The sequence below is a fragment of the Mixophyes fleayi genome, chromosome 1, assembly GCF_038048845.1.
Source record: "Mixophyes fleayi isolate aMixFle1 chromosome 1, aMixFle1.hap1, whole genome shotgun sequence".
NCBI lineage: Eukaryota > Metazoa > Chordata > Amphibia > Anura > Limnodynastidae > Mixophyes > Mixophyes fleayi.
The window spans coordinates 356,104,480-356,176,568 of NC_134402.1; the positions used below are offsets into that span (position 1 = coordinate 356,104,480).

Below are 72,089 nucleotides of genomic sequence, written 5' to 3' on the forward strand. Positions count from 1 at the left end.
TGCGTAGGGTAACAGGTTCATTAAGATTTGCTATTGGCCAGCACCTTTCAAATTACAACCTCCAATAGGATTGAGAACCGAGGCGTCTGTTCATCCTTACATGGGGCCCCATGTGTGGAAACTAGGAACTTGGGAATGGAAATTTGTTCAACAATGGTTGAAGGGAGGACTAACTGGGGTTTATGGTTCTCGCTGGCCTGAACTGTAGTTCTGGCTGGGCGTTATTGCTCCCATTGGAGTTCAGTGCCAATACTGAGAGAGCACTGACTCTTGGATGTACAAGAGGTACACATCTGCCGGTGTTTGTGTTGATGTGTACCAAAAAGCAAGAAAACACCTGTGCTGGACCATTGCCACATGGGCAGTAGAATGTGAAAGATCCAGACCTCCTATAAGAAGAAGTGCCTCTATAATGCCCAATTAACTGTAAAGTCTTCTCTGGTTGTAGGTTGTATTACCCCATGTGTATCAATACTGTAACATTTTACACAGTGTTTTCAGTTTCAGGTTATTCTGTAGTTCTCTTTTAGGGGGAATTCAGTTCATCGCAAAGTCCCATCGGAGTCTCATTTGATGTGCACACACTTACTGGTATTACGGTAAGTAGAATATATCACTGATTTTTGTTCACAGCTCTATGACCCAAACTAGTTTTCACGAGTGATTGAATGTCCCCCTTTTTGTCTTGTGTGGTTGCTTATACAGTAATTTGTGTCTGTTTAATAAAATTGAGTTTAAATTTACAATTTGGCTATCCAATGAAGTTTGTCAGAACCCACGGTAACAGTCTCTGGGGTGTTGCGGGTGTCTTAGGGTGCACAGCAGTAGTCTGTAGGTACGGCTAGTGCTCTGCCCCGGGGTATCATGACACAGAAAGCTTTAGTTGAGAAGATCAATCTATGTCTGGCCTCCTGTCAAGTAATATATTTACATTTGCTTATTAAGGATACAAGAAATTGCTCCCACTTTAAACTCCATTTTGTATTACCTTCTCTGCATTTGTTAGCTCTCAATATATACAGTATGGTTGCATCACTAGCTGATGTAACCATACTGTAAATATCTTAGTGATTAATTAACAAGGGAGATAGTGTTCAGATCTGGTATTGGATGCATGTTTGCAATGAATTGTTTGAGTCACAAATAGAGCTGTGATACCACTACCGCTTCCCATCCCCCATTATAACTGAATTTTTAAAATATCCTAAAACCATAAAACTGTTACTGGGATTCTTGTGCAGATATTATTTTTTTTTTTACATTTCTTTAAAATGTTCTGGCCATCAATCAGGGGCATTACAGTACATCACCAAGCCCGATATATAAATTCTAGCTAAACATTCTCACTCTATGTAATGCAATGCGTCATTGATTGATGTTCAGTGCTGACCTTTGCAAAAATAAAATCTTAAAAAAAAAATAATTCCCACTGTACATACTCTGTTCAAGATAGGCCTCTACTCTTCTCTTTTGAGGGCACAGTGGAGGTGTGGGGCCTCAGAATAGTGTTTCTTAGTTCAGTCCCTCAGTGACTGCTAACTGTATGGTTTTAGTAACCTTTTTGTTGACCATAGCTTTGTTATTTGATTATTGATATACTAAACGTGCATTGTGTGACCTCAGCTAGGATTCTAGAATAGTTCTTTGCTGTCACACTACAACCACAGTTCAGTTGACAGTGATGTGACAACCACTTATAATTCATATTGCTAACAGAAAGTTGCTTTCTTTTAAAAGTGTGAGTAGAGAGGCCTGGAGTGGGCATGCTGTTTTTTTCACCTCAGCAGGAAAATATAATCAGAAGGAGCCAGGACAGGGGTTGCATACTAATATTAAGATCAGACTTGAAATTATATCATCTCCCTTGACAAGCCATCAGCTCAATTCCTTTGTAGCACCCTCTGACACTCTCTCTTCATTTGATCCCACAAATGAACAGGAAGTTTCTACTCTCTTCTCATCTTCCTACTATACCTCCTGTCCTCTTGATCCCATTCCCTCACAAATTGGTATGTCCCTGTCTCCTGTGCTCATTAACCCTCTAACTAAAATCTGTAATCTATCTCTTTCTACTGTTTTTTTTTCCATCACTATTCAAGCACGCAGTGATTACTCCCATTTTAAAAAAACAGAATTCTGACCCTAACTCTCTCGTAAATTACCGCCCCATCTCCCAGCTCCCATGCACCTCCAAGCTTCTCGAGAGAATTGCCTACACTCGCCTCACACACTTTCTTACAGCAAATAACCTATTGGATCCTCTTTAGTCAGGCTGTCGCTCAACACTCCACAGAGACTGCGCTGACCAAGGTTGTCAATGATTTGATCACAGCAAAAAATAATAACCAATAACCATTACTCTCTTCTAATTCTCCTGGATCTCTCTGCTGCATTTGACACTGTTGACCACTCTCTCCTCATACAAACGCTACAATCCCTAGGTCTTGAAGGCACTGTCCTATCCTGGTTCTCATCCTACCCATCTAATCGCTCTTTCAGTGTTAATTTCTCTGGATCCACCTCTGCTCCGCTTCCTTTATCAGTTGGAATACCACAAGGCTCAGTCCTAGGTCCTCTGCTATTCTCTATCTACACCACTTCTTTTGGAAAACTAATAAACTCCTTTGGATTTCAGTATCATCTCTATGCGGATGATACACAAATCTATCTATCCTCTCTTGATCTTTCATCATCTGTGTTGTCTCGCGTTACTGACTGTCTTTCTGCCATTTCATCTTGGATGTCTTCTCGCCAACTCAAACTCAATCTTTCAAAAACTGAATTAATAATATTCCCACCCAAAAACAGAACCTTTCCTGCCTTACATTTCTATTTCTGTTGATAACATGACCATAAATCCCACCCCGCAAGCTCGTTGCCGAGGTGTAATCCTTGATTCACAACTGTTGTTTATTCCCCACATCAACTCTATATCTAAATCATGTTACATACACCTAAAGAATACGCGCATATCTGACACAAGACACCGCAAAAACATTAATTCATGCACTCATCATCTCCCGCATCGACTATTGCAATTCCCTCCTTACTGGTCTTCCCAAAGTCAGACTTGAACCCCTACAATCTATTTTGCATGCAGCGGCTAGATTGATTTTCCTTGCAAACCGTTATTCCTCTGCTGAGCCACTCTGTCAGTCTCTACATTGGCTGCCTGTATTTCAACGAATCCAATATAAAATTCTTCTACTAACATATAAGGCCATCAACAAAATTGCACCGACATACATTTCCTCACTTGTCTCAAAATATCTCATAACTCGACACCTCCGTTCTGCACAAGATCTACGTCTCTCTTCCACTCTCATCACATCCTCCCATTCTCGGTTACAGGATTTTTTCCAGGCTGCACCCACTTTGTGGAATTCCCTCCCACGCACAGTAAGACTTTCCTCTAGTCTTCAAACCTTCAAGCGTTCACTGAAAACCCACCTCTTCAGACAAGTTTATGATATTCCTCAACCACCATCTTAATTTCCCTAGATTACCCTATTATCATCCTCTACGCTGCTAACGCAAGACAACAACCCTCTGACCAACATTGCAACACACACAGCACACTCAATACTTTTACCTTTGCATTCTAGCTGGTCCATTGTGTAATATGATGTAGCACATGCCCTAGTGTTTCTAACTCCCATTGTCCTATAGATTGTAAGCTTGCGAGCAGGGTTCTCTTACCTCTCTGTCTGTATGTATTACCCAGTATTGTCTTATTAATGTTTGTTCCTAATTGTAAAGTGCTACGGAATTTGCTGGCGCTATATAAATAAATGTTAATGATGATGATGATTGCACTGTTACGGATCTATATAATGTGCTTGACAATTACATCTGCTGTTCACAATATTTCACAATGACTTTACCATGCATGCTTTGCAGTCATTATGGTTTTAATTTATCGATTCACATTCTCCAGTGAATTGATTGCACTGTTGCGTGGCTGGAGGTTTTCCAGCCATATTATGCCAACCCATATAACTTGGGGAAAGTAAGCCAGTTATTTGTAATTATCTACATTCTACAAACACATCACATAACTAGGGTTAACTTTTATATGTGAACTATATGGTTTATGGATATATATAGTATTCTAACTGTATCGAAATTCTCAAAAAGGCAAATTCATGGCATGAACTGAATAAGTTTTACCGAAACATCTGCCCTAAAGTGCGTAAAACTACAGCATATTGTTGAGGAAATGACTTTTCAAGGTGTCTGACAAGTATTTTTTTTATTTCAGCCCCTCCCTCAAAGATCACTGCTAAAATCCTCTCAATGCTGTCTGGTGTAACTTACTGTACGCAAGATACAAATAGCAATCCCGACAATTTTCTCCGCATACCTAAACCGAAAAGAACCTTTCTGTATGGGCTTACGCCAATAACAAAGATGGCCGATGAGTGCCTGACGTAGTGCACGTTGACGGACTGTACTATATTACCAAACTCTATGGTACGTCTCTATGACGGCCGGTTGGAAGATGGCGGAGGTGGAGTTCGGTGATAGCGAGCTATTTGAGCAGTTAGATGGAGAGACCGCTCCGCTGCAGACCCACATACGGTTTGATCAGGCCGAGGAAAGCGAGGCGGAGCCGGGGGGCCTCCAGGAACATCTCACCCGATGCGAGGAGACAATAGCTCAGCTGCGTTTGGAAAATATCCTTTAGTCCGATGCATGAAAGCCAATGAAGGAAATGGCCCTCAGTAACACCCACACAACAGGACGACCCCACTGTATCTTACCATACACTACTGGTGGTGCCAACACCAACATATATTTCCCCTGTAGTCATTTAAAACGGTAGCTGGTATGTGCGGGAATGAAAATGTTTTAAATACAAAACACGTCATGGTGTCTCCCTGTACATTTAGACGCATATTAGTGCTATGATAGTCTCTGATTTACATTGACTGATCTTTTGACTTTCTACGTTTTGTAATACACATTCCTCCTTCCAATTGATTTCTAATTATTATACTTTGATTTCATTAAACAAACTTTATTATTTTCCCTTAACGAATGTGAACATCAAGAGCTCAGGAGAAAATTATCTGTTCTCTCTCGACCAAGGTAGGATATCAATATTGATCTTATTCATTACCTATGTAGCTTTGTTCGCAATCATGGTGCAACACAAACATCCCACAACTCCACATATTCTTTCACTCTGTATGTTGAGTCCCTACCTGAAAAATTTGCTTCCATTTTAGTAATGTCTCCAGGATTAGACCCTTTCTCACCCAATATCCACTTCCTTGTCATCTCTGTGGACTATTGCAACTTCCTCCTCTCCCCCTTGCGATCCATCCTTAAAGCTGCTCCTCACCTTCGTTTACTCTTGTGCCATTCTGCACATCCTCCCCTCTCTGCTGGTCACTTCACTGCTTCCCTATCCCTTGCAGATTTCCGTTCAGACTCCTTACTCTCACCTGCACTCTACCTATGTCTCCAACCTATTTTTTGACCATACACCCTCTGTCCACATCTTAAAAAGTGCCCCAAAAAAAATCACAATTTCATAAAAGCCTTTCAGCCCTCTTCCATGCTTGCTTCCTTCCCCACCTTCTCACCCTCCCAGATGTGTCCTCTGTTATACAGCACTCCCCTTAGATTATCTGTTACGAGCAGAGCCCACTACCATTGTGTCCTCCTCCTATCACAGCTACTTTAACACAGGCTAGGAACGTTTACAAGGTGCTTACGACTATGCTGCTGTGAGGTGTAGGTAATATACATGGGATGATGCACTCCATATTTTAAATTATATGGACCTTAAAAGATATTCTGTCACCATAAAAATAATAAAGCACATGGCTGCTGTTTTTGTACAGGTCATGGAAAGCCGCTGCGACTTCCAATATTTGTAACTATTCACATTAAGGGGTCATTATTCCTTAAAATACACACATTTTCCTAGTAAACACTGGATCAGTTACTTAAAAACTCTGATAATGGAGCTATTCACAGGAGTTTATAGATATTGGCATCATTTGTATTCTAAAGATTTCTGTTTAAACCTTAGCAAGGTCCGTTATCATGCTCCACTTTTGGAGAACAGAATTGCTTATGTAAGTCCCTGTTAACTATTGAAGCACTACTGTAACCCACCAGCACTGATTCTTCCACTTGAACTGTCTGACTGGCAAGTGAATAAATGATCATGTCAGCCAAGCAGAGACATCTCACTGTGGTTAGGCGGTTTATATAATAGTAACAATAAAGTCAGATTGTGGTTTTGTGGGAATGATGGGTCGATACAGTATAATAAGTATTTTGATTATACTGTTTCTTCACAGTGGATTGTCTGTGGATGAGAAGTTTGACGGACCACTGTTGCAAATCTTGTTTATGAACCACGTGGTTTCAAAGTAAGTTTTTTGTTTTTGTTTTTTTCATTAATTTACTAAATTAGAAGTTTTCATAATTCAGTGTATTGAAATGTTATAAATTTTGTTTGAAATTTGTGTGTAAGGATTAAGCATCCCACAGAGATTTACAATCATATTGGTGAGCAAATATAAATGCTCCTGTACAGTTTTGACCTGTTTACTGTCTGGCAAAAATCCTTTGTTCAAAAATATGTCCGCTTTTCCTTAACACGTTTACAGAATGCAGGACTAGTGCGAATATGATAAATATTCCTGTTATGTTAGAATAAAAGTTTTCCCCTGTAGCTGTGATGTATGTAATTGATTTATTTTTGTTTTCAATGAGTTGCAAATATCCCAACAAATGCATAATTTGTTGAGTTCTTTTTTTTTTAAGAAGCAATTAAAATAATGTTACAGCCAACGGTATGCCCACAGTGCTTTATGAATATTTAAAGCTTGGGACAGTGTTTTCGATCATCCAAGTGCACAAAAAAGTTTCTGGTTGGAGGTGCAGTCATCAGGCCCTAATCTAAAGAGAAATGGCACCTGTCTCCAACACCAGGGAACCTTAAGGTCCCTTAGAAAGGCCTGGGTCTTTGGGCCACCTTCGCCACAATGCTTGGAGATTCCTTTTGGGCTGGGTTCTGCCAGCGTTTCCCCCAGGGCACATGTGGTGGGGGGGTGTATTGGATGATTCAGGGACGTGGGATCTACTAGGACCAGACCACCTCCCCAACATCATTGGGGCATAGGAATCATAATGGTTGCCACACTACACCAATCATGTGAGGGGGGGGGGGATAAAATAAAAATTGTAATGACAATACAAGGGAGAAAAATAAATTACAGTGACTATGAATAACGGCCACAGCCTTTCAGTTGCATGGGCAAAAATTACCCTTGCTCAGCCGAAAGACCAGGGCATAGAAAGCGTTGTGCAGCTCAAACGTTGGGGTACGTCCAAAGTGCCCTAGTCTGTCAAATGGGTTCACCACTCCCATGTGATTTCAGGCACTATGTCTTAGACTTTCAGCTTTCTGGCGGGAGGACCAAAGTAGTCCATTACGGGAAGTCCCTGAATTACCATCCTAGGACAGAAACCTCTTGATCTTTGCCAAAAGGCAGATAACCCTTCTTTGAGTGCATTGTTCAAGGAACATATGTAGGGGATCCCACCCAGCCTGTTCTTCTGTGTCCGGGGACATCCCCAGAGACATATTTACAAACCAATTTAGGCAAGTGAGAGAGAACTATTTATCAGGACAAAGATTGTCCCAAATTATGGTTTAACTGCTATCTAAAAAATATGGGCAAACCATTAAAAGAGATATAAATCTTTCTTCATAATTAAAGTAAACTGAACATGTTTGTGGCCAATCATGTGCTTTAGGTAATTTTACATAGGCTCACTACTATGTGCATACTGCAGTTTATAGCATACACACATTTTTTGTTTTATCTTTGGGATAATGAGCAAATATTGAGCATTAAAATAACCTTTGCTTTTATGCAGGCAATATCATCAAGAGATTGAAGATTTTGTATCAAGCTTAGTTCATAAGTATGAAGAACAGAGGAAAGCAAACCTTGAAAAAACCAGTTTTAATGTTAAACCTCAGGTAATACTTAATGTAAAAGTATCATCTATGGATGATACTTCAATGAAGTCTTGTGGCAGTAGTTTGCTTTCCAAATTATATTAATTCCGAGTGTACTTTTCTCCCAGCCATCAAGTATCTTATTGGAGGACAGTGGGAGCTCCAGTGTGGATACATTTAAGAAAATTAAAGAAGCCTTTAGTGTAAGTTTGTGTTTGTTTTTTTTTTAAGATATTGTGGACATGTCCAATAAACCTCCCTCATTTCCACTTTTCTGCAAAATGAAAAATGTGAAGGTCACCATATTTAATGGTAATTAAGAAGAATGTTCTTGTCTTACAGGTTGTGGGAAGTGTTCTCTATTTTACAAACTTCTGCCTAGACAAGCTTGGGCAACCTCTTCTGAATGAGAATCCACAGTTGACAGAAGGATGGGAAGTACCAAAGTATCCTAAAATGAAGCTCCATAACACCCACTCCGTGGTAAACCTCTTATTACTGTGCCACAATACACCACTTGTTCACGGCATGAAGAAAATTACTTTCTGGTACAGCAGGATTCGTTTTGTTTTGTTTTATTTGGGGGTACAAATTGGTATTAAAACTACACGTTTCTAAGAACAGAGTTTATGGAACTGGTGAACACTGTTGCAAATGTTAATCAAATATAAAACTTATAATTTGTATAATCTCTTTTTTGGGGGGTGTTTTTGCAGTTGTTTTGGTGCAGTTTACTGTTGACCTGTAAGCTGCCACAGTACTTTGCATTGCCACAGAGTGAGGAAAACAGCATACATACAAGGTAGATAAAAATGTGGCTGGATAAGGAAGAGCATTGTTTGTGAGAGTTTACAATCTAGTGGAAAAAGGCCACGGCTGAGACAACAGTGAGTGAGACTTGATAAGTGAAGATTGGGTTACCAGTAGAAGTGCAGGTTCTAGTAAAGAGGTGGGTTTTCAGACAGTTAAGATTTGAAGACTGGGCAAAAATCTGATTAGGCATAGTAGGGAATTCCATAGGTATTTAGCAGCACAAGGGAAGTGATGTAAGTGGGAGTGAGAAGTCAGAGTTGGATCTAAGTAGGTGTGAGGGATAGTATATCAAAATGAGATGTATGAAAGGGTGGTGTAGTTGAGGGCTTTGTAGGCGTGGGAAATATGCCAGAGGTATAAACACTGAAGGAGCTGTTCAACCCATAGGGTATGAACCCTGAGGGAACTGTGTCACAAAGGCCAATGAAGTAAAGGATGTGTTGGGGGAGAAGAGTGTGGTCTGTGGTGGCAGGGAGGCCCAGGAGTATGCATATTGTGAAGCGACCCTTAGTATACCCTTATAAAAGTGATTGCTTGCAGCTCTAAATGGACTATTGGGGACAGAAGCCTGATTGCAGGCTGTAGAGAATGTAGTGAGTTGAGAGAACAGAAGCTCAATTAAGGTGACTTGTAAAGAATAGGAGAGAACTAGGGCAGTGGTTTCAGAAATGGGCTGGTGGTTGGATTGGATGAGAATGAGTGCAGAAACTCTGCCCTTTCTTATGGTAGGAGAATTCACAGATAATTGATTGGATTTTGTTAAAGCCTGGATTTCAGTAATTTTTAACGTGGGCCTGTCACTATAACAGGCAGACAATCTACAACATAACTGGGGTGGATGAACTTTCTGTTTAATAAACCGGACAGTTTATTATTATAAATGAAAACACTATTCTTTCTCTGTCTTCACTTTTATGCCCCCCTCCGTTATTCTTTCTCCGTTAAGAGAAATTATTCAAAACAAGTGGGCAGACAACACTGGGTTGAATAAGCACAACTAATGTATTAGTTGTGCTTATTCTACCCAGTTAAATGTAAACTAAAATGTATTGCTGTGTTTTGGATCTAAAGCATGCCACAGTTTCTGAAATATAACAATCTAAGTACTGTAGATCAGTGGTATTGAAAGCACTTAAGTATTCTCACTGAACACTTTATTATCTATTTCTTCGGCTATATTTTCACACTGTCTTGTGGACTCTTGTGATTGTTAGTGGTATATGTGACAACACAGACTGTACACTATATCATGTATTATTCTGGCTAACTGTTAACCTAGAAGCTGGTTCTCTGTTCATGTGTTCTGGTTTTCCTGTTCCAATTTGATTTCCTTATGGATAAATAAAACTGAGGAAGTTCAATTGGACAGAGAACAGCTAAACTGATAAAAAGCTGAATTGTGTCTCTAATAAAGCTAAATCGATGAAAGCGTTTACAAGCATTTACTAAAATGTTCTTGACTCTAAAGTTTATCTGTGTTAGATCTTATAATACAAAACATTTGTTTTATAGTGCAAGCATTCCAATGTTTATGGTAGTTTTGTATAAGGGAAAAGTACAGCTTCTGCCCTGAGCAACAGGCTAGCTAGGCACACCCCTGATAAGTTGTCTTGGGGAGCCTCATATAGCTCATTCAATAGCACTTCACTAGAGTGCAAAGTTTGTTGCCACAGCAAGCAATAAGCAACTGTCTTTTGTCTGTCTTGTGCTTGTTAGGACAAATGTGTAGTACAATTTTTGCACTTAATTACGCTGTTAGTAAATTATACCTAATTACTTCATGGTGGCTGCCGCAGTCTTGGTTCAAGCCCTGTCTCTTTATATTGCTTTAATTTTATCTCTAGACCACCCAAGAAAAAAAAGTGTATGTATGTGTGGATTGATAGAGATTTTTATTTTTTTTTAATTCCTGAAATTAGCAAATCCAAACTCTGTGAGCTTTGATAAATCATTGAACTGCAGAGAGGATCAGTGTTTTCTGAACTGGGGGTGAGGTGGTTTGCGTTCCAATGTTCTGCCAAGTGGGGGGAGAAGTGTTTATTGCAGATAAACTTTTTCCTGTGGTAACAGGCCTCTTATCACTGACTGGCTTTGAAGTGCACACAATTAGTTCAGGTCTATCTGCTTCTCCTACATATTTTGTTTTTAACTGGACCCTGTACATTGTAATATCATGTATATATTCTCTTAATTATTTGTCTGATATCTAATGTTTTTTGAGTCTTTAATTAAAACCCCTTAATATATTCTAATAAAGATACCAGCAAGTTTTTACTCAGATTGTGTCTCTAGATGGTCAAGAAGTACAAGTAAAGGCAAAAAGGTTTGTATGTTATTTTGTTTTCTTAAGTTGACAAGTCTATTTTTACAGGCTCCAGTTTTATTTTTCCCTTCCCTTTTAAGGAGTAGGGTAATTCTTATTCAGTGTGAAGTTCATGTTCTAATGTTTGTCTATATGACACTGTAATGGAGCAGATTTAGGATCTTATAAAGGGGTTGTGGGAGCTATGGAAGACGGACAGATTATTGGATATTCTCTCCAGCACTCAACACCACCTACCCTTTTACAACTAAAGCATGTACCATTGTCAAACATTCTCATGTGGGCGGCAGATGTGTGCATAAGTATAAAACATATAAAGACAGAGTGCTACGTAGAAATTTCAATAATAAACCAACATTTTGCATATAGATATAAACTGTTGCTAGTGTTAAAGTGGGAATAATGATCTAGATGTACATCATACTGTATGATTCCTAGTACATTATTCTTGCTCACCACTGTCCGTGTAATGTAAGCATCCTAATCTTTATGGGTACCTACAATTAATAATTTTGCGAATGTTCTGCTCTTAACCATGTATGTTCCACTTAATGATACATTTGTAGCCAATTTGATTTACTAGTAAACCTCTTCTTTTAATTTAATAGACCAAAACCATGCTGCTTCAATTGTGGCTCAGAGGAACATCAACTGAGGGATTGTCCAAAAGTAAGACTATTTACAAATTGATATTTATTTAGCTATGTTTAAAGAGTAATTGGGCTGGTATCCTGCAAAATTGTTTTAAATGTACAGAAATTATTAGGCATTCTTAATGCTTGTAATGACATTTATTTAATGCAGATTTTCTTCCTGGTGTATTTGGGGAAAGAAAAAACATATCTCCTCCTTAGTTTTGCATATTGTTACTTACAGGTCACAAGCTTATCTGTTATGTTTCCACTGCGGTCTAAAAGTGTTTAATAGTGGATTGAGTCTAAAATTGCACATGGACAAAAGAATTGCCTGGTTTTTGTTACTTGTGTGGCATATCTGTAATGTAGGTGAAATCTATTATTCTTATATAACATTTATGTTACATCTTTTTGGTATTTCCCAGCTCAGTCATATGTATTCATAACTTAAAACTATCTGGAAATGTATTAGTCTAGTTCTTCCAAGTACAGGAATACCAGATGTGTACTTTAAATCAAGTTCTTAGTGACAGAAACAAGATATGTATAATCTTTAACTTTTTTTTCTGAGACTTCAGTAGATCTCCCCTAATATTTGCAATATTATTTATAAATTAATATTTATAATATCAATTTCTAATATTTGCAGTATGCATTGGATCCAATGCATACTGGATCAGTTCGTATCTACAGTAGCTGTTAGATCCATGTCGGCATTGATCTCATAGTAATGTGGAAGCACTCTGGTGAATCGCCTACTCCATGCAACATGAAATCCCAGTAACATTGCATTGTACAGGCAGTGCTCTGCTTCGAATGTTTGGAAAGATCATTCAGGGCAATAACCTTCTGACCCCATTACAATACCTGGCAGCTGTGGTAAGATGAAGGGTCTTGCAAAAGCACAACCCCCCTCCCCCATTACGACTTTATAAATGTCGATCTCCAGTATGGCATCAGTAGTTGTCTTACTAAATGTACATTTGCTTAAAGGGGTTAATCAAACATGCTCTCCATGACTAACAAATGGGGAGGGGCCCGAGCAGGTCCATAGTGTTTTACTAGCTCAGACCTGGCCAACCTGTGGCTCTCCAGTTGTTTGTGAAACTACAAGTCCCAGAATGCACTGTCAGCTAGCAGCTTGCTCTTTACTGGCAAAGCATGCTGGGGTTTGTAGTTTCACAACACCTGGAGAGCCACAAGTAGGTCAGGCCTGTGCTAGAGCTCTCTGGCATGTGATGCACTTGCCTTTTGGTAATAGTCGTCTCTTTAGGGAGGTTGTGTTATCCCCTTAAATACTGTACTTTGTGAGTAAGATTGCTTTAAAACTGGTGGTCAATTTTCAGACAACACTTCCTTGTATCATTGGCTGTGCTTATGTAGACTTTTGACATGATCGGCCATGCAGACGTCTACTAGGACAGTATGTAGTCCTATTTGTATGTTAGTAATTGTATTCTAAAAGACATACTCTCTTGCAACTATTGTTGCTTTATTCCGCAACCTACTTTTATTGAGAGTGGGAATGTTTCTGTCAAAGTATGTGGTAGTATTTATAGCAGTGATCCAGACTTTCTGCTTTTATCCATATTGATCACAAGAATATTATGCATCCTCTAGTGAATTTATTGGTACCATGTAATGTAAATCTTTATACTGCAGGGTTTTAATATTTTAGTTTTCGTTTTGTTTTTATCCCAATAGTTATCTGCTCCAGTGTGGGCCTGGTCCAAATTGCACTACAAGGAAGTAGTCTGTTGGTGAATAACTGCTGTAATACCCAGTTTCTTTCATTCTTCCAGCCTCGGGATCTTGTCCATATTGGCATGAAGAGAAAAGAATTTATGGATTCTTGTGGAGAAGCTGGTAACCACAATTACCAGCAACGCTATCATGCTGAAGAAGTAGCAGAGAGGTTCGGAAAGTTTAAGCCTGGAGTTATTAGGTGGGTTTTCTAGGCTTGTTAAAACAAAAAACTTTACTATTTGCATTCTGTACTTATTTTCTTAAAAGCAATCGCCCAATTTTAAATTGTATCGCTAGTTTACTGTATTTCAGGTCTGTCATGGGTTTTGTTTTTATTCTTATTGGATGTTTGTTTGTTTGTTTTTTTTTGTCCAATATAAAATTTCCTGGAGCACCACCCCCCTCATACTTTAGCCATTATATTAAGACTGCGAGCTACCATGTAGTGTTATACTCATACATGCTAATTTGGCAGAGGGCTATAAGAAGGCCCCATTATCCAGTTTAAGGAGAAGGTGTCCCCAACATCTTGCATGTGCCTTCTTGCTCTAGTTGCCTATCAACTGGGGCCCATATTTGCAGGTGCAGGTAAGGCATTGAAGAACCATATAGCCATTATATTGTGAAATATGGGTATAGTTCAGTCTTTTGTTACGAAGATTGAGGTATATTTTAAGCGATGTAGAAAAGGAAATATTTTATTGGTGTATATTTGTTTTTCTCATTTTACAGTGAGGAGCTTCAAGAGGCCCTTGGCATTACTAACAACCATCTTCCTCAGTTTATATATCGAATGCGCCAACTGGGTTACCCTCCAGGATGGTTGAAAGACGCTGAACTGGAGAACTCTGGACTCTCTCTTTATGATGGAAGAGGTATGCTGTTGTGTGTGTGGATGTGAATGATCTTGGATCTGTATGCTAATGATTTCAGCAATTGTTAGACAAAATAACATGTTATACAATGTTGAACACTATTTTTTTTCTTGTGTTTGCAGGCTTGTCTTAATGCTTCCAACACTTTGTTTTTATCTTCTAGATACAAGTGATGGTGAGATTGAAGACGAATCACTGACCAATAAGAAACATATATCTTATGATGTGTCTAAATTAATCAGCTATCCTGGGTTTAATATTGTTCCCCCACCTGAGATTGCAGATGTGAGTTTGCAACATGTTTTTTTTTCTTTTTGTCTATTTCTTATCTGTAACATAACTAAAATATATCCTATCGAAAGCCATCAGTGAAATTCTCATGCATGCCCTTATTTTATAATAAACACACCTTACTAACTTTTCTATAGATATATTCCCCCACCTTACAGTTTATCCTAAACTCAATGGGGATCTTCACCACTCTAAAACTTCTACCAGCTCTCTCTTTAATCACACTCATGACTCCCCATCATTCCTCTTACCAGCTTTTAAGATCTAACTTTTTAGATGCTACGAACGTCGAGTTGAACCCTATATATTGTACTTGCATTCATACAAGTTGGGCAGAGAGATAAGGATTTTAAGAAATACTGAGTAGACCCCTTCAAGAAGTGTGTTCGGAAAATGATTAATGGATGGAAAGTTTGAGGGGAAAGCAATGCCGATGTAGAGCGGTAAATGAAGTGCAGCATATGAGAAGAGTTGATAATGGTTAAAGCAGAGATATTTGGTAGTAGTTGTTAGAGACCAGGCCAGTGGAGATAGGACAAGCAGGTTCATTGAGGCGTTTGTAGGTAAAGAGGCTTTTCACATTTGCATCTTGACATCATGGGAATCCATTCCAGAAGGGGTATTGAGACAGATATAGAGCAATGTTGGTGTATATGAGTCTGGTGATGTTTAAGATAGGAATGGAGACAGCCTACACGATAGGAGATGAGGGAGATTACTTAATAATTCACAAAGAGTATTATAGCGATAAGTAGAAATACCATATACAATTCTCTTCTGTGAATCATTTATAGTATACTCCAAAGGAGAATGTTAGTCTGTCAAAAGGAATTTTGGAAGAGACGTCCCATAGATGGAGACACTGACTGTTTAGAAATGGTGAAATAAAGACTATCATAGAGGCAAAGAGAGAGGTTGGTTTAGAACACTAGGAAATCATCCAAAAGTAGACAATGGCAAGAGTGCTGCTCACACATTTACAGTCTATGAAAGTAGGTGTTCAACACATTAGATTAAATACCACAGATTGCATGTAATAGCCAGATTCCAATGGAGTAAGAGGGCTTTGTTAGGGCTACATGAGCCAGTCACAGAGCAACATTGACATGAAGGTCACTAGGTTAAGCATAGAAATTTACCTGTAGAAAGGGGTGGTAATTAGACAGTAAACAAGTCTAAAGCCTTTGGTGGTTTGGGATATTTGTTAAGCTTGCCTAAAGAAGTGAATTTTTAGGAAACGTTTGGAGGCTAGTGGAAAATCTTGTACAAGGAAGATTATATGAGTGCTGCCCAAGAGCAGTCCTATAAGCAGTACTTGGAGCAAGTAGTGTGTGTGTGAATTGCAGATCTTGGGCAGGGTACAGATGTTCAGTTGGGAGGTATTTTGAGACAAGATGTTGGGTTTTAATGGCTGTGTAAGCTTTAGTATTTTATGCTTCAGTAAAGTAGACAATATAGGGACTGACAGTGGAGCACCAATAGAATGTGTTGTGAACAAAATTGGTCTAATTGCTGTGTTTAAAATAGTTTTGTAGGTTTGAATGTCTGGTTACAGTAAGAAGGGCATTGCAATATATGCAGGAGATAAGTGCATGAATTAAAACTGTTGCCGTTCTTTTGAGATGTTCAGTTTCTGGGGAGGTTGTTTCTCAGATGTATGCAACAGGATTTGAATACAACCGGGCTACAAAAGCATTTGCACCATCGGACAGTGATGGAAAAGATTGTTGCTGTTTAGGAACCTGGCAGCCTGTCAGGAGAGGGTATTGAGGATTTAGGAGTACTTGTTCTCATTGCAGCTCCAGGTCCTATTGGGAAGACTGGGGGTCAGCAAGTGCAAAAATATACACAACCCAGCTGAACATGCATATAAAGTTCCACTTTGTATGCTTGGCTTAAGATTTGAGTTAGCATTTTATAATTGGTATATCTGTAAGGCCAAATATAGAGAAAGCTAAGGAGCTTAACTTTGTATACTTGGCACCCCATATTAGCATTTTATACTTGTCCTTAGATAGGGCTTAACTTTACATATTTGGTGACAGGTATGGCTCGGCTAATATACTCATAGCTAGGCTATTTTGTATTCTGTTCCAACCACTAGGAAGGGCTTGATTTAGGAAGGTTTGCGTAGAACATGGTCTGATGTATAAGTCACCAAATTTTTTTCTACTTTGTATGCTAGTCTGTACTTTGCATGCTATACATTGTGTACTATGAAGGGATATACTTTTATATACCTGCCACCAGAAAAGGGTCTGTTTTGTATACTGCCCAGCATAATAGACTGTATTTTGTATATTGGTGGACCCTGGCTGTGTAATTTACTAGTCATAGCTGTTAGTTGCATTGTTTATATGAAATGAGAGAACAAGGGTGTGGGGGGAAACAAAGGTTATTTTGATTGTCACCTTTCTGCACTTCATTCCCTCTGTGGGGTCCTGATTTAAACATGGACTCCCAATAGCACAGGAGATGTAAATGGACATGGGAGGAAAGGAATATCTATTCTGCTAAGTGAGGTTACTTTACAAAAGGTTCACTAGAAATTGCCTCTAGTGTAACCAGTTATTTTATTTTCTTCTCTTGTCAGGACTGGCGTAGTTTTGGATCTATCCCAATGCAACCAGCTCACCAGAAAGACTTGTTTGCAAATTTCCTGGCTTGTAAATTTCCCAGTGTAAGTATTTTCTTCACTCTTACTTTGATCAGTATCCCAGTTTTAGGACCTATACACACAGGTGTGCGCATTCAAATCATTATTTGCTTAATACATGTTTGTTTGAAATGCACAACTAAACTGAGTATAGTGCAGTCTGCGGTGCCACTTCTCTATTTGGAGAATGTCCAAATACTTCATGATCTACGAATGTAAACTGGAAACTCTGTTTAATTTTATCAAAAATTGAGGCAAAATAAAATATTGGTGCGAAAGTGCTCTTGAAGTGTTATTGTGCTGGCAAAACATTTAGACTATCTTGCACCACACCCTTAATGATCCTGTACCCAAAGGCTATGCTGCTTAAACCAAACTGACAGCAATTAGGTTTGAGAAATGGCAATAAGTCATTGGCTACTAATGGATCTACTGGATTAAATTGGGGAAAGCGATGTCTTTTAAGTGCCAGGAATTGTCTGGCTTTATGTTTCTTTAAAAAAAATACAAATAAAATTTTCTCCTGCATCCATAGGGAGACGCTGGGAACATTGGGGTACAGTGTAGGGGTTCCTGGGTGGCGGGCACTTTAAGAAGCTAACATTTGACCATAGCTCCTCCACCTCTATATGCCTCTTCTGTTGACCCTCAGTTTAGTTTAGTGCCCCAACGTGGTAGGACATAATTTTGCTTTGGGACTGCCTTTTTTTAGTAAATGAATAATAATCGTTTTAATTATTTTTTATTTCTTTATTTTGAGGCTTTTGCCGCAGTGACTGGAGCTGCACAGAGCTCAATCACGCCTGCTTTCAGGAACTTTAGAGGAATTCAAGCTTCTAATCAAATTCCAATATGTTCTAACTGCGAGCTGTGTTCCGCGCTTTGGTCATTGCAGAACATTTGCTGCTGGTGGGTGAAGATGGACAATACCATGACGGTAGCATACCTGAATCACAAGGTAGCACCAGGAATTCTTTAGCCATGTGTGAGACGCACAAGATCTTTTAGTGGGACGAATATCACGTTTGGGCCATCATAGTGGTTTTTGTCCCAGTGCTGAAATATTGGCAGGAAGACTTTTTTTTTTTTTTTTTTTTTTTTGGGAGCCAGCAGACTCTATACACCGGAAAATGGTCTCTCCATTTGAAGGTGTTTTGCAAATTGGTAGACAGGTGGAGTGAACTGGTTGGCGTCTCTGTTAAACCGAAAGGACAGGCTCTTATGCTCCAAGGCACGATATTCTCAGGCAGTCTTGGTAGATGCCATGTAGTCTCTCGAGGATGTATATACTCAAGTATGAAAGAAAGGGGAGCCCTACCTCCTCTTTTCGATTTATGCAGGGTGGGCTGGAAGCTGGTTAGCGCCTTGGTTCACTTAAGGTTCAGGTGTTGGCTCTTTTTTTACTTTCCAAGAAGACTCTTTGATATGCAGACGTTTAGGCGGGTGCTTTATGGGAAGCCTCGTATATTCTTCAAGGGACACCTTAGGATTTTAACTTGGTGTTGAATGCTTTGCAGCATTCCCCTTTTGCTTCCTTGGATCCTTACGTGGAAGACCTGTCTTCCTTTTTGGCCATTTTTACGGCTTCGCTTCTTGGTTTTTCATGAGGATATGGCAGTTCTTGGAACAAAACCCACCTGCCTTCCTAAAGTGGTTTAATCAGGATATTGTCATGTCTGCCCTGACCAGATGTCTGTCTTCAGAGGGCGGGGCTTCTCTTGTTTTCTGGATGTGTTCAGAGCTTTGCTGACTGACACTGTTTTTCTCTTTCATCCAGTCTGGGGGACACTGCTTACCATGGGTTGTGGAGGGGAGCTTGGGAGTTGGCACCTTACTAGTTAACTTTTAGTACTGCCGACAGACCCCTCCCCTCTACAATCCCCCTGCCCCCTCTTGTTCAGTTTTTTTTTAGGTGCCCAGGAGTTGGGCAGCGTTTTTTGGTACTTAGTGTAAATTTTAAAAACTTTTATTTCTTTTATTTGATTTTTATTTCAGGTGGCAGCGCTGGAGTGTGCTACTATAGAGAACACACTCACAGCTGTGCAGCGCAGGCATTCCCCTGTCCGATGAAAGCCAGCGGCTCTCACTGACAGGGACAGGAGAGAAGGAAGAAGATGGGTGCCCGATTTAGGAGTGACAAGCGGTCTCACGGACCGCTGTCACTCCTCCAGCCTCCCCGATAACCGGCGCTGCCATTACAGGCATAGAGCGCCGGTTATCGGATACTTAAGATGCCGGCGGCCATCTTGGATTTGCTTAGTCGGTGCTACGGAGAGAGGAGGAAGGGGGCTATACCAAGATCCCCCCTCATACATAGGAGGGGGCATCAAGGTGTCTTTCGCTGCAGAGACCTCAGTCTTGGAGGTCTCCACTACTCTGCCACCATCACAAGGAGAATTTTTTTTTTACAAATCATGTTCCGCTGCAGAAACAGCATTACTGAAGGGGGGGGAGCTAAAGCATAGAGTTCCTCCCTCCTTCCAGAGAGAGATGGTCTATCTCAGCCTTCTGGGGCTAAGAGAAGCCTGGGAAGAGTGAACAGAGCTGAGGGAGCAGGCACAGGACACTGCTGTTGGACTTCTCCCCTTTGTGGCCTATGGGCTAAGTATCTGATTTATTTAAACGCATTATCTGTTTTGCTGTGCACAAACTGGGCTAGTAAGGGTTTACATTATAGTCTCCCTACTTGCCTATATATTATATTGTGTTTTAAAAATTTTCAAGTACAACTTTTATGACAAGATTAGTTGGTTACTTGTTATTCACTCTGTTCTCTCTGTGCATTACTCTCTCTCTATCTATCTCTCTACTCTGCTTAATTTAACAATTAAGTCTGTGTTTGGTGTGCCATTCCTTTATAAAGATGACAGATAAGGGAAAGGGCCCTATAGCAAAATATTTCACATGTTCAAAATGTCATGTAAAATTACCTTGTGGGCAGAAGGACCCTTTGGCGCTCTGCTCTGTATGCGAAGCAGGGGTCCCCCCTGCGCAAACCCAGCAGATTTCAGTCCCACTGACGGAGGAGCCGGCCTGGGTGACCTCCCTGACAGTCGGTTTCCTCCCTAGCACAGATGGTTTTTCAATCTAATCATTTGCTATCTACTGTGGCAAATTCCATGGCCATTCTAGCACACATTTAGGCCTCCCGGCTTCCTCAGGGTCTATTGGAACATCTATACCAGGACCTTCCTCATTACAGTCTGACCCAGCCCCTGTCTTCACAGAACCGGCGTGGTCTACAGCATTTATAAGGGGTTTGGAGAAGCTTAACCAGTTGCGTGATTCCCCAAACATCCCGCCTACTAAAAGAAAGAGGCCTAGATCTGTAAATCCCCTTATGGTCCTTTCAGACTCTGAGGAGTGTTCTGAGGATGAGGGGGAAATTTATTCCAATCCTGACCAGGTTCAATCCTTGGAACAGGAAGAAAATCCTAAAAGCCAATTTATTAACGATTTGGTTTTAGCGGTTACAGGCATTGGACCTCCCAGAACCGGAGGATCCTACCCCTAGAGACAGAAGTCTCTTTAAGAAGGCAAAAAGGGAAGGCTAGCCGTTTTCCCCCTTCTGTAGAACTTAGGGATATTGCAGAAGGAGCATGGAAACAACCTGAAAAACGGTTCTCTGTTCCCAGAAGGTTCTCTTCCCTGTATCCTTTGCAGGAGGAAGATGTGGTTCGCTGGGAGAGTATTCCCAAGGTAGATATTCCTATAGCCCGATTGGCAAAACACACCTTACTTCCAGCTCCTGGTTCAGCGTCCCTTCAGGATGCCAATGACTGCAAAGTAGAATCCCAGCTGAAATCTATATTCGCGGCTGCGGGTTCTTCTTTTAGACCCACATTTGCTTCAGCTTGGGTTGCTAGAGCCATGGAAGCATGGGCAGACCAGCTAGCAGAGGCCTTACAGGACTCCGATTTGTTCCCCCTGGCTTTACATTTGAAGGAGGCATCCGGGTACCTTTGAGGCGTCCCAGAACACAGCGGCCGTCTCCTCTTCTATTCAGGCGGCATCTATTTCAGCTAGAAGGATGCTTTGGCTGAAATCCTGGGAAGGAGATGCGGAATCAAAAAAGTCCGTTGAAACAATTCCTTTTTTAGCAGCAGGTTTGTTCGGTCCGGAATTAGATACCTTGATCTCTCGGGCAACGGGGGGCAAAAGCACTTCCTTGGCGGTATTCCCTGGCAGGAGCTGGAACCCTCGGGTCAGCTCCTTTCGTCAGCCCTTTCGGGGGACCTCCTTGTCTAGAGGACAGCCCTTTAGAAGTAGACAGCCTAATGCTCGAGGCTCCTCTTCTAGGGGGAGATCCTCGTTTACGGCAAAGCGCCAGGCCTTCAAGAACCAGGAGAAGCCTGCGTCCTGGCGACCACTTGGTTCTCCTGGAGGGGGCGCCAGTGGGGGATCGTCTGTACTTGTTTCAGGAACAGTGGGCAGCGTCCTCCCAAGACTCTTGGATTCGGGCCATTATATCAAGGAGGTACAGGATAGACCTGCTGGGCCCCGTACCACAGCGGTTCTTTGTAACCCCACTACCCCGAGATCCAACAAGAAGACGAGCAATACAGGATTGTGTCGCCTCTCTTCTTTCGCAAAGAGTTATCTGCAGGGTCCCAGACTACCAAAAGGGACAGGGGTTTTATTCAAACCTGTTCCTTGTCAAGAAGCCGGACGGCTCCTTCCGACCCATCTTAAACCTAAAGGGCCTCAATGTACACTAAAGGGTGGACAGGTTTCGGATGGAATCCCTGAGGTCGGTGATAAACGGCTTGGAGAAAGATCAGTTTATGGCGTCCATAGACATAAAAGACGCATACTTCCACGTTCCTATTTGGAGGGACCATCGGTCCCTCTTCAGATTCACAGTGGGATCCTCCCACTATCAGTTTCTTGCCCTCCCCTTCGGCCTCTCAACAGCACCGAGGGTTTTCACGAAGGTCATGTCAGTAATGGCAGCGCGCCTTCACCTTCTGGGAGTTCAGGTCGTACCTTATCTGGACGACCTGCTCATCAAGTCCTCCTCAGAGAATTGCTTACGTCATCACTTGTCCCTCACCTTGGCGGTTCTCAAGGACCACGGATGGCTGATCAATTTAAAGAAATCCCAGATGGTCCCGTGTCAACCCATGGTTTTCCTAGGCCTCATCATGGACACCAGCCAGCAAAAAGTGTTCCTGCCTGTCGAGAAGATTGGTTCAATCCAAAGCATAACAGCCCAGGTCTTGTCTTCTCCCAGCCCCTCAATCCACTTGTGCATGCGGCTGCTGGGAAATATGGTGGCCTCCTTCGAGACCATTCCCTTTGGTCGAGCTCATTCTCGATGTTTTCAGTGGGATCTGTTGAAGAAATGGTTACCCACCTACGCTTAGATCTTCAGAGGATCTCTATCCCTGAGGACGAGAGAATCACTCCAGTGGTGGCTGATTCAGGATCACATGTCGGTGGGCAGGTCCTTCGCTCCATGGTCATGGATCATAGCCACGACAGATGCCAGCCTGAAGGGTTGGGGGGGGGCGGTAATCCTTCACCTCCAGCGCCTTTGGTCGGTTCAGGAATCGACCCTATTGATAAACGTTCTGGAATTGAAGGCTATTCTTTTGGCCCTTAGGGGAGGCCAGGCCCTCCTCCAGGGCCACCCTGTCAGGGTTCAGTCCGACAATGCCACGGCTGTGGCATATGTCAACAGACAGGGAAGAACCAAGAGTGCAGCTGCAATGAAAATTGCAGTTCGAATCTTGATTTGGGCAGAACAATATGTTCCTGTAATATCGGCAGTATTCATTTCAGGAATAAAAAATTGGGAGGCCGACTTCCTAAGTCGACATCAGATGATGCCAGGGGAGTGGTCACTCCATCCGGAAGTGTTCCAGTCTCTGGCTCAGAAGTGGGGTCTTCCGGATATAGATCTCATGGCCTCCAGACACCACAGAAAGGTTTACAGGTTTTGCGCAAGGGCAAGAGACCCCCTTAGCGGTGGCAGTGGACGTAATGTCAATGTCATGGGACTTCAGGTTGGGATATCTGTTCCCTCCGATTCCCATGCTTCCTCGGGTGCTCAAAAGAGTAAAACAGGGAGGTCTGCCAGTAATTCTATTTGCTCCCTCATGCCCGCGCTGAGTCTGGTACGCGGACATACTCTCAATGGCAGAAGGACCGGGTGTTCGTCTTCCATTTCGCGACGACCACCTTATGCAAGGTCCCTTCCGTTACCAGAATTTACCTCAGCTCAGTTTAATGGCATGACTGCTGAAGCCAGCCGCTAGAGGTTTTTCCTCCAGCGTGGTGAACACTATGATGTGAGCCAGAAAGCCAGTCTCGGCTCGTATTTATCACCGAATTTGGAAAGCGTATATCAGATGGTGTGAAAATAGGTCATGTCACACGTCCTCATTTCGTCTCCCTCGTTTATTGGCTTTTCTTCAAGATGGCCTGGAAGCTGGGCTTCGCTTAGGTTCCCTAAAGGTTCAGGTTTCGGCACTTTCAGTCTTTTTTCATCTGAAATTAGCGGATTTGCCAGACATTAGGACTTTCCTTCAGGGAGTCTTACATATTCAACCTCCCTATGTAGCGCCTACAGCACCGTGGGATCTTAACCTGGTGCTGGACATGCTTAAAGGGCCTCCCTTTGAGCCATTACTTGTGACTGATTTGAAGTGGTTGACCTGGAAGGTCCTTTCTTCTGGCCATTGCATCTGTGCGTAGGGTTTCAGAATTAGGTGCTCTGTCTTGCAGGGGACCATACCTAGTTTTCCACGAAGACAGAGCGGTGTTAGGAACCCTCCCTTCCTTTGTACCTAAGGTAGTTTCGGCTTTCCACATGAACCAGGAAATTGTAGTTCCGGTCTTTTCTCCCTCTTCCATTTCGGATTCTGAGTCTGGAAAAGTTAGACGTGGTTAGGGCTCTCCGCATTTATGTTAAGAGAACTTCTCAAGTGAGGCGTACTGATTCCTTGTTTGTTCTGTATGATGCCAATAAGAGAGGCTGGCCAGCCTCAAAACAGTCCATTGTAAGATGGATTGCGGCTACCATTAGGCAAGCTTACATAAAGGCTAACCGTCCGGTGCCAGAGAGACTTACGGCCCATTCCACCAGATCAGTAGGGGCATCATGGGCAGCGAGCAATGGGGCTTCTGCAGATCAACTTTGCAGGGCAGCCACCTGGTCCTCTGTCCACACCTTTACCAAATTTTACCAGTTTAATGTATTTGCCTCTGCGGATGCAAATTTCGCTCGTAGTGCTTTACGAGCGGGGCTTTCAGAGTAGTCCCACCCTTAGGGGCTGCTTTAGAACGTCCCCATGGTAAGCAGTGTCCCCCAGACTGGATGAAAGAGAAAAGAGGATTTATGTACTTACGTTAAATCCGTTTCTCTGATTCCGTCTGAGGGACACTGCGATCCCTCCCTTCTGCTTTTCTTCTGTGTGCTCTTGTTTGGCATTTTCCTTGGGCTTTTTAATTAACTGAACAAGAGGGGGCAGGGGGATTGTAGAGGGGAGGGGTCTGTCGGCAGTACTAAAAGTTAACTAGTTAGGTGCCAACTCCACCAGCTCCCTCCACAACCCATGGTAAGCAGTGTCCCCCAGACGGAATCAGAGAAACGGATTTAACGTAAGTACATAAATCCTCTTTTCTCCACTCTGATGCGGACAAGAGGGGCTGGGCATCCTCTAAGGTGACTATTGCTCGGATTACACCTGTAAATCATCAGGCTTATGGTGAGGTATGGCAGCCTGTTAACTCATCCCACCACGTCGGTGAGTTCTTCCAGGAGAGCACAGCACGGCGCCTCGACTGAGTAGCTGTGTCAGGTGGTCACTTGGTCCTCGATTCACACTTTTACCCAGTTCTTTAGGTTTCATGTGTTTACATCAAGGGATGTCGGTTTTGGGAGACTGCTGCTTCTCGCTGTTTCTTCTGAGTTCCCACCCGTAATGGCGGCTGTGGGATGTCCCCATTGTTTCCAGTTGAACCAATGGATGCGATAGAATATAGGATTTTTTTTCTCCTTTTGTGTGACATGTTGTGTTACTGTTCAAGAGGATGTTGTTTTCCTTTTTTTGTTTATTTCTCTTTGGGGCATATTTAATTAGGTTTCCGGTCCGCGGTAACGCGCTTTACCACGGAAACTGTGCAGTATTGACCGTAATACGGTACTGCAATAACGCAGATTTTCCTACGCAACCCTATGGGGTGTGCACGCAAATCCACGTTATTGTGGTATCGTGAAATGACTTTGCGGCGCATTCCCGCGGACCAGAAACCTAATTGAATATGCCCCTTTGTCTCCCTTTCTGTTGGGGCTTGGTTAAATGTAAACAACTAATAAATAAAAAGGCTGTCCCAAAGCAAACTTATGTTGTACCACATTGGGGCATTGACCAAAACTGAGGCTTAACAGGAGAGGGGTATAGAGGGGGAGGAGTTCAGGTCAAATGTTAGCTTCTTAAAGTGCCCCTGAATCCCCTGCACTGTACTCCAATGAACTAAGAGAAATGGGTTTTACAGAAGTATACAAATCCTATTATCTTCTGGTGTTGCCATTTGGGTTAAGTAGTTTATTTTGTATTGCAAATTTTTTTTTTTTATAATTTTTTATTTTCAGTGGTCAATCAAGAAAATAGACAGCAAAACGATAACACTGTGTAGCATACACAGTAAAATCACAACAGTTATTGTGGTGTATCGCATATTAGGAACCCTTTAGACAAAAATGACCGGTTTTTACATTTTTAAAGAGTAATATAAAATGGGTGTAGGAACAAAAGGGATTGTGGGGGAGGGATGAGGGGGGTAGGACCACAAAGATAAGCACTGTAAGTATTTAGAGGATAACTAGGGTGTGTTGAGCCTATAGCAGAGGGGGAGATATGTTTTCGGGAAGTTAGGGTCATCGCACACGGGTCAGGTCGGAGGACGCGGAGCGTTGAGGGGGGAAGGTGTGTTCCACGGCTAGCCATGGAGCCCAGACTTGACTGAAGACGTGGCCTCTATCGTGGAGGTAGTACGTAATCTCCTCCATAGCTGCCACGTGCCAAATCTGCCTCTTGAGAGCCAAAAGGTGAGGTATTTTTCCAATTAAGGGCTATGAGTGATTTGGCTGCTTTCAGGATGTAGGCAGTTAATTTCTTGGAGAATTTATCCAGGTCTTGGGGAGGGTAACATAAAAGAAATATCCAGGGATCTTTCGGGATGGGGGCTTCAAAAAGGGTATTTAGGAAACTATGGACTGAATCCCAGAAGGTGGTGATAATCGGGCAAGACCACCAAATATGAAACATCGTAGCCCTTTGGCCACAGTCCCGCCAACAGAAGGGCGAGGAAGAAGGAAACATTTTATGGAGTCTTGTGGGAGTGTAATACCAACGGTAATAAATTTTGTAAGCGGTTTCCTTTAGTTTAGTTGATATTGAGCATTTAGCTATCCCCAGTCTCATGTCCTCCCAAGCCTCTTCATCTGGGGGAGGACCAAGGTCCTTTTCCCACTCGTCTTCATGAGGGTTTGGAGAGGGAAGGGCAGAAGTGAGCAGAATGCTATATATTTGAGAAATCATGCCCTTGTCCAAGGGATGTTTTCTACAAAGAGATTCAAATGGAGTAAGGTCCCTAAGAACATAGGTTGGTGGCAGGGATCACAAGAAATGATTAATTAGGAAGAAATCAAAGGGGCTGAGGATTTGGGACGAGGATTGGGGTTGGAGATCTGCTAGCGAAAGCCAGCGGCCCCGTTTGGAAAAATCTACTGGAAATTTAAGCCCTGCACGAGACCAGTTACGGTGGATCGTAGAGGCAGATCCGGGAGGGAACACCGGGTTATGTCAGATGGGGGTTAAAGGAAATATTGCAGTTGAAAGTTTTAGTTTGAAGGAGTTGGAGTCCCAGAGCATAGCATCAAATTTGATAGAAGGCAGTGCTCTAACAGCAGGGGGGCGACGGGCGGGTCATACGCCCCAGAGAGATGAGAGATCGGGCAGGGTTAGATGGGCCGATTCTATATCAAGCCATGCAGTTGAGCCAGAGGGAGCGTAGGAGGCAACGATTTGCGAAAGGTGGGATGCCAAATAGTATAATTTGATGTCGGCAAGGCCTCTTCCTCCTCCAGGGATTGGTCGTTTTAAGATATTGGATGAGACTCTAGGAGGTCTATGATTCCAAATAAAGTGGGCGAGTGCCTTCTGATTGTTGGCAAGGAAAGAGGCAGGGACTGCTACCGGAAGGGTTTGGAAGAGGTACAGCCATTTGGGGAGTATGTTCATTTTGACAGTTATGATCCTGCCCAGCCACGAAATAATAAGGCGGTTCCAGGAGGTCAGGTCTGATTGCGTCTTGGAGAAAAGGGGTAGGAAATTCTCGCGAAAGAGGAGGTCATAGCGAGAAGTGAGGAAAATCCCCAGGTATTTGATCTTCCTGTTCTGCCATTTGAAATTAAAGTTAGCCCAGAGTATTGCATAATTTTAAACTATTACAATACAGCAGGATCAGTGTGACTGAATATTTTCCTTGCCTGCTGATTATTGCTGGTATTTTCCTATAGAAGTGCTTACTCACATTTTAGGGCATATTCAATTATCTTTGCAGTGCGCGGCTGCGTGTATAAAGTGACAATACGGTACCACAACACTGCGGATTTTCCTTTACACCCTATGGGGTGCACATGGAAATCTGTGACGTTGCAGTGATGGGACTCGTGCAGCTCCGCATAATCGCGGACTGCAAAGCTAATTGAATATACCCCCTTAAGTAAAACGCTTCTGGTATATTAACTATATATATTGACAGATGAATTCTACAAAATAGGATTGAGCTGTTTGGTTTAGAATTAAATTTTGTTGACTGTTTTCATGAATAGACAAATATTTATTTGTAGTCCAAGATCTGTGAGCTGTCAATTCTGACATGTTTAATGATAACCCCTCCCAGCGCCCCCTTCTTTTCAATACTGAAATGTTTTCATCATAGCCAAGCCATAATACCAGCCAGAAGAGACCTTCTTTATCCCAGTCACTTTCTGAGAAAAAAAGACAAAAGACATCTGGAAATGGCAAAGGAGAATCACCAGTGGATATGGATGTGGGGTCAGGTATGGGAAGTAAATGAAAAAATTACAAATATTTTATTTAATGTTGAAAAATGAAAGTTGATCTGAACTTTTTACATTAGTTGTATTAAGCTTTAAAATAAATATATACTCAACTCTTGTGGGGGTAACTCTAGTACGAAGTAATTCTTGAAATAAACTTGTGTCTTTAAAGCGGGGTATGACTGATCCAACTGCAGACTAGCATCTAAATATAATTTGTTTTCATTGTATAATATGCTCTGTAGATTTTGCACTTGAAATTTTTCTTTGTTTTCTTTTCCTATACACTCTATTTGGGTGGCCAATTAAGCTGTTATAGACCTAATTTATTGCAGGTCCAACAAAGACATATCTCACACTGCAACTGATGGCTGGGATAGATGGTAGATGCAGTCAGGTGATAACTGCATATGACCATATATGCCAGTGTTTCCCGTACCCAGGCCTCAAGTACACCTAACAGTGCAGGTTTTCCAGGTCACAAGTAAAATAATTATACCTGTGTATCTTTCATAATGTGTCTGTCTGTAATGAATACACCTGTGCTCCACCAAAGAGATGTGGAAAACAAGCACTGTTAGGGGTACTTGAGGACTGGGTTTGGAAAACACTGATGCATGCCCTCATTGTCTGACCACACTAATGGTTCTCTGTTGGATCTGGGCACTAGTCCCAAGCACCTTGAGGGAAGGGTCTTTCAGATTTGGCCATTCAATTTGGCAGTGCTCCTGCTGCATGGGCTAACATTCCCTATTTATAGGCATAATTATACATGACCCGAGTGATAGTGGTAAACTAGATCTGTTACTTAGATGTAACAGAAATGCAAGTCCTCTTTGGACACTTTAGCCTGATGTTTAATCGGTCAACATATCTGTATAACAAAGCTAAATTATCTATTGGAATTAACTATAATATTGACATAACTCCATGGGACAAAATTAAAGTTAGGGGAGAGAGAACTTGTTTACAATATTTAGAGTGCATCCAATGATGCAAGATGATTTTTGAAAACTACCTTAATGTCTATGCTTTAAATATATAAATTATGATTTTATATGGATTCTTAGATCTGTTTGAGTAACCTCCACAAGACCTTTTATCATATTGATCTGTAACTCCTAATCTTGCTATGAGATTGATGAGCAAGTGGGTAGTAAACAGGAGTATAATGTCGTAATTAATAATGTATGTCATTGGTTGCCTTGGTAAAGGGGATCTTGGTACCGTTTGCCTTTTATGAATATTTAAGTTCTGAATCTTGCAGCTAATCAGATTTTTTTATTTTTTTTTCACATTACAAAACTTTAGTTTAAGATGTTGTAAATACCTGCTTCCAATAGTGCTTATAGCTTGCTTTTTATGGTTTCAGATTCAGATGCATCCTTTTGCTCACCTGCTTCCAAAGGCTTTAAGTTTCAACCACCTCTTCCACCTGGATCTCCGTGTAATACTCCACCTACACTACTTCGGAGAACCCCTCCTTCAACACCTCCAAATTTTATACCACCTCCTCCACCAACTCCAACTCCTCCACCCCTTCCAAAAGGCACACCTCCACCAACTCCTACTAGAGGCTCCCCAGTACTTCAGTCCAAGGATAGTTTTCACTTACAGCCACAAGTGGCGGTTTCTATGGATGAAGACACATTGACTTTGGAAGAGCTGGAAGAACAGCAGCGTTTAATCTGGGCTGCTCTTGAGAATGCAGAGAGCACAAACAGTGATTCAGATGTTCATACACCATTAAATGGTAATTCTGTCACCTCATCTCCTGGCAGAAATGAAATGAACAGTGCCATAGGAGTGAAAATTGCTAGTCAAAATCTAGCAAAAGTATCCAAGCCTTCGGAGCTGTTCCTTGAATCAATTGCACAAGGACCTGAAGAAAATGGCCCTCTAACTCCTGAAGAGGACTCTCTGAATGAAGAACACAGTGAAGACCCTAATGTCCTAGAAAAAGCTGTTACAGAGCCCAATGGATCAGATGCAAAACACAAGGAGACAAGTGGAGAGAAGGAAGATGCAACAGAAGAGGCCACATTTGTGGAGCCTTCTCCTTCCAATTCTGGTATTCCAGATAGGAGTAAATTTGCAGAAGGAATCACACCATTTGAATATGACAACATGTCAGAATCAACTGGTGTTTACTTCCGTCTTAGAAATGTGCTGAAAAATTCCCCAAGAAGCCAGCAAAAAAATAAGAATGAAATCTAGTGAAATCTCACTCACCTGAACTATTTTTATTTTTTTTAAAATATTCAGAGAAATATTTGTATACCAATTTCTAGACACCCTGCTCACTGACAGATGACATTCATTTCTTTGTACAGTGATTTATATAAACAAATATGCATTTTTATCCGCCAAATAAGTAATGAGTATTAAAGAAATCACCAGCAATTGGTTGGTTTCTTCCAAAGTATTGATTTGTTTTTGGGACGTTAAAGGGTACAGTATTGCTTAAAATGGCTATGTATAAGATAGTAAAATATTTGATTATCCTGTCTTTTCCTTTTTATCAGACAGTTGCATATATTACTTAGTTTACACTAATCTCCATTCTTTAGACAAATTGCTTGCATGGTTCAATAAGCAAACCGTGGTTTGTCTTTGATTTTTTTTTTTTTTTCTGCCTACAGATTCCCGAAAAGAAATGTTTTTGTTGGTACATTGTCTAAGTGTTTATGTAAATGCCGAATAGAATGATGTGTTATGTGAATGTTTTAGAAGTTCACTTTTTAAATAACTGTCCCTTTTAAGATTTATTTCATTTTGACTCCCTATGTGCATGTTTGCTTAAAAACCACAACAAAAATCACATGCTGCTGTGATAAAACAAGGTGTAAGTCAGTGTTGTACACCCCTATTTTTTTCTTTATCTTTCTTTCTTCTACCCTTCCTGCCGCACTGGTGACAATGAGGGGAGGGGGGGGTGAAAATGTTAAAGGGGAAGCAATACTATATGATCTGTCAATTCATGTCTGTAGAAGGTCTCCGCATTTGATATTTTAAATTTCATGCCAATTTCAATGGTAGGGTGAATTTATTTTTCCGTATTTTTGTAAATTTTATTTGACTTAATCTACTTTGAGATTCCACACCTCTTTTAATATATTCAATGTTTTTAAACCATCTAAAACTTTTAGTTTTGTTTAATTTAAAACTGGCAAGAATAATCAGGAATTCAGTGTTGGTCACTGTTCAACATATTTTTATACATGATTTCAATAGATTTTTTTTTTTTTTTTTTCAGTTTTTAAAGTATCTTCCTGTTTTCTAAGACAATTTCTCAAACTTACTGTATGCCCCACCACCACCCCTACAGTGTACATAAGTTTAATAAATGGGGTTTTCTTAAAAAAAAATGTCTCTTTGTTTATATTTTACTATACTGTTACAGTTCTCCTTGGTATATGGGGGCCTGGACAAATTCTAGAGGCAAAGTTGGGAGATAATTAGATATCTCTAAGGAATAAACCTGCACACAGTCAATGGTACCCAAACCAATAAAGACTCCAGACATAATAAATATGAGCTAGGTCTTAGTGAATTTTTTTTTTTCTCCTTTTTTTTTTTACCATTAGTGAAATAGACAGGGCCACAAAAAGAATGGTCTCTTCTGCCTCAGAATGTTCAAGATCGCACAAATGCCTTTTCTTTCTGCTCAGGGGGACTGCAAAACACTGTTTCTAGTGAAAACTAATAAAACATTTTAATAAAACCTTGCCCAATGGATGTTTGCTCAAGCACATTTATCATGTTACCTGGCACTCTAAATTTGCCCAGACTCAGTTCTCAAAGTGGGAATTTATTAGTTACAGTATGGAAAATGTAAGTGAATAGAATTTGATAGATTGTCAACCAAAGTAGTAGTGAGACACACCCACACCAAAGATAGGGTCAAACGCTTCAACAAGAGACTTGGCAAGGAGATTTTTTTTTTTTATAAAGGCAGTGGTTCCCAAACTGTGTGCCATGGCTCTCTGGGGTGCTGTGGCCAGGGCTGGTGATAAGCAAAGCAGGGGACTACTTGGTAATATTTTGGCTTAGGGGTGCCTTTAAAAAATTATGGAGACCCTAAGGGTGCCTCAAACTGAGAAAGTTAGGGATCCACTGGTCTAAGCTGTAATTGATTGTACCTTCCATTCGTAATTACAGGAAACATGTTTAATACTTCCCTACAGGTTCTGGTTTGTTGTTTGATGAAATTATCAATCAAATACAATTAAACTGGGTTGAATGATTTTCCACTTGGACAGTCTAGATTTTGTATTGACTTTACCCTATGTCTCCCTGACAGCTCCTGCGCTGATCTGTGGAAAGGAGAAACTTCAGAGGCAGTGAGAATTTAGAAGAGCTGGTATGTTATACCGGCACCCTTCCAGCACTCAGACTATTATATTACAAACACCCCAACAGCCTGGGTTGCTGTCCAGAACATACCTAGATCTCTAGATTATCCTAATTTGGTAAATTCAGATTTGTTTTGGCTCATTTCGTTGCGGAGCTAAAGGCCTGCTAAAAAAATTGCAAGTCATTTTCCTGACCTCAAAGGATTAAGAGCCAGTCAGGAAGTACTTTCAACAGGGGTTAGAGCTTCCAAAGCTGGGACCTTCCAGAGACTAATTTTGTATCAAAGAGAATGTGTTTGACACAGACACACACAATAGTACGAAAGGTACATTTTCAAGTGTCAGGACTTTTTCTGAAAGTGAACAAACAAATGGTTTAAAGTTTTTGTTTTTTTTAATCCCCTTACGCTCAGGGACACCCTACCAGTGTGGCAACAGATTACCACAGATATGTGGTTCCTCCAGGTCATTTGGTCAGGGTTAAACCTTCAATTGATTGTTTTTTTGGTTTTTCCTTGATGAAGAAATTAAGAACTTGGTCCTCTGCTAGACAAGCTCATAATGTTTGGTCTGCACAAAGTAAAAATAGAACTGTCTGATTGTTTGGACTCCAAAGGTACTTTGCTCCCTAAAAAAAAAAAAAAAAAAAAAGCCTATCAAACTAGTGCTCTGTTTCAGGTTCTTGAATCACTATAAAACAAGAGGTTTTGGCAAATATCATTTACTTACTAGCCATGGTGGGTGTTGCATAAAGATAGATATAAAAGAGCTTTCCATTTTATATCCATTCGCACAAACCACAGGCTATTCCTGAGGTGTTACTGGAAATCTTTTTCAATGGACTGTAATGGGCTTTGGCCTGTTTCTTGCCCCTTAGGAGTTCTCATGTCCTTAAAACTGCGTCAGCAGAGTGTTCATTGCAAAATTTATCTGGATGGCATTCTTGGTACATTCATAACCCAACACTTTAGTGCTGTACATCAGATGCAGTTAACACTCCCTTCTCATGAGGCTGGATATCCCAGTAAGCAAGCCAAAGTCTGTTCTGAACTCAATGCCTTCTTACATTTCTGGGCTTTGAATTGGATACCCCTTCCTTTTTTCTAACAGTGCCTCCAGGAAAGTGGTTAGAGCTGCAACAATGTGCACAGAGGGCCCTCCAAACATCCATGATTTTTCTTCTGTGGCTTTCAAGAATCCTAGACTTGTACTTCTTGGCTGTTATACGATGCAGGGTTGGCATAATCTACAATTATACAAATGTATGCTTTTTCCTGGTGGTTCTGCATTTATCAGGAGATAAGTTAGATCTTCACCTGCTCTACATTCTGTCCCTCACGAGATTTATTTAACTAAATACTCCAGTTTTTGGGACATTAATCCTTTCTTCATGTTTGTGGTTTCTGTGGATATAAGTCCTAATATTTATCGGCTATTGTGTAATTTAGCTTCTCTTTTAGCTTTTGTGGCAAGACTCATTCATGTTACATACATTGTGTTACGTGATGATGTTTTCTTGAAAGGAAACTTTAAAACATCCTCTTTTAATCAGTCTGTTGTAAAATTTGATTTGGTCCAAGATTTTGTGGAGCCTAATCTGTGTGCAGTGTCTTGCTTTTTAGCTGCACAGCCTCTCCAAGACTGGACATCTCCTACCAAACAGTTTTTGACCTGTCAGAAACCTTTCTGAAAAGCGAGGTTCTCCATTATTGGGGGTAAATTGTGACAGAGGAAGCCTGGTATGGATACTAACAAATTCAGGGGTTATAAGCTGTGGGGTGCAACTACTACTTTGGCACCTTTTGCAAGCAAATTTTTTTTTTATACTGCTCATTAGTTCTGCACTAGCTCGTACTGGGTGGTAAACCTCTTGATGATCAAAATTCAAGTTTGCATCAGTCTATGACCTGCAAACTACATTTGTTCTAGGTTTGACCTTACCAACAGCACTCAGCCTGCTAACTCTACAGCTATTGCTAGGGCTCATGTTTCCTTTGAAGAAATATCTGACTAAAATTTATTGTATTTTTTTGTTATCTTTGTTAAGCACAGCAAGGCCTAATAAGGCCAAATAAAGCTCAATACTTTTTTTGCAGGTCGGCTTAAGCCACAGCAGAGGAGAGTTCTAGAATGGCTGCTAGCTTCACTGTTATATCTTTCAGTATTTTGGTTTCTAGAGATGGTTGATTTTATTTGTCAGTCAGCCCTCTGTAACCCTATACATTTCACTTTGAAGGTTGTCATTCTGTGCCTTTATTATTTTACAGTAAACATCTAGCAGTGGTTCCAAGTCGTAATAGTGGTTTTCCACAATCGGAAGCTCCTCTTTCCCCTTTTTTATTTTTTGTTTAACATTATTAGGGGTGGATTGCAGTGTGCTCATACTGCTTGCACGAAGAAAAAAATCCTTCTGGTAAATAACAAAGCAAAAAAAAAAAATGTTTGATCACAATGTATTGGTTAAAACAATTCCTGGATTGTTCGCCACAAACATTTTGTTCAATTGTTAAATTACTTTGCACAGAAGCTTTTCTCCCAGATGTCTATTACAGATCGTATTCTACTCCTGTGCCAAAGGTGTACGTTTAATGCAAAAAGGCTATGCAATCATGATAAATCATATAATTTCGATAGGGTGTGGGCCCCGTGGTTTCTAATAGAAAGCCGCAGCTGTCTGTCCAGTACGGCTCTCCCACCCGCAGACGGAATATAGCTCTTGGGCCGCCTCCGGACCCCCTAGGCTGGTTACGGCGTGCTGCTGGTGAGTAACGTTTGTTTGCTATTTTTTTTTTTTTGGTAGCTAATGTAATAGTGTGGCTTAGCTCTTTCCAGCAATGTTCCAGGTTGGCTTGTTTACTTATTAGTGATGTTGTTAACAGATCTTGTGCCTTTCTACCTCCCATCCCTCCTTCCCCCTCCCCCCCCATTCCCCACTGATATAAATGTATAAAATTACAGAGGAGACACTTTGAATATTAATACTTTTATGTCAAATATGTTTATTTTTTTTAAAAAGGAAACAGGAAAAAAAAAAAAGGCTAGGCAATAGCAGTGGAAAGGCAGAATGGTAGTCAGCAAGTGTAGGTGACTAGCGTAGGCAACATTGAATTGTTCCGGATACTTATCCAAAATGGTGATTACTCGTATAGGTTCATGGTTTGCTAAAGATGTACTCTACTGTCCTTTGCTAATTGTTATGAAGGCAAGTGCAGTAAAGAGGAAGGGTCAGAAGCAGGAATAGATTGAGAGATGATACCAATCTGTCAGGATAAATTGATATCGGAGTATTTACCTGTAGCATGGTCACATGCTTAGGAATTACCCCAGCATATCTCTTGCAATGGGTATTGTCACAATACCATTTCCCAAGCTCCACTTACCTCATACTTGCCTACTTTTGGCAAGTTGTATCTGGGAGTGGGACGCAACCAAAAGTGCTCTTTAGCTGGGACAGGGGCTCTAGACAGGATAAAGGGTATAACGAATAGCTCCAAATATCAATCCTATTGAAAACTATAAAAAGGGCTGTGCACAGGATTTTCCCTCAAAATTTGGTGGACCCTGAACTTGTTACAGGGAAGAGTTTGATAGAATTGCAAAGTCCAGGTGTGAAAAGTTGATGCAGACTTATACAAAAAGACTCACTGCTACAATAAAAGCAAAATATACTCTCAAAAACTATTAGTTTACGGTCGTGCACACTTATGCATCCATAGTATTGTAGTTTGTGTTTATTTTTTAAATTTTCCTTAAAAATGTATATTGGTTTTTCACTTGTATTTTAGTGACTGCATGATTACATTGCAGTTGGAAATAGGTCTGACATGATTTATCTTGATTTCAGTATTTACACCACAAACAGCTGCAATTTTCAATAATAGTGTGTAGACTTTTATAGAAGTCTTTATCTATTGAAAAATTATGCTTTAGTGTTCTGAATTGGCCATATGGTATCTTGTTCAACCATGTTCTATATATAGTTATTTGTGTACACTGGCTTTTGGTAAATTTTTAAACATATGGATTCCCCTGCTAAGGTTGAGAGGTTAACATTTAGATAATTGACAGCCTATAGGTGAATTCAATAATGAAAGTGAGATTGTGTTAGAATTGCAATAAGTAATAAAATCAATAATAAAAAAAAAATCTCCATTTTACAAATAGATATTAAATTGTTAATATAGCTGCCATAGTACACCAGATTTTCCACATAAGGACCCAACCTTGATAAAATGACTCTAAACAAAACAACCCATATATACTGTACCATAGTTTGGAGTGAATCTGGAACCCATGGTTCTCTGCAAGCAATAATTGGATATTTTTGTTTACATAGTTTTATGCTTCTGATAAAACAATTGTACATTGTAAGCGTGTATACCCTTATAGAGACTTCTAATAAGTTTTGGTGTAATAATTATAATATTAAAAGAAAAAAATATTGTGAGTGACGAGAAAGTGAATACAATCTAAAATACCCAATATTTCTCTGAATCCCACTACATGCTGTCAAAAACTTAGGGCATGCTCTGACAGTTATGGGAATCTGGTGCTTGAAGTACTACAAACACCAGCATACCAAAACTGTTGATGGCAGCCAGAGCTTGCTGGAACCTACAGTGCACCAAGCCAAAATGGTGCCTTTAAGATAAAATATTTCCCACCCAAGGGTGTGGGAAGAGGCTGTTTTTTAAATTTATGTTTTGACTTCTGAATGTCAACGTTTTGGTGTCGGCAGATTGACTACATCCCGTATTTTTAGTGCCTTTTTGCACAATGTTCCTAAATAATACTGTTTTTTTTTCCACCAGCAGCAAGATAGTTGGTTTAACAATAAGATCAGAAGCCTTAAATCTGTACCTGTAGCCTGGACATCCACCTAACTTCTTCTCTTGGAAACAACAGTGCCGGCATGTGCACTGGCTTGTACTTATGTTTTGTTAATTAAATACACTTGCTGAAGTGGAATGGAAAGGCTTATGTCACCAGCAGTGAATTTTTAAACGGCAGATCTGCCTTCTAAATATAGAATGATACTGTCAACACTGTGTTAAGAAAGCAGAATGACAGTGACGCAGCAGTTATTAACTATACAGACATGACCCATTTTGTCAGGATGGGTGGGGGGCTTTTGTCTGGTTTAGTATTTCCCACTTACTACAAATATGACATAAATTATTAATAAAGTTTAGGTGAAATGTTAGTGGGTAATACTGAACCAGCCAAATGTCATCCTCATGAATATATTGTCATGTTTGACTATAAGAGGACTCCTGAGTGCTTGTTCAGAGAAGCTTTTTCAGAATGCATAAACTAAAAATTCAAACTTATCGATTTAATTTTTATTCAATATAAAGTTCCAGAGTTTTATTTTACAGTACTAAAGCACGGCAGCACTTACTGATGCATTAAACCCTCATCTGCCACGTGTGGACTGTAATTATCAAGCCTATTATTTAAATAAACTACACCCTGTTTTTCAGTCTTTAAACTGGCCCGGGCCGGCTAGGAAGAGGATTGAGTAATTGTTGAACACTGCCATGCATGGTATAGGAAAAGAAAATTCTTTTATATCTGAATTTTAATTTTCCTTTTTCATGGCAGTGATCACCAAAGCAGTCCCATTTCAAAAACCTGTGTAAACAACCAAGCCATGCAACACACTTTATTCAACAAGACTTCCAATATATTCCAACCAAAATCAACTTGACCAACAGAAGTATCAACTTTATTTAACACTTTGGCTAATCATTATAAATACCATACTGTGACCCTGCATATCTCCTCCGGAGTAACTGAAAATGACATGCCCGAGTGGTAAAAAGGGCTCTGGTAAAGTGTGCTCTTAAGCTGGGTACACACTACAGGATTTTCGTCCAATAATTGGACAAATCAGCCAACATCCTACCGTTTGGTCAGATATCGTGAGTGTGTATAGTGACACGATGATCTAAAGTCGTCCCAAAGTGCCGATCATCGTTTCATTTGGTTGGTTGTACCGTTTAATATTTTCCGATCAATCACCTAACGATCATGTAGTGTGTATGCACTCATGCTGACGATCTCAATAGAGTTTAGAGTCATGCTCTTTTCAGACGATGTTAGCATTGAATGTCAGAGTGAATAAATGTAGAGAGTGCTGTAGAAGGTATAATTAATTTGTTCCTTCTGAAACAGAATATTTCGTTTCAGAGTCACAGATGCTAACGAAATTCATTAGGACATGTGGATAGCTATAACAAGGCGGTTTTAATCAGTAAGACAATGTGACAGTAGTGAATGAATGAAGATTGTGCTGTCATTCTCCGAACTAGAGGACCAGATAAAGAACCAGACGAAGAGCACAGATCTGAAGGTAAATCGGGTTGGTGTGTATGTATGAATCACCAGACTGATCGGACCTTCAGTCGTAGATATAATCGTTTGAGATAGCACGTTGGTTGGAAAAATTCTTTAGTGTGTACCCAGTTTAAGATTGAACATTTTCTAAGCTAGTATCGGCTCTCCTGAAACAATACCGTATTGATTTGAAGATAGAGCTTATAGAGGATGGGGAGTTTTTTGTTTAACTTATTAATTTTAAAATAATTAGAGGGAACAAGAAATCAAAAATAAATTAGAAAAAAAGGGGTGGCAAAGATACAGGGGTAAATAGTAGTATACATGCTCACTGTGTCCAAAACCTTCATCATCAATAACATCAGTTCTCTCATTTTTCTTCTCTCTCTCTCTCTCAGTGCTATGTATATGCCATTTGACCTATGGGGATGACATTAAGGTCGAGTAATCAAGCCCAACTGTTCCCATTTCAAAGCTTCTTTGTCACTTTTATTTTGGATAATTGCAATGGGGAAGAATCTTGCCACTGTTGGGCTATAGTCATGGCCAAAAGTTTTAAGAATGACACAAGTATTGGTTTTCACAAAGTTTGCTGCTTCAGTGTTTTTAGACTTTTTTGTCAGATGTTGCTATGGTATACTGCAGTAAAATTACAAGCATTTTATAAGTGTCAAAGACTTTTATTGACAATTACATTAAGTTATGCAGAAAGTCAATATTTGCAGCGTTGACCCTTCTTTTTGAAGACACCTGAAATGCGCCCTGGTATACTGTCAATAAACTTCCGGGCCACATACTGACTGATGGCTGCCCATACTTGCCTAATCAATGCTTGGAGTTTGTCAGAATTTGTGGGTTTTTGTTTGTCCACCATCCTCTTGAGGATTGACCACATGTTCTCAATGGGATTAAGGCCCGGGGAGTTTCCCGGCTATAGACCATTTAGTTATCACTTATGCCTTATGGCAAGGTGCTTCATCATGCTGGAAATGGCATTGTTCTTCACCAAACTGTTCTTGGATGGTTGGGAGAAGTTGCTCTTAGAGGATGTTTTGGTACCATTCTTTATTCAGGGCTGTGTTCTCAAGCAAAACTTGAGTGAGCCCACTCCCTTAGCTGAGAAGCAACCCCACACATGAATGGTCTCAGGATGTTTTACTGTTGGCATGACACAGGATTGATGGTAGTGCTCACCTTACCTTCTCCGGACAAGCGTTTTTCCAGATGCCCTAAACAAACTGAAAGGGGATTCATCAGAGAAGATGACTTTATCCCAGTCCACAGCAGTCCAATCCCTGTGCCTTTTGCAGAATATCAGTCTGTCCCTGATGTTTTTCTTGTAGAGAAGTGGCTTCTTTGCTGGTCTTCTTGATACCAGGCCATCCTCCAAAAAGTCTTTGCCTCACTGTGCGCGTGCAGATGCACTCACATCTGCCTTCTGCCATTCCTGAGCAAGCTCTGCACTGGTGATGTCCGATCCTGCAGCTGAATCAACTTTAGGAGACTTGCTGGACGTTCTTGGGCGCCCTGAAGCCGCCTTCACAACTATTGAACCTCTCTCATTGAAGTTCTTGATGATCCGATAAATGGTTCATTTAGGTGCAATCTTACTAGCAGGCTCATTCTTATCCAATTGCAAAATATCCCATAGAGTTTGAATACGAGGCTTAATTGCTTCAATTTCAAATGCAGTTCTAGTATTAGTCACAGTGTGTCACGATTCACGGCAGGGAATATGGTTCCTGGGTTTATCATGCAGAAATGCAGGTACAGGGAGGGGGCTCAGTGAGCAGAGATCTTGTAAATAGTCCCACTGAACAGCAGGCTGAGATGCTGGAAAGGATGGTAGGCTCTGTGAGCTGATATCCAGGCCTGAGTAGAGCTGAGACAGACGTGCAGAAATACAGGAACCGGTAGAAGAGCTTTGTGAGCTGAGATCTGTAGAATAGACACACTGAACAGCAGAGATGAGATGCTGGAAAGGGCAGTAAAGGCTGTGAGCTGATATCCAGGAATAAGCAGAGCTGAGTAAGACATGCAGAAATACAGGTACAGGTAAGGGAGCTCTGTGAGCTGTAGATTAGACACACAGGAGCAGCTGGGCTGAAGTGCTGGAAATGATAACTCTGTGAATTGATATCCAGGAATAAGCAGAGCTGAGTTGAGCTGCTAGAAATGATGGTATCTGTGTGAGTTTATTTCCCAAGAATTAGCAGAGCTGAGATTAGCTGCTGGAAATGATGGTAACTCTGTGAGTTGATATCCAGGAATGAGCAGGGATACAGGAACAGGTAAGCTGGAGCCAGGGAGCCAAGTCTTCACACAGTCAGGATAGACAAACAAAGAACAAGCAACTGGGTGTTGGCCCAGGTGTCTTAAATAGTGAGGTGATGACATGCTGGACAAATGGGAGCAGAGAGGAGGAGTTCTATCTGACAGTACGGGACTGCACATGTGCAGACCCGGAATCAAGATGGCCACCGGACGGACGTGGCGCCCGGCTCTGCGAGGATCCCCACATTTGGCAGGTGAGAGTATCGAACCCCTTGTGTTGGGGCGATATGTGATAGTGTTTCCTCTTCTATTTCATTATCTGACAGATCCAAGTTTTCACTCATTGGAGTGCCACTTTAGGTGCACAAGCTGGAACAACTTCAGGCTAGGGTACTTTCTGAATGGATCTAATGACTCTGCAAGTTGAGACAAACCTGACATTCATTTATCATGTGGAGGGCATGGGCGTGACATAATGGGCACTCTGTTCTAGACTATTTGTTCCGATGGCCTACTTCATGGCCTTTTGGTTAATGTCTCTGAGGAAAATGAGCACGATGAGCAAGATATATGCAAACACAGCAGAAGTAATAATAAGTTCATCTAAGTACTCCCCACCTAGATGTTGAATGTGACTTTCTAATGCTCATAGTCACTGTAATGAATAGACTTTATACACACTGCATACTGTCAGATGTCGGTCAAACCGCAGAAAAAGCAGGTAAAGAAATAATAAACTGACCGCTTAAAATAGGGAGGATTCAGCACAATGTCATCAATCTGCAACCGTCTGAAATACATTTTAGTGCACAAGCACTAAGCCCCGGGAACAACTTACAATGGCAGTAGACATATTGCAGACATACAGTCCACAACCCTGGCCTCAAGAATTCCCACTAGAAAGAGGTTATTTTATCATCACCATGTTGGGGGTCTAAGGTACAGAAGTAGAAAGGTTGAGTACCTGGCCAGGAGAGTGGGGCAAGATTTTTTCATAATGGCAAAGGACAGGAAAAATAAGACTGGGGAAAGGGGCAAATGGAGGGTTTTAAACTTAGGCTTCATAATTATTGCTTCTTTCCAAATGGAAAGCAACATAAGAAAAAATGCTGAAAACATAGCAACAGAAATATTGATTGCTGTAAACACAGCTGACAGTGTAAGTCATAGGCCTGTATGGATACTGTATCAGTAATGTTGATATTGTGATCTATGCAAACAACATTATTTTATTCAGTAAATAGAGAAGTATGTGTTCTAACAAATGAGTATTGATTACCATTATGACAGTGAAGAACTTGCTACTGTGATGGAGAGGTTCAGAATGCTGCAACAATTGTCCAAACCTCTGACATGGCTTTCCAAACCAATGCCCCGAAAGAAGCCAGGTTTATGTGTCCTTTTCATGAGGAGTCAGCGGGAAAGCTACTGTGGACAAGGAACAAGCTACAGTCTGCTCCGGTATGCTTTGAGTGTGCAGACCCAGTAGCCTATGGACTGTTCAGTTGCCAAGGTCACTCTGGTATATCCAAGATGCTGCACCATGAGTTCTACAATGGGTAGTCCCTTTTTGTTTCAAATAACTGTTATTGGAAATAAACATTTAGTTTCAGCTTTGGTGGATTCCGGGAGTGAACTCACTATAGATTTTATCTCTAAGTCTAGTCAGCCTGGTGCTTATGGACTCTGACATAATAAAGTACTGTGTATCCAAGGTTCTACCGAAGAATATGAGAGAACACTCTTTTCAGTCACTGTGAAAGACCAGATGATGTGGAAGCCATCATTGCACCTAATATCTTTTAGCCGCTCATTTTAGGCAGAAAGTTTATGATGTTTAAAGTCTTCCAACACCATGTCCGGCTGGATATATCAGCAATTGACTCAAATACCAAAAATCCGATATTGACAGACATGCTTGAGGATACAGGGGATAAACTGTTTTAAATTGTGGAGTTGTCCTTTCTGAATGGTTTACAGGAGTACAGACAAGGATCCTGACTGATGGGTAATAAGCAATTTGTTGAGAAGGCCAATAGGCCAACTGAAGGTGTACCTTCCTATATAATTCAAATCAATTTGCTGTATAGAGTTGGTAATGTGCAGGGGAAAATGGTTGAACAGTTGTTGGTACTGCAAATACATGTTTCATTTGTCTTAAAAGTAGCACATACACATGTTTGTGAGGGACATTTGGGAGAGGATAAGGCACAAAAGAATCTTATTGAGATTTTTTTGGCCAGGCGTGTATATGGTATATGGCAATCAAGAAGTTGTCACACGCCGGGCTCCAGCTGTGTCCCCCTGGGACCCGGCTTGCGCACCCACAGCTCTCCCGCTCCACTCCACGCCAGCCTGACTTACCTGATCAGCGGGGCAGTCCTGCTTCCTTCCAGCGCTGTGTCTCTTCTCCCGGCACTTCTGCGCATGCGCAGTAGACTCCAAGCCTTTTCATACCTACTGCTGCCCTCTATTGGTTGAGAGGTATTTCAAATGTGCTTAAGGAAGGTTGGGAGCAACAGGGCCCAAAAGAACCAAATATTATTACGTTTTTATCACAGCTATATGAAAGGTTGGCAACAAAATCCTGGTACTAGCGCCAACTCACGAGAGTAAATAGTTTGCTCACTGGCAAGGTCCGTGTGAGGTGATAGAGGCAGTAAGGCTGGTAAACTAGTACAGCAGTTGGGAGGAGAAGGGAGGAGCAGCTTTATCATGTAAATCTCCTGAAACCCTGGCATGAAGAGACTTGGTTATTTAGTACCATTGTTAAAGAGCCCGAAGTGGCAATATGGTCTTCTTTGACTCCCTAGCAAAGTCAAGAAGGGGGTTGAATGCTCCATACTGTATTTGAGTCGTAAGTTGCTACCATGTGAGCAAAAATATGCAACAGTGGAAAAAGAATGTTTGGCCATAAATAGGCCACAGAAGTAATGCCTTACATTCTGCTGGGTAGGTAATCGACCTTAGTAACGGATCATACACCATTGCGTTGGATGCATGCTAACAGGCAGGTGAATGCCTAGGTGATCCGGTTTTTCTTGTCCTTCCAAGAACCTTTCCAATTCATGGTGCAGCATAGACCAGGCGTTCTGCATAAGAATCTCTGAGGAATCTGCGCCACCATTATTATCGTAGATTTGTAAGGCGCCACAGTGCTCAGCAGCACCGTACAGTAGGGAAAACAGTACATACATAAAACAGGGACCCTGCTCATTAGAGAGCTTACTTTCTAAATGGAAAAGGGCAGAGCTGAAACAAGAGGAGTAAATGTGTTTGAGAGTGGAGATTGGGATAGTTGTGAGGGTGCATTAGTGTGGTGCATTAAGGTTGCTTCTAAAAAAGAGATGGGTTTTTTAAAGAGCATCTAAAGATTTTAAGGCTGTGGGAAAGTTTGATTAAGCGTGGTAGGGACTTCTATAATTGGGGAGCAGCACAGGAGAATACTTGTAGGCAGGAGTGAGAGGTGGTTACCAGAGATGAGATAAGGCACAGGTCAGAGGTACATCTAAGAGGGCAGAAGAGAGAGTATTTTGATATGGGATTGAATGTATGCAGGGGTCGTGTTGTTGAGGGCTTTGTAGGTAAGGGTAAGTAATTTGAATTTTATTCTGAAGTACACAGGGAGCCAGTGTAGGGATTTGCAAAGTGGTGCAGCAGATGTGGAGCTGTGAGAGAGGAAGATCAGTCTTGCAGCAGCATTTACGATGGATTGAAGTGTGAATATATGGGTGTCAGGAATGCCAAATGGCAGGAGGTTGCAATAGTCAAGACAGGAGATGATGAGATGTATGGATGTGAGGAATAAAGCAGAGGGCGGAGTCAAGTGTGACATCAAGGCAGCGACTTGGGAGACTGAGGAAATTGTGGTGTTTTTGACAGTGAGGGAGATTTGAGGGCAGGTGGTGACTCTGGTAGAATGGAAGATAATAAGCTCTGTTTTGGACATGTTGAGCTTTAGGTATCATTGGGACATCCATGTGGAGATAGCAGAAAGACTGTTACACTAGATAGTACAGAAGGAGAGAGGGGAAGAGATACGGATTTGGGTGTCATTAGCATAGAGGTGGTACTGGAGGCCGAATGAGCGAAGTGAGAGGAAAGTGGCAAAGAGGCAATGTGGGTTAGAAGACTGGGTGGATATTAGAGATTTAAAGAATGTTTGTTTAGCAATTGAAAGGACAGTGCTGTTAGATGAAAGGATGAAGTTATAGTGGAGGAAATCGGGATAGGAACGAGATTTCCTCCAGTGCGGGACCACTTTTGCAGTTAGTGGGTCTGTTTCTTGTGCCATGGCTGGGGTTTGGATCGTCGGAGACTATATGTAGTAGCTGGAGCTGCATTGTCTAAGGCTGAAGTGAGTGATTTGTTATAGAAAGAGGCAGCCTGATTAGGTCAGATGCTAATTTGTTGATTGCACAATGAAACTGTGAATCTCTCATTTCACCACATCCTAAAGATGCTCTATTGGATTAAGATCTGGTGACTTTTGAGGCAATTGGTTTACACTGAACTTATTGTCATGCTTGTGGAACCAGCCATATGCCATATGATGTGTACTTGTTACCTGTTCCGTTATCCTGCTGGAAGTAGCTATTCGAAAATAGGTAGACTGTGTCCATAAAGAGATACACATGGTCAGCAACAATACTCAAGTAGGCTGTGGTATTAAGGGGCTTAATGTGTGCCAAAAAAACATTCCCCACACCATTACACCACCACCAGTCTTCATCATTGGCACAAGGCAAGATAGAGCTATGGATTCATGTTGTTTACACCAAATTCTGATCTTATCACCTGCATGTTGCTGCAGAAATCAAGATTTGTCAGTTTAGGCAACATTTTTCTAATCTTCAACTGTCCAGTTTTGGTGAGCCTGTGCCCACTGTAGCCGCAGTTTGATTTTCTTTGCTGAATGGAGTGAAACCTGATGTGGTCTTCTGTTGCTGAAGCCCATTCACTTCAATGATCAACGTGCTGTGCATTCAGAGATGCTCTTCTGCATACCACTGTTCTATAACTGCATGGTTATTTGAGTTACTGCCACCTTCCTGTGCGCTTGAACCAATCTGCCCATTCTCATATGACCTGTCTCATTTACATGATGTATTCACCCACAGAACGGAGACTCACTGGATATTTTTTGCTTTGAGCATCATACTCTGTAAACGCTAAACTGTTGTGCCTGACCTGTGCCCACTGTAGCCTCAGTTTGATGTTCTTAGCTGAATGGAGTGAAGACCTTGTGTGGTCTTCTGTTGCTGTAGCCCATCCACTTCAATGATCAACATTCAGAGATGCTCTTCTGCATAACACCCATGGGTAATTGAGTCACTGTTGCCTTCCTGTCAGCTGGAACCAGGCTGGCCATTCTCTTCTGACGTCTCTCATTAAAAGTATGTTTTCGCCCACAGAACTGATGTTCACTGGTTGTTTTTTGTTTTGTGCATCACACCCTGTAAACTCTAGACACTGTTGTGCATGAAAATCTCAGGAGATCACCAGTTTCTGAGATACTTAAATCCTGTCTGGAACTAAAAATCATTCATCATGCAAAGTCAGTCAGATCACATTTCTTCTCCCCATTCTCGTGTTTGGTCTGAGCCTCTTGACCATGTCTGCATTCTTTTAGGGATTGCGTGGCCACTAAAAAAAACCCCTAAAAATATTATATATATATATATATATTTATTTTTTATTTTTTTTTCAGTGGCCACGCAATGACTAAAAGAATGCAGACAGAATCCTTGTGGCACCTTATAAATAAAGTTATGACAAATTGTGCCACCTTAGTGACATTCAAATAAAATTATTTCCTTAGTATGACAGATATAGAAATGTGCCCATTTATGAATTAAAATACTGATCTGTTCCTCCTTATGAATTACAGTAATGTTTTTATGAGTAAAAAAATAAATATATGATGCTTTAATAATGTTAATATATTACTAATATTCCCCATTTGTATCTTTGATATTATAGTGGCATATTTTTTGCTGTAGTGCTGTGGGCATAATAAAAAAAAAAAAACACCTGGAATGTTCTTCTGTTGATCCGACATAATCCAAATGGAATGAATATTCAAATCCCACATAGACAATATGGACCGTTCACAACGTGAAATGAGTTAATGTCCAGTTAGCCTGTCTACTTAATAGACCGACAGCTAATCAGGAGCAGTCTCTTTGAGAGCATGCTCCTGACTGCTCTCTGTGAGAGACAGCTCCTGGTAGAACCTGTGATCCAGATTGTCTCTTACATAGGCAGACTTACAGGACATTAACTAGTTTTGTGCCTGGAGCTCCTCAGGAGTGATCTGTGCATCTATGTGGTTTTTTTTTTGTTTTTTTTTTAAAGTTTTATTTTTACAAAGTCACATAAACAAGAGTTACAGATGACGGAGTGAATACATAAATTGAGGATAACAAGAAAATTACACAGGGTCTATGACCAGGGCAGAGCATGGTATTCACCGAGTCAATCGAATATTTAAATATAAGGAGGAAGAGTGACCCATAGTTTTCGTACAGAGATAAGAAAAGAAGAAAAAAGAAAGCGGAGAGAGAAAAGTAACAGGAAGAGGAAAGAGAAGAAAAAATGAGGAAGAGAAGTGACTTAATCAAATGTGAGAGATGGGAAAGACTCTGGACTATGGGGGTTTTTATATTTTCATGACATATGGATTATGTTGGATCAAGGGGGCAATCTGATTTTACATGGGTGTTTGTTCTAAACAGCAAGTGTATTGGCCTAAAACATATACAACATATAGGTTTTGAAATTCAGCACACAACACCAGCAGTTTGTGTTTTCGCCCACAAATGATCCAAATCCAGACTTAATCTGTTAAATATGAATGTATCAGGGATTCATTTGCCAGTGTTATTCTGTGACATGTATTGGAGTGCAAAGTGACTTCAACTATGATATAACTTTGTCACCTATGAGGGAAGAGTGCAGATTCAAAGAATCTCAGGTGTGGTCTATGTCCTGACACTGGAATCACTTTATACACCTAACAAGACATCATGGATCCAGCTCAGAGGGGAGCCCGCAGTCCACACACACAAAGGAAACCTATGCTCTGACAGCACATGGATGTTTCCTTTAACTTATATAGGAAAAATCTAATTCCTCCTAAATATACCTCCTATAATCAATATTAGCAGTGACCAAACACATGTTCATGAACAGGGAGATGAACGAAAACTCATACTTCAAATAAAGCTCTGTTACGTAGGGAATGGGAGAAAATATGCACATAGCTCTGCATCTATAAATTGATAGATCTACAGTGGTAAATGTAATATTAATTAAAGATAAAATTTAGTTTGTATGATGCTCTATTGGGGATTAAAAAGTGAGTTGAGATCCCACTTTGTAAAATTCTGTCACTGCCCACCCACACACGTACACCAGTAGGAGGGAGGAAAGTGAGAAGCAGTGTTTAGAAGACCAGGCTTTAAAGGCAAGATTTTGCCTTTAAAGCCATCGCCATTTTAAATTTCCCCTGCAAAGTTGCCAAATATCGGCGACTTGCAAAATCTGCTCTTTAAGACATTTATTTATCCCCCAGGTCGCCTAATAGCTATTGTCAGTCTTTGAGAAACAATTGAATTGCAAGCTGTCCATCTTTGCTGCCAGTTTCTGGCGCAGTTTGTATAAGCACAGATGCAAGTTCTATGCTTTGTAATATTTCTCCTTTTATTTGATAATTGTTCTATGTCATCCTTTTTAAATTGTTTTAATATTCTGTAAGCATTGTACTTTTTTTTTCATATATTACTTTTCAATTTAAGAAGTTGGTGTCCTTATTGCTCTAAACGAAATGGCCTTCAGCCCATAGCCTTTTTAGGAGAGGTATATTGCTTGGCTGTGTCAACCCTTTAAAGCAAGTGTGGAAGTGTTAACTCATTTAGCCATCAGAACACAAAATGATTCGCAATTGGGTAATTAAGTTACAGGCTTCTATTGGCTTTATAATGCAGATGGTGGTAGCTATAAATGTGTATTTTAGTGTCTGATTTGTCTGTGTATTGAAGTCTGTTTTTTGGATGAATTCAGTTAGATATGTAGCCTATGAAATATGTGACTGCAAGATTGAGTACTAAAATCCTGTGACTCATTACAAAAACTTCCATGTCATAAGTACGCTGAGTGTAGTTTGTGTCCATTAAAGTTAGTTTAAACGGTTAGTGAGGAGCAGTTTCTGGACGAATTCGAGAGGGTAATTTTAAAGATTAGGACCGAGGAGAGTCTGAGTCCTGACACCGATCAAAACCCACAGTAAATCTGCTGTTTGGCGGTAAAAACCACTGAAGACATGCAGCCATTTAAAAACTACAAAAAAAAGTTCTTTAGTAAATTTCCCACTAGGCATAGTATAATATTAAAGAAATATACAAAAGGACAGTTGGTGATTTTACAGAATGTTTCAATAATTGTATAATTTTGCCAGAGGTAATAACAGTCTAAATATCATCCTGCATAGGATGTCACTGCTGTAAAACAAGGCATGTGGAGTGTTTAAATTCTGTTCCACAAATACAATTATTGTGCAATGTGATCACAGAAGATGATGCTGTCTGTGTTTGGACTAAACTGTATCATGGCAACAGTGTGGGGCTTCATATTTCAATGTGTCACTTTAAAGCTGTACATCAGATTTGGTGCCTTTGCTCATCAAGTGTAAACAAAAACATAGTGCAAGATTAGCTCTATCCAACTGTTAAATCTGCAAATGATGAAACGGAGATAGCTGCTAGCTCTGCTGCAGTATGTACGGACTTGTTTCTGTAGTGAATAAGCAGCCATGAAGATTTTAGCTTATTTACATTTTAATGAAAACGTTCACTTATATACAAACCATAAGCATTCAAAATAATGTCAAGTACACTGGCTTACAAAATTATTCAACCCCCAAAAAGTAATCAGATTTGCCTTTACACCGTTTTTTCCAGACAGTATTTTTATTTGAGAACCAGTAGGCTCTTAAAGTAAATTTTCAAACTGATAATTTGCCTGAAGATTTAAAAAAACAAAAACAAAAAAAACCTGAAAGATTATAGTACAGGTATTCAAGCCCTGCAGAATACTGTTTGGTAGAACCACGTTGTGCTGCAATAAGTATGTAGGTTTCTACCAGGTTTGCATGCTGTGAATGATTTTTGTCCATTCTTCCTTGCAGATTTGCTCCAGGTTGTTTGGATGACACTTGTGCGCTGTAATTTTCAAATCGTGTCACAGATTCTCAATTGGTTTGAGATCTGGGCTTCAGGGGCTGGCTGGGCTGGAAGACATCTGCCCTAGGACCGGTCCCATAGCTATGTTGGGCTGAGTCACTGGGCTACCTGCATTTTTTCCTCCTAATAAGCTGCTGAGCCGAGTCTTGCCCACCAGACTAAAATTTGTCAGCGAGCCCCTGGTGGACTTTGCCTTGGCCATTGTAGAACATTCACCTTTTTGTTATTCAACCACACCAGTATGGCTTTGGTTTTTAAAGACAAGTTTTGCCTTTAAAACCATTTCCACTTTAAATTTCCCCTGCAAAGTCACCAATTTTCGGCGACTTGCATAATGTGCAGTTTCATACATTTACCCCCTGAATGCAGAAAGAACATTTAGCTGACTGGACATCAAGAGAAAATTACATTTCTTCACATGAATATTGATCCTTATTTTTTGGTTTGTGAGGAAATGCTTGCTATTTTCATAGCAGGAAGCATATGCATATATTTTGTTTTAAGAAGGCTTTTTATGGACTGTAATTTTCAAATAGTGCCACAGATTCTCAATTGGTTTGAGATCTGGGATTCAGGGTTTTTGCTATTTAAAGCAAATAACTTGTGGCTCCTTTTAGTACATGTCATTTTAAACTTAATAGCTCCTCACAGTTTCAAAACTCCTACTCCAGCATACCTGCAACTGTATTGTTTGGATATAAATCTTCATGTGCATAAATCCTTCCAAAATATACACAAAATACATTCCTCCTTTAATTTCCAAACACTATTATCTACCTTCTAAATTCAGTGCAATAGTATTGATCCTGCTTTCTAATACAGAGCAATATATTAAGTACAGGCATGTAGGCATGCATTGCTATGTAATAATATTGTCTTGACCTTATCTATACAGCTGTTAAAGCACATAGCTTCACGTCAGCCCCACTAAATATATATATATATATATATATATATATATATATATATATATATATATATATATATATATATATAGTTTGTCCCTGAATACTTTGTTGCCATTAGTTTACTAACTAATAGGGCTGAATCAATGTATTTGGCATATTCCCAAAAAGCTTAGCAGTATGTAAGTTTTTTAGGTACCAGAATTTCTGTGAGTCTAACAGAATGTTTTTTTTATTAAAAACATAGGTTTAATGCATCAAATACAACAGTGGTCAAGATAGCACTCTTATTTTGAAAGAATTAAATGTGTAGTGTAAGAATGCGTAAAAAGGTATGTGATGATTATGCGGAGATGGCGCTCAAGGCTTACAAAATTTTAAAAGACATACTGCGCAAATAGATTCTTTTCCTCCCTTCTTGTTTTCTTTTCTATTTCTTATTTGGTGGAAGTGTGAGGTCCAGCATGGCCACTGACTATAAGTAGATGAAAAAGGATGAGCTTTTGGCTTTGTGTCGACAGAGGAATTGTTGTCGTTCCCGATGGGAACCGAGAGCAACTGATTCAAACGTTTGCGTTGGCTGATCAGAAACTAAGAGTCAAAGGAGGCAGTGGAGAAAACCTCTCTGCTTCAGGAGAGCAGTCAGCACTGGACATTACCACAAATACCTCTGCTGAATCTAGTGGGGAGTTTACCCTGGACAGTTACCTTCACACTGTTCTCAAACAGCTGGAGGATGCTGATCCTGCAAAATCGCTGCAGCTGATCCAGTAACTCCAAGAGGCTGCTGAACGCTGTGCTGCTGCAGACCGGGAGGCTGATGAATGCCATGCAGACAGGGAGGCTGCCGCTGCAGAGTGTCAAGCCAAACGAGGACATCAGCTGGAACTAGCCAGGCTCAGCAGCCAGTTGGTGGACCGAGGTCCGGGTAAGAAAAACCCCAGGCATGACCGATTTCCCGTGTTGGAAAAGGACGGTGAACTTGATGCGGAATTGAAAGGCCTTGCGGACAGTTTGAGCTGGACCCCAGAGAGTGGGACAGCTATTTAACCACTGGACTGAGAGGGAAAGCTTTGGAAGAGTTTGCAGACCTTCCCCAGGAACTGGACGGTGATTATGTCGCAATTAAGAAAGCCTTGTTACTTTGTTTCAACATAACTCCCGACGCTTACAGGTGGAAGTTCCGAGACTCATGGCGCAGTCCCTCTGATACCTATGCCAGACTGTTGGTGCAATTATCATCCATAATGCATCAATGGATTGAGGGATTGCAGGTACTGGTCTGTGATAAGCTAAAGAATCTTATTCTCCAGGAGCAGTTCCTCACATTGTGCCCAGCTGAGGTGAGAGAATGGGTTGTGGATTAAGACCCTAAGACATCACAAGCGGCTGCTAGCTTGGCCGACAAGTACACATTTACCAGGGCTCCTGTAATGAAGAAGAGTTGGGGAACGCCATGGCAAACTTTGTGGAAAGAGGCAACCTGGAGGATTACCCCTGAGTTCCCCGTCAACCAAACCAGCTGTTGTTGCATCTTTTGGAGGGCGCGGTGGGAAAACCTGTTTTGGCAACTGTGCGTAGGTGTTTTACATGTGATGAAGTGTGGCACATCAGATTCAATTGCCCCAAAAAGAAGAAAACAACTCCTTCTCCTGTGTGGGGCCCAGCAGGACAACCAGTGCCAGCCGTCCTGTGTGCAGGAGGACTCCAATAACGCCCCAGAGACAAACTGCAAGCGGTTAAGTTAGGACACCTAGTCGCACATGGGTTGTTAGACTCAGGCACAGACCTGACTCTTGTACATCCAGCTCTAGTGAGCACAGACATTATTCCTGGGAAGACTATTTCTGTGCGAGGAATGAAGGGCCTACATTCTGCAGTACCCCTAGCCAGAGTGTACCTAGATTGGGGATCTGGCAGAGGAATACGAGAGAGTGGAGTACTAGACAACCTGTCTGCTACGGTACTGTTGGGAACTGATTGGTAAGGATGCATTCTGCTTATATAAATGAAAGTGAGGTCATTTCTGATACACTGGTGCAAACTAACTATCCTTTCCTGGGTGGATTCTGCTGACCAGCATAACCTGAGTGCAAAAATATGTAATGAAATTTCATGTGCTGCTGATGCAGAGGTAGGGATTATGTTCCAATGTGTTTGATGATAATGCTCTTGTTGGAGAGACTAACACTTTTAATCCCCTGGGTTGTGAATTTGATGAAGTCTGTATGTTCTCCCCATGTTTCCGTGGGTTTCCTCCAGGTGCTCCGGTTTCCTCCCACACTCCAAAAAACATACTAGAACAGTGGATCCCAAACTTTTTCAGTTCAAGGCACCCTTAGGGTCTCCATAATTTTTTCAAGGCACCCCTAAGCCAAAATAATTACCAAGTAGTCCCCGCCTTGCTTACCACTGGCCCTGGCCGAGGCACCCTAGGGAGCCTAGGCGCACAGTTTGGGAACCATTGTACTAGTAGGTTAATTGGCTGCTATCAAATTGCCCTTAGTCTCTCTTGGTCTGTGTGTGTGTGTATGTTAGGGGATTTAGACTGTAATTTCCAAAGGGGCAGGGACTGATGTGAGTGGGTTCTCTGTACAGCGCTGCAGAATTAGTGGCGCTATATAAATAAATAGATGATGATGATGATGATCAGGGCAAAATGTTTGCGATTGTGCATAAATGTGATACCATGTCCGCTAATGTTTTAGGTAGTCAGATAGATTTACATGTGCCCAATGTTGAAGGTGATCCAAAGTGTGAAAATGAATCAAATGTATTAGTAGTGACCAGGAGAGCAGCACAGAGGAGCTGTGCATTAACCCCTGCAAGAGTGGAGGGAAGTTCACTGAAAACTAATCCCCCTCCATCCCCCTCCCTCACTGCAGAAGCTGCAGATTCAGGCAGGGATTTGAATGAGCGACCTCATGTTGTGTGCAACACTGATAAGCTCAGAAGTGACACTTTCAAAGCAGAACAAAACACTGATCCCAGTTTATTGACAGTGAAGAGGATGGTCAGTCAGCCCTGTCTTGAAGGTAAAGATAGAATTTTTTGTAATGACAGGCAGCTAGCTGTACCTCAAACCAATAGGGAAGGGTTGCTGAAAGTAGCCCATGAGATACCCCTAGCAGGACATTTGGGTGTTGCCAAAACTAAAGCTTGTTTGCTACATAATTTTATGTCCTGGCATGCTTACTGACATAGCCAAGTACTGTCGATCATGCCATGCGTGCCAAGTGATTGGGAAGTCTGGTGATGTCGGTAGGTCCTCTCTAATTCCCCTGCCCGTCATATCAGAACGGGTTGCTGTGGATATTGTGGGTCCTCTAGCCATTCCCAGTAGCTCAGGGAAAGAGTACATTCTGACTGTAGTAGATTTTGCTACTAGGTACCCAGAAGCAGTAGCTTTTTCCTCCATTCTCTCAGACAAAGTAGCAGATGCCCTTATAACTATCTTCTCCAGAGTGGGGTTCCCGAAAGAAATGTTAACTGATCAAGGTACCCAGTTCATGTTTACCTCATGCAGAGTCTTTGTAAAAATATGCAGGTGAATCATTTAATTAATTCCCCGTATCACCCACAGACCAACGGGCTGTGCGAACACCTTAATAGTACCCTAAAACAAATGCTTAGGACTTTTGTGGAGTTGCAGGGAAGAGACTGGGAGAGGTTCCTGACACACATTCCTTTGCATACCGCCAGGTACCGCAGGAATCCACTGGCTTTTCACCCTTTGAACTCCTGTACGGGCCCCGGGTGCACGGGCCGTTAAATTTGATTACCGTATTTGCCGGCGTATAAGACGACTGGGCGTATAAGACGACCCCCAACATTTCCACTCAAAATATAGAGTTTGTTATATACTCGCCGTATAAGACTACCCCCTCTTCCGCACACCTTCCACACACCAAATAAAACGTAAAAGAACATCAGATTTGATTTCAACATGTTAATTTATATTTGAATGCTTATGGCATGCAGGAAAACTGTCACAAGGCTGTATGTTATCAAACATGTACAGTAAACATAAAACAGTGCAAGTTTATTAAGGAGTATGACAGGCACATCAAGAGTATAAACATTGGATCAGCAAAACCACGGGATAGGTAACATGTTTCTGGGGACACGCCCCCTTCGTCAGACAGTACCTGTCATTGTCACCATTGTACGGCCACAACGCGACTGCAGTGCCTCCGGCCAGTCCCTGCATCTCCCTGTAATTGGCACTAGTGCGCAAGTCCACATGTGCAAGCTCGGCGTAGACAAGGGGCGGGCCGGTCACGCCGAAAAGGCTGGCACCCCTGTATCAATGCTGATGCTCGCCGCAGCCCTGCTGATGACCCGCCGCGGCCGCACTGGATACCGCGCGATACTGGATGGTATGTAGAATGAGGTAGGCGGGCATCGGGAGGCCACTATGGGCACCGGGCGAGTATCGGAAGGCCACTATGGCAGCTATGTCTATCCCAACTGAAGTGCACCCGGCGTATAAGACCCCGGCAATTACGGTAGATAAGAGTGGGAAGGGAAATTGATCACCCTAGAAACGTCAGTGGTACACTATGTAGTGCAGGTCAGGGAAAAATTGCAGTCCTTAATGGGGATGGCACAGAACAACCTGAAAGCTGCACAAGGCGAAACAGAAGCTGTGGTATGACTGCAATGCGAGGGAATGCATATTTGATATGGGGCAAAAGGTTCTGGTTTTTATCCCTATGCAAATGATACTGATTTTTTATTAGCCATAATAAAGATATAAATATACCCCTGAGCTTTCCACGAACTCCAAAATTTTAATATTTTGCTTTTTATAATTATTTTAATAAAATATTAATAAAAATTTTGATTTTATGTGTCAATTTTTTCAAATTCATCATGTAAGCGCAGTGATGGATTATACTGGTTATAATCCTCTGTAGTTTAATATATCAATCACACAAATGAGGTGTGTCTTCCACAGATTGTATCTTTTCCTTCTCTCCCATTGATGTGTATTAGAATATACTACTTGAAGGTGCACCCTCTTCATCAATTTGACTCGGAATCATAAACCCGACACTAAGATTTAAAAGTATGGGTAAAGCTATAAATAATATTTAGAATACTAACCGTTTCAAAGATTTCTAGTGCGGAGGATACAATAACTGTTACTAATCTGATCCCTATGTAGCAGAACAAGTTGCAGGCTGCCTGGGAGGGCTCTTACACCATAGTACAGCTCATTAATTATGTCAATTATGTAGTGACAAAAGATGAGGGCCAAAAGAGGCAGAAGGTATATCATATCAACATGCTCAAAGCTTATCATGACAGGGAAGCTTGTGTATTAGCTGTTTGCCTGAGAATGATCAGGAGTCTGACCCCTTGGTAGATTTAGCAGCTGCTGCCAAAGAGGCAGGGTCCCTAGCAGACGCCCACTGCAGTGAAGACCTGTCTGACTCTCCGCTAGAGCAGCTAGCTGACATACTATCAGTTCAATTTTACAGGGAAACCTGGAAAAACACATTTGGTCACACATCATGTAAACACAGGCAACCAGACCACCCTCAGACAGCCAACATATCGTACTTCCCTAGGAGTGCTAGAAGCAATGAAAATGGAAATAGACGAGATTTTGCAGCTAGGGGTAATTCAAAGTCTCACAGTTCTTGGGCTGCTCCAGTGGTACTTGTCCCAAAGAAATGTGGGGGCATCCGGTTCTGTATAGACTATATCATTATTATTATCCTTTATTTGTTAGGCGCCACAAGAGTTCTGCAGCGCCGTACACAGCACAAACAGTAAACTAAACAAGGTGAAACATTACACACAGTAAACAAAAAATACCAAAACTTCAGAGACTGCAGGCAGGCTAATGCAGTAAAGACAGAGCAGAAGAACAGGTATGGAGAACAAAGAGAAGAGGGCCCTGCTCAAATGAGCTTACATCATAAGGGAGGGTAGACAGAACTCAGGCACACAGGGAGCAAGTTGAAGAAGTGGGGAGAGAACAGGGGAGCTGGGAGGAGAGAGGGGGAGAACAGGCGGAGGAGATGAGATGAGAGGGTTAGGTGGAAGGTTGGTAGGCTATAGGAGGTTGAATGACGCCACAGTGTTTGATGCTTATCCTATGCCTAAGATTAATGAACTACTAGATCAGCTTGCCCAGGCACGTTACATCACCATCATGGATCTCAGTAGATGGTACTGGCAGATACCATTGTCACCCAAGGCACGTGAGTGGTCCGCATTTATCACCCCATTTGGGCTGTTTGAGTTTTTGGTCATGCCCTTTGGAATGAAAAATGCCCCTACGTCCTTCCAGAGACTGGTCAATGACCAACTAGAGGGCCAGGAGGGACATGCAGCTGCCTACCAGGATGACAATGTGGTGTTCAGCCAGACCTGGGAGGAGCAATTGATCCATCTGAATAGTGTGTTAGTCAGACCTCCATCAGTAATTTGGCCTATCAAGCCAGAGAAGTGCCAGCTTGGCATGCGTGAAGTGCAGTACTTGGTGCACTTTGTAGTGGTAGGTAGCCTCCGCCCAGAGCCAGGCAAGGTAGAAGCTATCACTGCGTGGCTGACCCCTACCACGAAAAAGCAGGTCATGTCTTTCTTAGGTACAGCTGGGTATTATTGACTGTTCGTGCCCCATTATAGCACCCTAGCCAAACCTCTGACTGACTTAACAAAAAAAGAAGTTACCACAGTGGGTTATTTGGACAGAACAATGTGAAAATGTGTTACAGACCATAATCCACTAAGCTGGCTAAATAGAGTTTCTGGGGATAATTGAAAGCTTTTAAGATGAAGTTTAATTTTGCAGCAATATAACTTCACCATTCAGCACCGGAAGGGCGCAGAACATGGAAGCGCCGATGGCCTCTCGCGCCAAGGAGCAGAAGTGGTGAATGGGCAGGAGAGACAGTAACAGGTCACAGTTCCCCGTGACCTAGGTTTAGGGCGAGGTGTGACGATTATGTAGTATATCTAATGACTGATTTTCTGTTGAATTCATGTATGACAATGTATATTGTATGTAATCTTGTAATGTAATCTCATTGTGTGCTTTGCTAGATGACATGAGTCTGACCCTATGCAAATTTCAATAATCTTTTGAAACTAGCCAGACCCGAGATAGAGAAGGATCTTGGAGGAGTTTGAATCTAGCCACTCAAGCAGAGTAGAGGTGAGAGATTCTCTGAAGTGCCCAAACATATATCTTAGTGATAGATAATTTACTTCGAAAGCTCTGTGTCATTTTGGGAATCAATCTGACTTAATTGAAAATGTAATTACTAAGGTAGGGGTGGAGAGCCTGTAAGAAAGGTTTAAAATCATCTGTTTTAGACATTACATTGTGCATTTTCATGAGGGAGTCTATCAAGACTGAAATGTCCTATCTTTCTCAATTGTGTTCCCTCACACACACACACACACCAAGGGGTAAATGTATCAAGCTTTCGGCGGGTTTGAAAACCCAATCAGATTCTTGCTATAATTTATTAAGTACGTTCTACAAAATGACAGCTAGAATCTGATTGGTTGCTATAGGCAACATCTCCACTTTTCAAACCCGCTGGAAAACTCTCAGCTTGATATATTTACCCCCAAGTCTTAACTAGTAAGTAATGACTCTGGTTTTATTTAATATTTTATTTTCTGAAATTTACTAGTGCAACTTATTGTATGTCTTGTCATTAACTTTTTATAACTTAGCCTTGGAAACATTTTTCGAATTGAAAATACATTTAATCTAGCATATTCTCTGTGATTTTTTGTGAACTTACAAAGCCCAGGGAGGCTCATGCTACATGTGTATGTGATTTAAGTGTGAAATATTAAGTGGTTTTTGTGAACGTAAGGACACCATAATAAATCCTTTGTGGTGACAGAAAAGGTGTATTCATTGCTAAATGACAAAGGTGACGCCAGTCATGGCCAGCTATTCAGATTGCTGTGTCTGGGACAGGCTGTGCATTTGTGACAAGGACATATTAGGTAGCAAGTGAACAGTAACTTTTTGAAGTTGATGTGTTGGAAGCAGGAAAAATGGGCAAGCTGAAGGATCTGAGCAACTTTAGCAAGGGCCAAATTATGACTAGACAATTGGATTAGAGCATCTTCCTGCATATCAGGAACACCCTGCAGGTCTTGCAGGGTGTTCCTGATATGCAGTGGTTAGTACCTTTGAAAACTGATCCAAGGAGGGACAACCAATAAACCGGTGGTAGGGCAATGGGCGCCCAAGGTTCACTGATGCGTGTGGAAAGTAAAGGATAGCCAGTCTAATCAAATCCCACCGTAGTGATATGGTTAACTGCGCTCCCTTGTAAATATTGAAAGGTTGCCTAAAGGAGAAGGATGGCGCCCTATACCTTAACAATCTCACAGAAGAACTACTGTAGCAAAAAGTGCTAAAAAAGTTAATTCTGGCTATGATAGAAAGGTGTTAGAACACACAGTACATCATTGCTTGCTGCGTATGGGGCTGCGGAGCCCCATACTGAACCTTGTCCACATCCTGAAGACCATACAATGGGCATGTGAGCACCATAACTGGACACTTAGCTATGGAAGAAGGTGGCCTAGTCTGATGAATCATGTTTTCTTTTACATCATGTGGACGATTGGGTGTGTGTGCGTCGTTTACCTGGGGAAGGGATGGCAGCAGGATGAGGAGAAGGCATGACGGCGGAGGCCGTATGATGCTCTGGGCAATATTCTCCTGAGAAACTTTGGGTCCTGGCTTTCATGTGGATGTTATTTTAACACATACTACCTACATAAACATTTTTTGCAAACCAAGAAAAACCCTTCATGGCAACGGTATTCCCTGAGGCAGTGGTCTCTTTCAGCAGATAATGCACCCTGCCACACTGGAAAAAATTGTTCAGGAATGGTTTGAAAAACATGACGAAGAGTTCAAGGTATTGACTTGGCCTCCAAATTCTCAAGCTATCAATCCGATCGAGCATCTGTGGGATGTGCTTTAAAAACAATTCAGAGCCATGGAGGCCCCAGCTAGCAACTTTTAGGACTTAAAGGATGTGCTGCCAACGTCCTGGTGCCAGTTACCACAGGACACCTTCAGAGGTCTTGTGAAGTCTATCCCTCTCGTCAGAGATGTTTTGGCATCATGAGAGGGACCTACACAATATAGCCATTTGTATGGCCAGTGCCCCAACCAGGTTCCAAAATCAAATAAATCTCTCTCTATATGAATACATATAGATTCTGGAAAAAGGTACTGGAACTCTCTTACTTGCACACCTCTCTCCACTTTGCTACCCCTCTTCTAGCTTTTCCCTTCTCTCCGCTGGCAAGCTTATGGCATGATTAGACTCTGTTTGGTGGTGACTGATAGTGCAGAGCAACGAAGAATCAACTCTCTTGGCAGGATATAAACTAATCAATCCAATATAATTTATTAAAATCATAGGTCTTAGTAAAGTAAGGGCATGCTCACATTAATGCCACTGAGGTAGATCTGGACACATATTCTATCCAGAGGTGTATCTCTTGCGGGTGCTGGAGGGCTGGTTCAACACGCAAAAGGTGATGACAATCGGCAACACTAGCTAGCCACTTGTGATTGTTTGATTGCATCTTGACCCCTCCCTCTTCATTAGTGTGGCTACTATATTATATTAAGTCATTGCTGTCTATTTGCATTGCGTCTATTTCCATTTGAATTTAAAGGGCAAAAGAAGAGACATTTGTATTTAACTATACTTTATGTGTATACTTTAAAATTGTATCATTTAATAAGTCTGTTTCCTCGGTTCTAACACCTAACGTAAAGTTGGAGCATATGCCACTAATGTACAGCAGGACAAATCTTGAGATGCACTTTTTCATATGTATGTCTTTTCCTGCTTATGTTAACGCTAGATGACCCCATACATGTATATGCAAGTGTAAAAAATAATTGCGTGGGGGGTATTGGGGGAAACATTGTGTGCACATTTTTTGTGTCATATCTAATATTGTAATTTAGTTATTCTTCATTTGAAAACAATTTGTGTACCATATTTAAACTACTCGTATATACATATACATGAAACGTGTGTGTGTGTGTGTGTGTGTGTGAGACTTTTCATATTGGAAAGAGAAAGAAAGAAAGAAAATAGTATTTTATGGGCACTCTTTTATACAAATAGTGTATTTGTTGATAATAAAATAAAAAAAACTTTATTGATAATTTCATTTAAAAATTGTCACAGCGAAATATTAAAATTGATTAATGTATTTTGTGAACCTGTAATAAACCAGTTAAAAGGTAGGACACTACCATGCTGGCTTGCTGTTTATATTCTATATAAATTTTGGCAGAGAAATTAAATAAAGTACACACTGGTATTACTAATCTATATCTATATCCCTTCTATATCCCTCCCCCAATATCAAGAAGGGGTTACAACCCAATGATATTAGAATGATAGGAACATACTGTATGGAATGGAAAAATATATCAGCTATTTTTCAAAAACATTGGCACGTCCTCATGTCTGATGAGGACCTTCGGAAAATTCTCAATGATAAAGTATTAATCACATGGAGACGCTCAAGAAATCTTAAGGATCAATTGGTTCACAGTTCACTCCAACCACAACGGAAACAATTATGAACAAGACCTATGGGGTTTTTTTCGTTGTGGAGTCTGCAAGGCATGTCAATATGCGATTCCAACTAAAGAATATACAGACAAATTTCAACATAAATGGAGTATTGAACAATTCCTTAATTGTAACACACCCAACATAATATATTGTTTAATCTGCCCATGTCAGCTTAAGTACATAGGAATGACCAGCAGACCGTTCAAAAGGAGAATTCTTGAACACGTGGGGAATATACGTAATGCCACCAAAGACAGAACTAATTTGAGGCCTCTATCTACAGTAGCCAAACACTTTTTACAACATCATGATCATGATCCGAAAGACATTAAAGCATACTCCATAGAACAAGTAAATCTAGTCCTCAGGGGCGGGGACATACAAACTGAGCTCCTCAAACATGAAACTAAAAAAATCTTTCTGATGGGAAGTCTTATCCCCAATGGCCTAAATGATAATAGCTGATATATTTTTCCATTCCATACAGTATGTTCCTATCATTCTAATATCATTGGGTTGTGACCCCTTCTTGATATTGGGGGAGGGATATAGAAGGGATATAGATATAGATTAGTAATACCAGTGTGTACTTTATTTAATTTCTCTGCCGAAATTTATATAGAATATAAACAGCAAGCCAGCATGGTAGTGTTCTACCTTTTAACTGGTTTATTACAGGTTCACAAAATACATTAATCAATTTCAATATTTCGCTGTGACAATTTTTAAATGAAATTATCAATAAAGTTTTTATTTTATTTTATTATCAACAAATACACTATTTGTATAAAAGAGTGCCCATAAAATACTATTTTCTTTCTTTCTTTCTCTTTCCAATATGAAAAGTTGACACATTAGTATTGGAGCACATTCCCTATATGATTAATTATTAATTCTGTAACTGGTTTATAAGGGGTTTAGCTTGGTGCAGTGTAAAATCTCTGTTCTGTGTGTGTGAGACTTCTGGTTATTATCATTTTATATGATACCTCACCACAGACATTGAACCAGTACCTAATAAGTTTTTAGAACATTTGGTTTTCTGGTCTCTAATTGATGAATCCAGAACATTTCCTTCTTAGTATTTGTTCTAAGTTACCACCATTAGCTGGTAAAGCTGCTTTATAAACACATCAGAAACTGTAGGAGTTAATTTCACCCTGGTACCTAGCTGCAAAATGTTTGGAGACGAGGGGCAAAATGTATCAAGCTGATTTGGCCAAATTGCCATTTTTCAGCAATTTTTCACAGCTGTTTGCCAACCAAAGATGTTTTCATAAGATGTATATTAGCCAAATAGATTTGTTTATCCATATAAACCAACCTAACTCCCTTTTCTGTATTACTTAATATTATAATATTTCTGTAAATCCTGTTCCACTGGTTTATTAAACGTTTCTACCCATGTACCTCTGGTATTGGTGGGATAGAAAGTAGTGAGATAGAAAGAAAACGCTTATAAATTGGTATATTGTCTATATTTTTTCTTATTCTCTAGTATAGTACTTTATTATATGTAGATTTGTTAATAGTCATAAATTTACCTTTAACACAAATTTTTCAAATATTTTGCATCAATATCCGATGTATTGGATTTGATACTATCCTAGACTTTTTATAATAATAATAATAATAATAATAAAAAAACAACAACATTTCAAGGTTAGTTTTCTGGCAAATCTATTGAAGTCTAAAATAGGTTAAAGTGATCAAAATGTGTTGCAAGTGCGAATCCAAATTATTAGACAAGATTTTCAAGTGAGTGTGGGATAAGAAGGTATGTGGTATTTTAACAACATTGGACTTATCTAATACAGTATAATGAATTTGCAATTTTATTGCTCTTCCTTTTCATTTGTCTTTAAGATTTTATTGTGGAACTGAGAGTACTTTGTGGTCAATATACTTGTACTTCTCTTGTCCAAATTCTGTCTCTGGTCCTCCATATTGGAAACCCTCTGTTCCCCTAAAATAAAAGAATAGAATGTGATGAAGCACTACCTTCATTTGATTAATCCATATATGTAATAGTATTGTTCATATATCTCTTCTTCTTCAACACTGATTTTAGATGTGTACGTTTTGATTTTAAGAGGAATAAAATATTTCCAAGTATAAATCTCATTATTGTCATAGCCCTGCTTAGGTCTTTGGATGTCTTTTTTTAATAATTAGTTCCTTCTAAGATATCTCCACATATGCTTTAAGACTCACCAATTCTTTTAAACCAAAATTATCCTTAAATTGCATGATGCTTTTTTGTAACTTGTGTATGTTAACTTCAAGTTTAAGCTTTTGTGTGTCAGCAATATATTTGGAATTAATAAATGCTGTATTCAAGGTGTTAAAAGTTGATATGTTTGTCATGAGCCGTGACGGTACGCCGCATCCTGGCGTGATGTAGCAGCCGAGCACGTGCATTAGTTACAATGCACTGTTATCTTTGTGGCATAGAGTAGGAAGGTGTAGGGACATACTCCAACTCCAGGGGGAGCTCTCGCATGATTCTAATTTGTTCATTTATATATTCATACATGTTCCTGGTTTATGATATGACCTATGCTAGTTCTAAGCTAGTAATTAATTAGTAGCCTCCTGAAGCTGATTGTCAGCCCTGTCCTTCTCCTTTCTGATTTGTCCATCAAAGTATTTAAGGCAGTGAGGCCTGGGCCTCACTGCTGGTTACAGCGGTCTGTTCCCAGTATTGCTGCCTGCTTCTCTGCTGTGTTGGAGTTTAACCTCAGATTGTTCACTCGTGTATGACCTCTGCCTGTTCCTGGATTCTGAATATTTGCCTGTGACCCTGATCTTCTGCCTGTACCCGGATTCTGAATATTTGCCTGTACCCGGATTCTGAATATTTGTCTGTGACCCTGATCTTCTGTCTGTACCCGGATTTTGAATATTTGCCTGTGACCCTGATTCTGAATATTTGGCTGTGGCCCTTATCCAGCTAGCACCTGTCATCTCCACCTGTGCTCGGCCGCTCCGCAGATCTCTGGCCGGTCCCTACGCTGTGTATTACCTCCTGTTCCTGTGCGCCGCCGTTTGGACATAAACTTATACTGCACTGAGTGTAAGTCATGGGGGCATCCGAGTACCTGTGAGCATAACCAGTCTCTACTGGAAAGGCGACTGCTATAGGTGAAGACCTCTTCCGCTAGTTCTACAAGTTTATGATGCACTGGTTGCCATAACAATGTTGTACCCGACAGGGTTGTACTCTGCCCCCCCCCCTCCTCTTTGCGCTGGTCATGAAAATGCTAACCACAAAGATCTGACTACACCCAGACATCTACGGAATACAACTACCCACTAACACCCATAAGATTGCATTAAATGCAGATGATATCTTACTCACCATCATTAACCCCTTAATCTCACTCCCTAACCTGTTTCAGGTGCTCGATAGCTTCTCAGTCCTTTCAAACTTTAAATTTAATGCAGCTAAAACAGACATTCTAGATTTCCACATCCCCCTCAAACAAAAACATTTTTTGGAACTAAATTTTCCATTTCACTGGAATGGAACACATATCAGATATCTAAGAATAACACTCACCAGAAAAGTAATACATCTCTACCAAGCTAACTATCCCTCCCCCCTTATAACCAGCATTAAAAATGACTTTGCATCCTGGGATAAGCTCATGATCTCATGGATAGGCAGGATCACCTCAGTAAAAATAAACCTGTTACCCAGATTATTATTTCATACCCTTCCCATTAGGATCTCCCCTTCAACCCTCAAATTGTTACAGGCCTCCCTACTTTGCTTTATCTGGTCCAACAAACACCCCAGGATTTCCATTCTCCAGCGCTCCTCCATGGCAGGTGGACTCGGCATCCCCAACCTCCGAAATTACTATTGTGCAGCCCCCCTAACTCAATGTGTACAATGGCATGCTCCACCCTGGACTAGGGTTTGGGTTGACATATAATCAAAACTACTAGGGGGGTTGTCGATTTGCTCTGCTCTCTGGCGCACAATGACCAGCTCCTGTACACACCCACCCGGTGGTGGCCATCTCCCTCTCCTTCTGGTCCTGAAACAAAATGGCCTGCCTCTCCCCGTCCCCTTAATTATGGTAGCTCTCTGGTCCATCCCTGCCTTCACACCCAGTCTCTCCCGCCCAATGCACACCAAATGGCCAGGAGATGGCATACTACTCCTCAACCATATCACCAAGACTACATCTTTCCCACAATTGTCTGACCTAGCAAAACACCATGGTTTTTCAATGGGATAGTTCCATCAATATCTGCAGGTCAGGCACTTCCATCAAACAGTTAAAACCCAACTGTCGGCTAGATGACCCACTGTGTTTGAGAAACTGTGTCTCTCCGGACCCTCATGGAAGGGCCTCATATCAGCATTGTACAATGCATTATCCCTTCTGATTACAGAAGTCAACAACCGTTTCCAGACACAGTGGGAGGCAGACTTGGGGGAACCACAAGCACTGGTCTGATATATATGAATGGACAGCACGCTGTTCTATAAATGTTCAAATGAAAGAAAATGCACATAAACTATTACACAGGTGGTACTACGTCCCCTCCAGGCTCCGTATCATATATCCACAGGTAAGCGATGCCTGTTGGAGGAACTGTGACCAAACTGGCACTTTCATGCATATATGGTGGGACTGTTCCAAACTATGCCCATTCTGGACAGCTGTTCTTCCTTTGCCTAGACAATCCTTGGTGTATCCCTACCATCCTCTCCCAAACTCATACCCCTACCCTTGCCGGTCCCAGACCTTCCTTCTCATACCCACAAGTTGTTCCGACATATTATCAGTACAGCGACCTGTCAAATTGCTGCTTCCTGGAAAAAACCCTTACCACCAACGTTGCAAATGGTCTGCAGCCAGGTATGGCACACCTATCAGATGGAGCATATCACCAGAATCCTGAGGGGCTCCTCCGTATCCTTCTACAAGGTCTGGTCCCCATGGCCACATACCATAATCAACAACTATTGCGATTCTGAACCGATTTAATACTTGTTAATGGGTTCTCCAGCACAGAATACCATTGGATCCCTGCCATATCTCTTATCACGCAAATCTCTACCTTCACTCTTACTCTCCTTTTCTTCCCTCCCACCAATACCCCCCCTCCTTATAGTTTGAAATGCGCGATCTATCCCAAAGCAGCCTCTTCACTTATAGTGTACAATCCCTTCTTTGTACTCATACATCTATATAAAAAAACACAATAATAAGAGAAGTTGGCGCTATAGGATTTAAAATATAGGATACCCAGATAGATCCTAAAATATAAAAAGTCACTTATTCTTGATAACAGTTCCCAAGTAGGACATGAAGGTTCTTCTTCTTTAACACTCTCCGTTGTGGATATTTCTCAGATGGATACATGTGAAAAGATATAAAGCGGACATAGTATAGCCTGTATGTACCGATCAAGTATACACACAAAGGGACCCTTTAATAGCCCGTGTTCTCTATTATAATACACAACAACACCACGTGATGAAGAAGGTTCTTGTTTAACCCCTCATGGGTATACACTTACTAGAGAACAGTGGAAAACTAGTGTTTCAAATCAGGCATGTGCATTCGTTTTTCATCTTCATTCCTGATCTTTATTCCATAAGACAGACCTCCACTCCATCACAGTAATGGTAAAAGGAAAGAGAAGATTCCATAGTGTAAAATCCTCACAACATTTATTAATAAAATACCGCTCATGGATAACTTCATAAATGATAAAAGCCAGACACTGCTACAAAGGGAAAAGGTGGATACCTTACCCTTCAGTCTTTACAAACAAGCGTGGTAGATAATATGACATCAGCTGCACATGTCCCGGGTAACACTTCCGCGCTGCACGCCGTCCGAAGAGAGCTGAAGTTTCCAGTTCCAAATTCCCCAGTCCAGCGCCTCACATCACTCACGTCTGCCGACGCGTTTCGATTCAAAAATCTTTATCCAGGCATAGTGAGTGAACAAAACAAACAATCCTTTATGCATCGCTTCAGCCAATAAGATGTGTTCTGTGGATAACTTCATGGGAAATACACATCAATGGACAAAGTCTCTTAACGCTACTATCTAAATCAATTAAAGTAAACACATGACCTCTCCAATCATATATTACATATGGCCATACATACATATATCAGTAAAAACATTTCCATACAAAATATATTGCACAATTTTATCGATGTGACAAAGGGGAAAAAACCTGTGATTATTACCAGTGACCAATTTATACTTAAGCAATGAAACTTGATAGACAAACTCATTTACTGTTTTACATAGCTCTAACCTAGAAAAAGGTGCATCTTATAAATATCTAAGTGTATATTACACGCAAATTTCCATAGCCTCATAGCGTTACTGTCTCAATCTCCTCAAATGAGGAGACCTCCTTATTTTTCATATATTACATATATTTCCCACCAATCCTTATTTTCCATTTCCATACATCATTTTCTTCACTTCAACATGGTTTATATCAGGTGTTTTTTCACAAAATATTTGTATTTCTTAATGAAAAATTACCCAGCTCTCTCTCCCATATCAAAGTGAGATCAGTCTGTGTCAGAATTATCACTATGTGTAGTATTTTCAAAATATTCAGCGCATGTTAAATCATATCAGGGAATTAATGGTTTTGCAAAAATCCTATCTAATTTTGATCAATATTTTGTATTTGGCAGTGATTTTGAGGGAACAAGCAGTGTGAGTGTTATTACTTTGTTATACCTGATCATTTACACAATGGAGCCATTGCGTGTTATACCCAGAGCCGGATTTAGACCTCATAGGGCCCTAGGCAGGATACTGTTTTTGGGCCCCCTCCCTGAAACAATCCATAGCACTATATTTTTGCAGCCTACCATATACCCCTATAGTTACGTAGAAGTGAAAGCATGTGCTGCCGCATGCCTACCATATACCCCTAGAGTTAAGTATATATGAAAGCATGTGCCGTGGCTTGCATCTTTGGGGGCGTACCTAACATGTGAAAAGAGCAAGGCCACCCTGCTGCAGAAAAAGGCACCCCTAAATAATTACCAAGCAGTCCCGTTTTTTTAAGTAGTTGGGTCAAAACAACTTAATAAATATTGAAGTCAGGGCAGAAATACTTACTTAAGTTGTTTGCAAAAAATAATATGCATAAATCCAAGTATGTGCTCTTGTCACTTTTGTCCCTCTATCATCACACTGTGCCCCTTCATTGTCACTTTTGCCCCTTCACAATATCACATGTGCCCTTTCACCACCACTTCTGTGCCCATCACCATCACCACCTCTGTGCCCATCACCACCTCTGTGCCCATCACCATCACCACCTCTGTGCCTCTTCACCATCACCACCTCTGTGCCCTTCACCATCACCACTTCTGTGCCAATCACCATCACCACCTCTGTGCCTCTTCACCATCACCACCTCTGTGCCTCTTAACCATCACCACCTCTGTGCCCATCACCACCTCTGTGCCTCTTCACCATCACCACCTCTGTGCCCTTCACCATCAGCACCTCTGTGTCCTTCACCATCACCACCTCTGTGCCCTTCACCATCACCACTTCTGTGCCAATCACCATCACCACTTCTGTGCCAATCACCACCTCTGTGCCCTTCACCATCACTACTTCTGTGCCAATCACCATCACCACTTCTGTGCCAATCACCACCTCTGTGCCCTTCACCATCACCACCTCTGTGCCCATCACCAATTCTGTGCCCATACACCATCACCACCTCTGTGCCCCTTCACCATCACCACCTCTGTGCCCTTCACCATCACCACCTCTGTGCCCTTCACCATCACCACCTCTGTGCCAATCACCATCACCACTTCTGTGCCAATCACCATTTCTGTGCCCTTCACCATCACCACCTCTGTGCCCATCACCATCACCACTTCTGTGCCCCTTCACCATCACCACCTCTGTCCCTCCGTTGTATTACTTACCTTTCTATTGCCTTTCTTCTCCGGCGCGCTGCTCCTCAGTCAGTCCAGATTTAAAAAAAAAAAAAAAAAAAAGTCACGTGATCGCTCGTCGGGTCCCGGCAGCCTCTCCTACTCTCTCTATCACTGAGACACTGAGAGGAGAAGAGGCTGCCGGGACCCGATTCGCGGCACCTGACCCCCCCCTTCCCCAACTCGCAGCACCATCACCACCTCTGTGCCAATCACTATCACCAATTCTGTGCCCCTTCACCATCACCACCTCTGTGCCCATCACCACCTCTGTGCCCATCACCACCTCTGTGCCAATCACCATCACCACCTCTGTGCCCTTCACCATCACCACCTCTGTGCCAATCACCATCACCACCTCTGTGCCCTTCACCATCACCACCTCTGTGCCAATCACTATCACCACCTCTGTGCCCTTCACCATCAGCACCTCTGTGCCCTTCACCATCACCACCTCTGTGCCCTTCACCATCACCACTTCTGTGCCAATCACCATCACCACTTCTGTGCCAATCACCACCTCTGTGCCCTTCACCATCACCACCTCTGTGCCCTTCACCATCACTACTTCTGTGCCAATCACTATCACCACTTCTGTGCCAATCACCACCTCTGTGCCCTTCACCATCACCACCTCTGTGCCCATCACCAATTCTGTGCCCATACACCATCACCACCTCTGTGCCCCTTCACCATCACCACCTCTGTGCCCTTCACCATCACCACCTCTGTGCCAGTCACTATCACCAATTCTGTGCCCCTTCACCATCACCACCTCTGTGCCCATCACCACCTCTGTGCCCATCACCACCTCTGTGCCAATTACCATCACTAATTCTGTGCCCCTTCACCATCACCACCTCTGTGCCCTTCACCATCACCACCTCTGTGCCAATCACTATCACCAATTCTGTGCCCCTTCACCATCACCACCTCTGTGCCCTTCACTATCACCACTTCTGTGCCAATCACCATCACCACTTCTGTGCCAATCACCATTTCTGTGCCCTTCACCATCACCACCTCTGTGCCCATCACCATCACCACTTCTGTGCCCCTTCACCATCACCACCTCTGTCCCTCCGTTGTATTACTTACCTTTCTATTGCCTTTCTTCTCCGGCGCGCTGCTCCTCGGTAAGTCCAGATTTAAAAAAAAAAAAAAAAAGTCACGTGATCGCTCGTCGGGTCCCGGCAGCCTCTTCTACTCTCTCTATCACTGAGACACTGAGAGGAGAAGAGGCTGCCGGGACCCGATTCGCGGCACCCCAGCCCCCCCCCCCCCCCCCCCCGCGCACGAGTCGCAGGTGCCTAGGTTGCCTAGCGGCAAATCCGGCCCTGGTTATGCCATACTCTACAAAAGGTTTGACTATAAACCAAGAAACTCCTGTATCATTTGGATATGTGTTGCAATAATATGTTATTGGGAAGTGCTGGGTCCTCACTGAGTACTGAGGGCAAGACACTATGTGTGAGGAGTTTGCATGTTCTCCCTGTGATCTCTGAGTGCTTGCACATATTAACTTTTTCTACTCCAGTTTCTCCCCACGGCCCATAAACACACTGGTAATTTAATGCTGGCATTAGTTAAATAGATAAAAATATCCACTAATATATATCAGTTAATATTTTCTTTCCTTACGTAAAAAAAAGCTTAACAATTGGGAAAGTAGAAATTAAAAATATTTTTAGGAAGACGGTAAGAGAAAACTAAGCTCTTCAAACATGACATTAAAAATACATTGTAGGGATTACATTATACTTGCCAACGGGATATCGGGGAGAGGTGGGCGTCTGGGGGCGGGGTTCAGTGAATGGCCCGACCCCTATGTTGTCACAATCTTTCTAAGCCTTTAACAGCAGGGGGCAGGGCCACGATGACACGGAAATTGCATCATAAGCAACACCCCCGCCCCTCAACTAAAGACATTGCCAAAAGGTTTGCCTGCTCTCCCGGAAGTTCGGGAGGACTCCCAAGAATTCGGGAGTCTCCCGGACATTCCGG

At 41.3% G+C, this 72,089-nt stretch overlaps 1 protein-coding gene across 1 annotated transcript; it reads left to right on the top strand.

Annotated features, from left to right (window-relative positions):
- Positions 1–4,470: 4,470 nt before the first annotated feature.
- Positions 4,471–31,771, top strand: ZCCHC8 (zinc finger CCHC-type containing 8). The gene is made up of 14 exons (XM_075177866.1): positions 4,471–4,676; positions 5,049–5,091; positions 6,318–6,389; positions 7,906–8,011; positions 8,119–8,193; positions 8,333–8,436; positions 11,061–11,126; positions 11,735–11,795; positions 13,564–13,706; positions 14,240–14,382; positions 14,546–14,667; positions 17,267–17,353; positions 28,283–28,403; positions 29,776–31,771. The coding sequence occupies exons 1-14, from the start codon at positions 4,484–4,486 to the stop codon at positions 30,618–30,620; spliced, it is 2,181 nt and encodes a 726-aa protein (XP_075033967.1). The 5' UTR covers positions 4,471–4,483; the 3' UTR covers positions 30,621–31,771.
- Positions 31,772–72,089: the final 40,318 nt, after the last annotated feature.

Bases quoted from the DNA above. Each gene is read 5' to 3' on its own strand.
- ZCCHC8 (XM_075177866.1), top strand. From the start codon at position 4,484: ATGACGGCCGGTTGGAAGATGGCGGAGGTGGAGTTCGGTGATAGCGAG. The intron at 14,668-17,266 runs GTGAGTTTGCAA...TTCTCTTGTCAG, and splicing joins CCCCACCTGAGATTGCAGAT to GACTGGCGTAGTTTTGGATC. The intron at 28,404-29,775 runs GTATGGGAAGTA...TTATGGTTTCAG, and splicing joins GGATATGGATGTGGGGTCAG to ATTCAGATGCATCCTTTTGC.